At 43.7% G+C, this 72,089-nt stretch overlaps 1 protein-coding gene and 1 pseudogene across 1 annotated transcript; both read left to right on the top strand.

Annotated features, from left to right (window-relative positions):
* Positions 1–2,686: 2,686 nt before the first annotated feature.
* On the top strand, positions 2,687–9,257 carry LOC147424643 (uncharacterized; annotated as a pseudogene).
* A 5,395-nt stretch (positions 9,258–14,652) lies between these two features.
* LOC147424642 (serine/threonine-protein phosphatase PP2A-2 catalytic subunit) lies at positions 14,653–62,451 on the top strand. The gene is made up of 6 exons (XM_086500380.1): positions 14,653–15,191; positions 61,028–61,142; positions 61,247–61,355; positions 61,435–61,512; positions 61,590–61,781; positions 61,922–62,451. Exons 1-6 carry the CDS (start codon positions 14,939–14,941, stop codon positions 62,093–62,095), a joined length of 921 nt encoding a protein of 306 aa, XP_086356506.1. The 5' UTR covers positions 14,653–14,938; the 3' UTR covers positions 62,096–62,451.
* The last annotated feature ends 9,638 nt before the right edge of the window (positions 62,452–72,089 follow it).

Raw genomic sequence — 72,089 nt, 5'->3', positions numbered from 1 at the left:
GGCTACCAACTCCTTGTACATAATTAGGTTTTGTCCAATACTACATTCTTATGGGTTGTCCACTTGTACATGCTTTTGGCTATAGTTTGATGCTTTCGGTTATGGTTATTAAATCAAACTAGTAAAGGGGACCTTTACCATAATTAATATGCAGTCAGGGAACTGTCAGGATGACTTCAGATTCCAATCAGGAAGTTATCAGGTCAGAGTCAACTCAGGAGATAATCAGAAACCTATTAGGAAGTAAGTAGGAAAAGACATTATGTGAAAGGATGTAACTTTTCGTAGGGGCTTTTGTATCTTTTGTGATCTTCGATGATGAAAGGAAGTATGGGGATGACGCTGGTGTGTGATGATGATGGGAAATGGAAGGCGGCAGTTATATCTATCTGTCTATTGTCTATTCTGATTCTGATCTATGTCTGATGAATAACTGATGAAATCCTGAGTATAAATATGAGATATATGTATTCCCTTTGATCTTGTCGATGAAGTATCTGAAGGTCTGAAGTGCATACATACTGTGTAATCCTGTATTGGTGGTTGGTTAAGTGTTAGGCAATTATCAGAGAATATGCAGAATCTGTCTAAGCCTTTTCTGATCAACCCCATTACACTTTGGCGATCCTGCAAAATGTTTCGGATCTGTTCCTTACCTGTGGCGTAGAGGACTGAAGTGTTTCTGATGACAGAGGAGGATGTTACAGACCTGCTATATGAATTTCGACATTGGGAGTCAGAAGAGGAAGAAGGAAATGATTTGCTAATCAGATTTCGCAATTGGGTAACAGAGGAAGAAGAAAAGCAGGAGTACGACAGAATTTTTCTGCGGGAGTACTTTCCACAATTGCCTAGGGATGTGCAGAAGTGTATTAGAATTAAAGTGGTGATCCTCTTCCGGTGCATTCATCCGATGCATTCATCCGGTTGGCATATATAATCTCCCTGTAAGTTGGTCGTTTGTGAACATCCGGCAACTCAGGAGATACTTGGAACTTCGGAGGAAGTACGCTCTCAGGCGACAAGCAACTGGCAAGCCAACTTAATGTATGAGTGAAGAGGAGGATGGTCGCCAGTCTGCACAACATCCTTATTGGACACGTTTTAGTAGCACGCAAGGAGTAGATTCATCCGCAGCAATAGAAGAAGAGGAGGAAGGCAGTCAACCGTCAACTCCTGAAAGGCAAAGTAGTACTTCTTCTGGCAATACCAAAGATTTTGAGCAACAGAATGAGGAGATTTTTAATCTGAACCTGCAAAGGTTTGTGGGAGCATTAGCAGTCAATCAGGTTTTTAGACCAAGAAGGCTGCAGTTTCAAACACACACACCACCATTACCATTTGACCCTTTGAGACAAATAAATCAAGGACAAGTACCGGTACCAGTACCAGTGAATCAACTCCAACCACAACCTGTAGTGATGGCTCAACCAGCACCCAACCCGAAAGTGGGGGCGGCTAAGTTCAGCGGGAAATCCAAGGAGGATGCTGACAGTCATGTGGGGCAGTTTGAGACCAGGTGGATGGCAACTGGATACAATGTGATCCATAATGATGCTACCAAGAAGGAGCATTTTGCTGCCACATTGCAGGGGAAGGCAATGGCTTGGTTTATGCAGTATGGTATTGCAGCTTTTCCAACATATGAAGCATTAAGAAACAGATTTTTGGCAAGATTCAGGGAGGAAAAGACCCCTGAGGATATCTTGATCAAAATGAGAAAGATGAAGCAAAGAAAATTGCTAGTGGAAGACTATGCTCAGAAATTTAGAAACCTCAACAACAGATTGTTGGCAGCACAGAGGCCATCATTTGAACAGTTGGGCGATTATTTTTGTAGAGGATTGAATCTGGAGCTGCGCAGTTCAGTAGCAGGAAGAGGAGTGATCAACAATGAAGCAGATTTCAATGAGTTGGTGGAAGCAGCCACAAGGGCAGAAAGAAGGTATGGAAGCCTTGAGAAGAGAAAGAAATCTTCCAAAAGGCAAGAATCAGATTCAGAGGATGAAGAAGATGATGAAGAAACAGATGACTCCTCAGATGAGGAAGACTCAGAGTCTGAAAAGGATTCTGATGAAGAAGATGATGATTGGTCAGAGAAAAAGAAAAAGAAGAAGAAAAGTAAGAAGAAAAAGAAGAAATCCTCCAGGTAGGAGAAGGACAAAGAGAAAAAGGGTAAAAGCAGGGAGCAGACAGTTCCTGGAAAAGAAGACATCAGTCAGATGATTGTCAGTCAATTGAAGAATTTGGGTCTTACAAAACTGGGTATGCCGGAGAGGCCTTATTGTCAAACATGTCAAGTTTTGGCCATAGTGATGAAAGATGTTGGTACAATCCAAATTATCGGGGACGCATTCAAGAAAGGGTGCAGCAAAGAATGAATCCACCTGCAGCGAATGTCATGATTGCAGGAGGGCCTCAGGGAAGGCCACTGAATTTTAGAAACTGGGGAAATTCAGGTCCTATTTAGAGACTTCAAGCCCAAGAAGGGTGGGGTAATCAAAGGAATCAGGACAGAATGGGAGGAAATTTATCGTGTACCTATTGTGGAACACAAGGGCACAGACAGGGACCTGAATGCACCCTGTGGTGCAAACACAGGAGTGAGAGGGGGATCCCTACAGTACAATATAATAATAAAGGCGGCCAGCCTCAACAAAGGCCTCCTGCACAGTTAAATGTTGTCATGTTGGAAGAAGAAGAACAGGAATCTGAAGAGTTCCTGATGAATGCCAAAGTGGAGCCTGATAGAGCCCGGATGCCTAATGAGCGCTGCTGTGGAAGAGGGGAATCAAGCAACCTGTTCCAATGTGATTGTACAGAGTGTGTCTCGATTGAAGGAGTTAAAGAGGGGGATAATGTTCCTGGAGCTATGGTGGTAACCAGGTCGTCAGGAAAGGTAAAGGGGGATAAGGTTCAGAAAAAAGAAGAACAACAACCAATCGACTGGAAGGTTCAGGACCAGATTAGAATGGGAGTATTGAAGGAGATAAATAAAGTGAACAAGCGACAGGAGGATAAAAGAAGGGAAACTCAGGAAGTCCCTGAGGCAATAGTAAGGTATCCGGCGGACAGAATACAGGAAGGAGTTGGTAAAGGACATGATCAGGCGCTGACTGTACAGAAGAAAGCTGCAGTCAAGATGTCTGAGGAGTTTTTTGATGCATTAATGGAAGCACCTACTCAGATTAGTTTGAGGCAGATTTTGAGTTTGGTACCAAGCTTTGCAGACCAATTCATGCAGAAGTTACAACAACAGTATGGGGGAAAGAATCCGATTGACTTACAGACAGATGAAGATCCGGATCAGGAGATTGAGGTAGCAGAAATGCAACCTGCAGATGTTGATTACAAAGTTCCAGTGATCAGTGTAAAGATGGAGCAGATATTTATGCCAGGAGTGTTGATTGATGGAGGATCAGGAGTGAATGTACTTCCAGAGGAAACATGCAGGAAGATGAACATTACCTGTTGGGATCCGGCACCATTTCAAGTGAAAATGGCAGATCATAGGAGGATCCAGCCATTAGGGATTGTCAGGAATAAGGAAATTGAGATTGGAGGTCTCAAGTTTAAAGTCAATTTTGTGGTGTTGCAGTTGGAAAAGTCTTCTCAGTCATATCCTATGATTCTTGGGAGACCTTGGCTTAGAGCAGCAAAAGTCAAGCAACATTGGGGAGCAGATTATGTGATATTGAGACAGGGCAAGAAAAAGGTGAGAATGAAGATGGTGGCCAGCAAAATACTTCCACTTGATTGCAGACCTTTGCATGCAGAAACAATCAATATGGCTCCAGAATTGGAAGAAGATGAGGAAGAGGAATTTTTGAGGGTAAATTCTTCTGTCATTCCAATATTTGAAGTGGATGTACAAAATATTGCAGAGAAATATGTAGCTAATGATCCCAAGGTGGAGAAATTGAAGAAAAAATTGGGCAAGAGAAAGCTGTTTCCTGAAGGATCTGATTTGGAGGCAGAACAGAAACATGCAGAGATCAGGGCAGAGAAAGATTTTGAGGAATATCTTTCAAAAAGTTCAAGGGTAAGGGAAGATGATTTGGAAGACATGGATCTAGGAACAAAGGGGAATTCTCAGAAGGTCAGGGTCAGTGTCAATCTGGATCAGAATTTTAAAAGAGGACTGCAGGGTTTACTCAGGGAATACAAGGATGTATTTGCCTAGCACTACAGTGACATGAAAGGAGTGAATCCAGCTTTTTGTGAACATAGGATCAACCTGAAGGCTGATGCAGTCCCAGTGGTACAACAAAGATACAGATTAAACCCAAGTTATGCTAAGCAGGTGAAAGAGGAATTGGATAAGCTTTTGGCAGTAGGTTTCATTTACCCGGTTGACAAGGTGACATGGTTATCTCCAATAGTGGTTGTTCCAAAGAAGAATGGGAAGATCAGGGTTTGTGTGGATTGGAGGAAGCTGAATGTTGCCACACTGACTGATCCTTTTCCACTTCCATATTGTGATACAATGTTGGATGCGGTTGCAGGACATGAAATGTATAGCTTTTTGGATGGTTTTAGTGGCTATAATCAGATCACGATGGCAGTGGAGGACAGAGAAAAAACAGCCTTTATTACAGAATGGGGAGTGTTTGCTTACAATGTGATGGGGTTTGGATTGAAAAATGCACCTCCTACTTTTCAGAAGTGGGTTCAGCAAATGTTTTCTCCTTTCTTGACAACTTTTATGAGGGTGTTCCTGGATTATTTCAGTGTTTTTGGGAGAAAAGATGAGCATTTGGGACATCTCAGGCTCTGTTTGCAGAAGTGCAGGGAAGCTAGACTTTCTTTGAACCCTGAAAAGTGTGCATTTGCAGTAAGCAGTGGGATTCTTTTGGGACATGTGATATCAAAAGAAGGGATTGCCATTGATTCCAGGAAGGTGGAGGCAATTCTGAAGGCACCAGTACCTAAGAACTTGAAGCAGTTGTCAAGGTTTTTGGGACAAGTAAAGTGGCATAACAGATTTTTGAGGTATTTGGCATATGTTTGTCAATCACTGACAAAGCTTACCAAGAAGGATGTACCATTCTTATGGTCTACTGATCAGTAAAAGGCCTTTGAATTATTGAAGAAGATGTTGATGGTGGCACCAATTCTAATTTCTCCATATTGGAATTTGCCATTCCATATATTTGTGGATGCAAGTCATTGTGCAGTGGGAGCAGTCCTGATGCAAGAGAGTGAGAAGGGATGGTTTAGACCTATCTATTATGCAAGCAGGGTGCTATCCTCTGCTCAAAGGAACTATTCAGTAACTGAAAGAGAAGGTTTAGGCATGGTTTATGCATTGAAGAAGTTCAGGCATTACTTGTTGGCCAATAAGATGGTGTTTCATGTAGATCATCAAGCTTTGATCTATATGGTTAATAAACCACAGTTGTCAGGCAGGTTGGCAAGATGGGTTCTTTTACTTCAGGAATTTGACTATAGTGTGGTGCATACACCGGGGAAAGAGCATGCCATTGCAGATTACTTGAGCAGATTGGAGACAGGAGAACCACCAGATGGAGTGCCTGATGAATTACCTGATGCAGGACTGTTTCAGGTGGTGACAGGTCTGATAGCAGAAGATTGGTATGATGAGATGTTTCAGTTCTTGGTGGAGGGTTTTTTTCCAGAAGAGATGACTTCAGATAGAAGGAAGAGGTTGGCAATGAGGAGCAGATCATTTATGGTAATATCAGGAATGTTATACAAGAAAGGAATAGATCAGGTGATCAGAAGGTGTGTTTCAGGGAAAGCTGAACAAAAGGCAGTTCTTTCAGAGGCTCATTGGGGCAATGTTGGAGGACACTTTTCTCATGAAGTAACTGCTAGAAAAGTATTTCAGGCAGGGTTATGGTGGCCAAGTATTCATAAGGATGCTTACAACTATTGCAGGCAGTGTTTTGTCTGTCAGAGGGATGGAAGGCCAAATGATGCAGATAGGATGCCTTTGCAACCAGTGGTACCACTTGAACCTTTTCAAAAGTGGGGGTTAGATTTCATGGGACCTATTATTCCTTCTGCAAGAAATACTCAAAACAGATATATTCTGGTGGCTATTGATTATGCAACAAAATGGGTTGAAGCAGTGGCACTAAGGGATAATACTGCAGGTAGTGTGGCAAGATTCCTCTATAGGAATATTATGACCAGATTTGGGTGTCCGGTGGAATTGGTTTCAGATCAAGGAGTACATTTCCTCAACAAAGTGATCAAGAAGTTGACTGAGTCACACCTGATAATACACAAGAAGTCTACAGTGTATTATCCACAAGCAAATGGACAGGCAGAGAGTACTAATAAGATCCTGATCAGAATTTTGAAGAAGATTGTGGAGGACAATAGGAAGGATTGGGATACAAAGCTTGATTATGCTTTGTGGGCTTTCAGGACAGCTTTCAAGGTGACAACAGGTCAGACACCTTTCAGGCTAGTATATGGACTAGAAGCAGTAGTACCAATGGAATTTGTAGTTCCTAGTATGAGAATTGCAGCTGAGCATAGACTGTCTCCAGAACAGTCTATACCTTTCAGGGAGGAATCCTTGTTGAAATTGGAGGAGGATAGGATTCTGAGTGCTTATTTGGCAGAAGCAGTGCAAAACAGAAGGAAAGCATGGGTGTCTCGACACATTAAGTTCAAATTTTTTAAAAAAGGAGATTGGGTCATGGTATATAACAGTAAGTTGGGGCCAAGACCAGGGAAACTCAAGTTGAGATATGTAGGGCCTTATCAGATAGCAGAAGTCAGAGGGCCAGGAACTTTTGTGTTACAGGATGAAGTTGGGAACCAGTTTGGAAAACCATTGAATGGGTATCGGTTGAAATTATTTGAAGGGGAGATTACTCAAAAAGAGTGTCAAAATGAGGTGGGAATATATTTTCTCGATTCGGGGGTACGAGGTATTATGAATAGAGAAGTGAAGGTGGAGTGTGAGACCACGCTTTCGTGTTTTCAAACTGACAGAGGACTTGACATCTCAAGTAATAGTGCGTCAGCGTTAGTGCCCGCCATGCAGAAGAGAAAGAGTGTGTTGCTAGGTGAAGAGCAAGCCCAGCGTACGCCGCCGGTAGCTAGAGAAGCTGCAGATTTTGAAGCGATGGTGCAAAGGAGGGGGCTGAGATCGGCAAGGCCAAGCCCTGGAACAATGGTGGAGATCGACGATGAGGAAGAGGATGTACAGCAGCTGACACCGCTTCAAATGAAGACCAGACAAGCAACAGAGCATCATCTCATGGATTTTAAGGTGGAGATCGATTCCTTCCAACCCAGACATGCACGATGGCTGCAGTCTATTCAACTATTAGAGTATGCACAGTTGCCATGGACACACTGGCGTTTCACGACTCAAACATGCATGATGATGGCGCAACTTATAGATTGTAATGGATTGGTGGGACACGGAGTTTACTTGTCAGCAGCATTAGTGGCGACAGTATTTGGATTGCCTGAAGGAATTGATAATGCGGTGGACAAAGCATCTGAGGAGGACATGGATGCAGAATTCGGGAAGAGTGAAGGTACTCGCAATTATTTTGCTTTGAAAAATGTGTCTGATGCAGAGAGATTGCAGCAAATAAAATGGTTTTTGGAAAGGGTCATGTTATTGGTGAAGTTGGATTACATATCAAGAGAGAATTATGCAATTCTCAGCATGGCAGAGAAGGGTAAGAGATTTGGATGGGCAACAATGTTGTATGAAAGAATACATTCAGAGGTATTTTTCAAAGAAAAGAAAAGAGTGCAGAGAAGTACAAAAGTGGGACCTTTGATTGCTGCAATTTTCATGCATGTAAAGAATAATGGTGTATTGAGGGCGATGACACCATCAGGGTCAAGACAGGTGGCTGACAGACAGGAAGGACACAGTAAGGAAGTATTTGGGCAGCATGAACTGTTGGATTCTGAGCAGATGATTGACAGGGAAATGAAGACAAAGAAGTATCATGAGTCCAAGACAGGCATATATAAGAGTATGTGGTCAGCAAAGTATTCACATGGTGAATGTATGGAAACTATGGGGTTGAATACAGATGTAGAGATTCCAAAATTCTGGGCTGAAGAGGAAGATGGACAGATAAAGATTGTGGGGGCTCAGACAACTCCGGTGAAGCGTTCCATCAAGTTGAAGAAAAGAAGGTTAGATGTCGTGCAGACCAAGGAGACTGAGAGTGGAAAGAAGCAAGAGGATATCAAACAGTCTCTTGTTAAACAATTTTTTCAAGATGTTACATACTCAAAAGCCTTAGAGTCTGTAGAGATATTAAAGGAGTTTGTGGAGCAGCAGAACATGAACAGTGTACTTTTGGAGAGGACAAATGGAAAACTTGTGGAGGAGAAAGAAGAATTGGCAAGGCAGTTGAGTAAAAAGACAATGACAGTGGAGGAAATTGAAGAGTTGCAGGAGAATCTCAAGGCAGCATCAGAGCAAAATCAGAAAATGGAAGAAAAGTTAAGGATGTTTCAGGGTCATTTGCACAGAAGAGAGAGCAATGCAAAAAATGTACAAAGTGTGGTAGAATGAGTGGAAAGCAGTATTGACTATGGAGTTAGGGAATTTAGCAAATACTAATGTAGCTTTAGAAGCAGACAACAGGGTTCTACTGAATAGAGTGGCAGCCTGTAAAGATGTGGAAAAGCAAATTAGAGAATGCACAGATGATGAGTTGTCAATTGATGGATGGTACTTGTCACCTGAGGAGGTTGAAGACATGAAGGTTCAACTGAGGAAGCAGGGAGAACAAATTTGGCAAAATCTGGGAGTCAGGCTAGAAGAAGTGATGTCTAAACCATATGAAATATTTGCCAAAGAAGAAAACAAGGAGGAGTATGAGTTACTAAAATTTCAGTATGAGGAGTTACATGAAAAATATAACTCTCTCCTTGAGCAACAGTCACAGGACAGCAAACAGATTGAAAAAGAGGGTGTTCAGGAAGATGATGTACTAAAGACTCCAATGTTGGATACTTTAGTGGATACAATTGCACAGCATGTGAAAAAAGATAATCAGGAATTGGAAAAGTTTTCTGAAGAGATTGCAGATCAGGGGCAAAACAGTGTGGTTGCAGAAAAGGAGAAGACTGTACCTGAAACAAATCTGATGCAGCAGGCGCAGATTAATGAAGAAGAAAGCTTGCAACAGCTAATAGTAGATGATCAGGGAGATACAGAATTGCAAAATGTGGAGGACAAAGTTGAAGAAATGCTTACTCAAGAAGATGGTGTGCTGGAGGTTGAACAAAAGGAGTAATCAAGGGAATTGTGGGTTCAGGTCGCCAAAAAGTTTCTTTTTGGTACCACCGGGTGTGCCAGGTGGTAAAGGGGACCTTTACCATAATTAATATGCAGTTAGGGAACTGTCAGGATGACTTCAGATTCCAATCAGGAAGTTATCAGGTCAGAGTCAACTCAGGAGATAATCAGAAACCTATTAGGAAGTAAGTAGGAAAAGACATTATGTGAAAGGATGTAACTTTTCGTAGGGGCTTTTGTATCTTTTGTGATCTTCGATGATGAAAGGAAGTATGGGGATGACGCTGGTGTGTGATGATGATGGGAAATGGAAGGCGGCAGTTATATCTATCTGTCTATTGTCTGTTCTGATTCTGATCTATGTCTGATGAATAACTGATGAAATCCTGAGTATAAATATGAGATATATGTATTCCCTTTGATCTTGTCGATGAAGTATCTGAAGGTCTGAAGTGCATACATACTGTGTAGTCCTGTATTGGTGGTTGGTTAAGTGTTAGGCAATTATCAGAGAATATGCAGAATCTGTCTAAGCCTTTCCTGATCAACCCCATTACACAAACAACATATGATTACGGTTATGATGCTTTTGGTTATGGTTATGATACGAGACAATGTATAGATGTAGTTATGATCCCTTTGTTATTGTTATGTTTCAAGACCTTGGTTCTGGAAACTACAAGCTACAAACCTATGGGAACAAGGCCCTATTCCAACAATGTAGACTAAGTATATGGGTCCTTGATATAGAGCAAGGTTGACAATGTAAGGGTGGTTGGGTTGAGCTTTGTGTGTTGTTCGGGTCTTATCTACCTTACAATGAAATCATAACTTTTTGATCCTCTTCTTCCTTGCAATGTACAATGCTTGATAGGAAACAAAGCACTTTTCCAGCATCAAGTGCTATTTTTGGCATTTTTTCATTGTGTGGGAGCGAGTTCTTGACAAGGATGGGGAGGTTTCTCGACCTTCATGGTTTAGGGTTGCCTTGGGACCTCATTAGTTTTCCCTACAACCACTAAGGCCAATTCGACCACCAAAGCCCCAAATGCATCTCTCTCTCTCTCTCTCTCTCTCTCTCTCTCTCTCTCTCTCTCTCTCTCTCTCTCTCTCTCTCTCTCTCTCTCTCTCTCTTTCCTGCTTGGTTCCCCTAGTTGAATTCCCTTTCATATTTCTACTGTGTTAATGGGTTGGACGCCCTATTTTGGCCAACTTCCCCATTCAAGCACGAGTTCTCATGGTGAGTTTGTCTAAAATTAAATACTAAAAGCAAAGTTGTCTCTTGTTTTTTAAAGAAGATGAACACGCTTATTTAATAACCTTGTGTTATTTAGTTGAATGTGCACAGATTGCACAATCTGAAAGAAAGAACCAAAGGGTGCCCTCCCACAACCAAAGGTTTGGAGTTTTTTTTTTGGTTGAAATTATAGGGCTTACAAAGATGATCATCACAAGCGCATCAACACGAGCCGTGAGAAATAGAAGAAGAAGAAGAAATAGTTTTTTACATGCCACAATCATCTCAAAATTTGTAAAGTCGATAGTGTTTTGTGAAGCTTACATTTCCAGATATTGCAAAATAGCTTTGATGTGTGTAGTGAGACCTTTGCTTTGTCTCGAACTTCATATTCCTCTTGATGGACTCCAACTAGTTTCTTTCAAAAGTTCATCGATTTAATTTTGAGCAATCACATCCACACATGGTGCTAGATGCTCCCGGACATCCTTGCACGGGTGTTGATAGACATTAAAAAAAAACATGGAGTTATTGATGTCCACAATGTTGATGCATTCCTGACTTATTCAGCAAATCAAGGGAAACTTGGATTTATTCAACACCAATTGAATATCTAAATCAATAATTTCATGAGCCAGTGGTGACTGATAGCTCAAAGCTTATTTCACATGGTTGTAACAATTCAAACAAGATTCCTCCATCAGGTTCTTTTGCAACACATAGTGCTAATACTTTCGATGCTCATAAGACCATTATGGATGAAGGATCAAAAACCTTTGATTTATAGAGGAGAAGACCGAGAATGTAACAAGGATACATGGATACTTTTCTTCGTAAGTAGGAGAACGTGCATCGCCTTTGATTTATACTAGATGCTTTTTGGCCTACAGAGACTAGTCTAGCCTTAGAAGGCAAGGCTTAAAATCAGTAGATGTCTCTATACCGACACGGAAACCTAGGATGTGAACAAAATATAAGATTTTGTTTGAGAAGGAAATTGTACCCAACAATGAGGTGGAGAAGAATTGGAAAGCATGGGACAATTATTACATGAACAACTCCTCTCGACGAAAATGAACTTGGATAAGTTCCACAAGGTTCAAGGTTTTCTTTGTGGAGTGCATCTTGACATCAAGACTACAATTACTCGTTTGCATCCAAATGCACGGGAAGACACAATTTCAGAAGTTTTGGTTTGCCATGCAGACAATCAAGATTTGCACATGGACCCTGTTCATCATCAACAAACAATTTCAATCTTCGATATAGAGTATGTCAAGAGGGCCACATACTATAAGGGTTCTCTATATGTTACTGACTTTGTACAAGCTAAGAAAGAGGATTTGTGTTTTTGTTGCTCACCGGATTCACATACTAAGCGATATTGTCCTTTGCTCAAAACCATAGAGCAAGATCACATGAGGAGCACAACATTTACCCGAGTTTTCATAGTTATATGGTTGATGTCTCTCATGTTTTGGACACACTTTTTTTGTGTGCAATTGAGCTTAGTTATTACCAAACGCAAATTAAATAGATGCTATTTATATGTGCTTTTGTGACCAAATGGTTGTTTTCAATATGTACAAGGCATTAGTTTTATAATAAGAGTGTCCAATTGCTGATCATATGTAGGATCATATTTTTCCCTCTCAAATAAGAAGTATTATGCAATATTAGGGGAATTATTATTTAATTATAAAGATATTAGTCCATTAGATTAAAGAGCTATAGTTTTTTTGGGATCCCATCACGTTCAATTCAATGTAATCACTATACACATGATTCTTCTTCTTTTTAAGAGGACAACACTAGTTTTGGGATTTACTCCACATGTGGAGTATAATTGTATTCATGACTTATACATAGGATGCCATAAAAAAATATGTATTACATGCCAGTCCAATTGCCGATTAATCTATGCTAGTATTAAGCATCTTACGTTTTATCAGAATTAGGAGCAACAAGTTTTACTTAGATGGCCATCTCAACCGAAATAGGCTTTTTTATGAGTTTGATATTCCTTTTGGCCAAAGGAACAGTCTCTTTAGAGAATTTGATTGCATTCATACAATTTTGCAATGCTCAACCTTTGCTAAAAGCATATAGTTTCACCTAATGTAGGTTTATTAGGAAAGCATTGTTGTGCTTGATAAAAGATTTTTCACTAATGTTTATTTTAGAACAAAAACTCTGCTTCAAAGGGGGAGTAATGTTAAGACAGGGGGGTCCTAGTAGCTACGAGCCTATGGGAATAGAGATTAAAGAGTTCTCTATTCCAAGAATGCACTCTATGTATAGGGGTCCTTAATATAGAGAACCTTGGTTGGATGGAGCTTAAGGTGTGCTTTTCCAGAGGCTCAAGTCGTGGTCAATGCCACCTACCTTAGATGACAAATCACGATATGAGAACATATGGTTATGGTTATGGATTTGAATGACATGATCACGTGTTAGATGCTTGATATGGTTTACTTAAAGAGTTTTCAGATGGTTATAGTTTGGCACATTCTTACTAAGGCTCTTATTATAGCGATGTCAGTATGTTGCTACTTTGTTTTGTATATTGTCATCAACATAATTTGATAAGTTGTCATAGGCATTGTGTGCTCGAAGGAGGTTCTTGAGATTCCCTTTCGATTTGTGGGTGAAAATCTTGTCACCATCTCCATCTCTTAAAACTCTTACTAATTCCTTACAGCTTTTTACATACAATCCCTTTTACCACTCACCATCTCTTATAGCTCTTATTGTTTGTATATATGTGTGTGTAGCATGGAACTATTTGTGTATATGTTTAGGAGAGAGAGAGATGGTGAGTGGTAAAGGGATTGTGTGTAAAAAGATCTTAGAAGCGGTTCCTGAACTTCCGTTTGACAACATAATTACCATGCTGCTACTTCAATGATGAACTTATGTGGAAACTTGTCATCTAGTGTGAGTTGTAGCTATCATACTGTAGCTACAAAAGATGCCAATCCATTCTACCCCAATTTTGCATGTTTGGTCACCAGTATATGCCTTAGTATACCTATTGGTATAGGTGGCGATGTTTTAGGTGTCGGTATAGACATTTGAGCTAACATCGATATAAAGCTAATTGATGACCATATCGACAATGTTTATGATGCAATACCGATGCCTAGATCACACTGAAACAAAATCAATGGATATACAGATGCCTACAACGATTACAACAAAGAATTGTATAACCCCATTTTCACATCACTCGCGTGAACGTAATTGTGGGGTAAAAAAGAACATTGTTTTGGCTGCTTAGTAGCTTGTTAGGGTCATGGACCAACCTTTTTGCATTACAACTTACACAAAAGAGAAATGCAAAAAGGAGAGTATGGGAGTACAAGAAGCTATGCTCTCTCATTTCCTTATTGTCTTCACACACTCTCTCTCTCTCTCTCTCTCTCTTTCCTCATCATGGTTTCTCTGTCTTTACCGATTGCATGTCAAATTCAGTGAGTGGATGACTATATTTTCAAATTCCTTAGGGTTGGGAACACTATATGTTTTGAAAATATTTTCTTTCTTTGAGTAAAACCCCCTAAAAAAGTGAATTTTTAAAGGATTTTAACGCACACAACATGCTAGCATGAAATAATAGTCAAATTTCAAACATAGTAGTGTGAAAATTGTGGAAAGAGGATACATATCCATGTACACAACCTTTTTGGTTGTATGCTCCTAGGGATCTAACTGGGGTTGTCACGCATGCACGCACACACAAACTACTAGGTTATGATGCACAACATAGGAACATAATGTTTACTTCAACTTTGATAATTAGATGTCTCTCGGTGTGTAGATTTATGGACAACGCCAAGGTGGGTTTTTATGACTCTTTGTATACTAAACGACGATAAGTCCCCAAAAAATAAGTTGGGAACTCAACTTCCGCCACTTGTCCCTCTCTCTCCCTCTCTTCCCGTAACGAGGACATACACACTATGTAGAGAAATGTGTGCCACATCTGCCACATTTCTCTACACAGTGTGTATATAGGTTTGACATGTGGACAATGAAAATTTAAGGTCCCTCTTTGACTATTAGAAATTTCAAAGCCCCCCCCCCCCCCCCCACCAAAAAAAACACACACGTCACACACACACACACTCTCTCTCTCTCTCTCTCTCTCTCTTTTTCTCGCCTCAAAAAAGTTTCAGCCCATCCTGCTGGGTCCTGTGTAGCAGCAGCTGCATCAGGCAGGATCAGCGCTTACCCGTTTAGGGAGAGAGGTAGGGGGGTTCTCCACTTTGTGTCGAGCGAGAGATAACTGTGAACTTGTGAAGACGACCAGAGAGAGAACTTTCGGTCACGTCCAGTAGGCCTCCACGCAGACTTTCTTTAGGGTTTCTGTTGAGCTGCCTGTGCAAGCCGTCCAGATCTTGCACAAAATCTGGTCATCTGGTGAGCTTTTAAACCAAGACATGCCATCCTATGGGGACCTAGACCGGCAGATACAGCAGCTCATGGACTGTAAACCACTTTCAGAGGCAGAAGTCCGGGTGCTATGCGATCAGGCACGAGCTATCCTTGCGGAAGAATGGAATGTCCAGCCAGTAAAGTGCCCGGTCACTGTCTGTGGCGACATACATGGCCAGTTCCACGACCTCATAGAGCTCTTTCGAATTGGTGGCAAAGCCCCTGATACTAATTACCTTTTCATGGGCGATTATGTAGGTATGACAGATGTCCTTGCAGTTATCTTTAATGGTCTGGGTGGTAAACGTTCTTTGCTGTTTCTCAGCTTTGTTGAAGTTATTGAAGTTTTTGTGTAAGAATCATTGATAGGTTAATATAAGAGGTTTCCTAAGCATGGCTGGCAAGTCTTGTGCACGATCTTGTGGACAGCATTTCTCTTTGAAAAACGTACATTTGCAGAGCCTTTAGACAGTATATAAGAGAATCTTGCTCTCTGCTGGACAAGCCATTATTTCTACCCAAATGAATAGGGGTGCCTCAGAAACTCTTTCTATGGCATTCAGATTTCGTTCTTTGCAGTCGTATTTGTACTTTGTTGGTTGATGACACAATTACAGATTGCATCTTCTGAGTAGATGAAGGTACCTCAACATACAATTGTAATCACTCAATTTAGAGTGCTAGAGTTAGTGCAGCAGTTGATTTAATGTTAGGTTGGGAATTGTATGAAAACACAGGGCAAATAATACTACATTTGGCACCATTGTAGGAGCAGTTTGGCATCTTATGAAGTTGAATACATCAATTGGGCTATTCTTTTTGCTTTGATATTCTTTCAATCTCGAATAACCTGGGCCTGTTTGCTAAATGGATAATGATAGTCCAAATACTGTTGTTTCTAGATGACGTAGTTAACAAATATGAAATGATATTCATAGCTATGCTTGCCCTTGGTCAACTTGAAATGGGAAGAGGATGTAGTAATTCAAGCTTGTTCATATTTTTTAAACCTTTAGACATGTACGCTCTCATCGATGTATTCTCCACCTCTCTATAGAGGGTAAGCCAATAGAACGATAAACTCTATGGCCTTGATGCCATGATGTCCCACATACACAAAGCTCTAACTGATTCCCAAGCAGCAAACTTTTCACATTGACCCTGCCATTTAATTAAATACTCATCATAATTGACGCGAATGACGGGTACGATGATCTAAAACGGCCTGCGGTTCTTGAGGAATATACTTAATTTGGTTATCTTCCCAAACATTTTCCTCGATAGGCACAACAATGTTAACTTCACCTAGTTTTTCTTTTAGGCGGCTGACATTTGAAGGAAGAGCCAATTTATAGGCAAGTGGGTTAATTTTCTTTGTGATCAAGAATGGACACAAAATCTAGACGAAAGCTTATAATAATGCTTTCCAGTTTGTGGACTTGGAATCTTTAGATATACTTAGATAGACCCATTGTCCCACATCTAGAGTCCTTGGATGTCTCCTTTGATTAGCATGAGTAGTAACTCGATCACGAGTTGTCCTTACACTATTCTTAGCCAATTCGAGCATTTCTTGCATATCATACAAGAAATCATGAGCTTGGCAGTCTTTTACTTTCTCTAAGCCAATATCAATAGGGGATTTAGGCTCAAATCCATACATCAACATGAATGGGCTAATTTCAGCAACAGAATGCTGGCTACTATTATAGGCAAACTCTAAGATGCCTTTCCTAATTAGATTGCCTATGAGAGACATAAGCCGTCAACATGTCTTCCAACGCTTGATTCATCCTTTTAGTTTGTCCATGAAACTCGGGATGATTATATAAGGACTTGCTCAACTTCGCCCGAAAGTGAGCAAAGTTGCAAACACATCTTGCCAAAGTTGCCCAGTGAACTTGGTATCCCGGTTAGTGACCATATCTTGTGGCAAATCATACAGCTTATAAAGTTGATCAACGAATAAAATTGCCAACTCATGGCTTTTTACTGTCAACTTCGTTGGTATAAACTTTGTCATTTTTGTGAGTCTATCAACCAGGACCCAAAAATGGCATCGTTGCCACTAGTCACGACTAATACTTGGCAAACCAACATTAAAATCCATAGAAATACTCTGCCACTTGGCATGAGGGATTTCCAATGGATGTAGCAGGCTAGCTTTCTTAAGGCGCTCTGCCTTGTTGACCTAGCACTGAGTGCATCTCTTCACATAGTTCTCTATGTAAGAGCGCATCTCCGGCCAATAGAAATATCATTTGGCCAATGCTAAAGTTCTTTGGATGCCTACGGCAGGAACATCATGGCATTCGAACAAAATCCTTTGTCGAACCTTATCAATTTTCGGCACATTGACTTTTCCATTTTTAAACAATAGTTTAGCTTTGTCTCTGTCTCATTTTTTAAATCCTTTGTCTCTGTCTCATCTCTCCAATACGACTCACTTGGGTCTCTGGATCACCCAAGTGTATATGCGAGTCACACCCTACTTCGACCTCATTCCATATCTTGCTAAAATGGCTCTTAGAATGACATAGCCCTCAAAGAGAGAAATCCATCGAGATTTCAACCATAGACAAAGCATTAACCTCAAGAATCCGATTGAGTGCATCAGCAACTTGATTGGTGGATCCTTTCTTGTAGCGAATGTCAAATTCAAACTGATGCATAAGTTTAACCCATCTAGCCTTCTCACCTCTGAGATCACCCTCATCATAGACATAGCGCAGAGTGATGACGCGTCCATGCAAAGGTAGAGCCATATAAATAATGCCGCCACTTTCTCAAAGCGTGGACACGGCATAAAGCTCTTTTCATACGTCGGATAACGCATTTCAGCATCAGAAAGTTTCTTGCTTTCAAACGCAACAGGACGTCCATCCAAATAAAGTACTGCACGAAGCATATAATCACGAACATCCGTTGCAACTACGGATGGCTTGCTAGGGTTTACAATATGTAGTATTGGTGTAGTAGTTACCAAGTGCTTTAGTGTCTTAAAGCTCTCATCAAGACTCTCATTCGAGACAATTGGAGGGTTACTGATGCTAAATCAGCTTTATCTGAACGAAATATAATATTAAATGGATTACTGGATTTGTAAGTGAGAGGGTTTTTCTTGCTTGAGACTGTCACAAGACGGGCACCACGTGCCAATAGAAAAGAACAGACTGAACAGACTTTCAACACTTCAATAACAACTGAACTGAGAGAGAGAGACGATACGCAACACAAAGTGGCGGAATTTGACCCCAGAGAGTATTGGCCCCAAATCTTGGTGCCCCTTTCGGTATTTCTTTATATTGCATCAACACAGTACAAGCCGGTACTCTAGACTGTGCATCTTCTCCAGGAAGCATGCCAGAGAATGAGCCTTAACCTCATATTTAAAGGCCCTTGGCCTAAAATGCAATTACAGTGAAAAGCCTTCAACACTCAAAAGCTTTTGGTCCAAAAAGCAACGCCAAAAGCTGCCAACGTAATTTTCGAAAATCCGTACAGCCTGCCACGCCATCATGCCAGCGCGAAACACGAAAATCCGTACAATTTGCCATGTCATCATGCCAGTGCAATTTTCGGAAATCTGCCACGTCATCAACAACTATTCAATTTTTGGTGTGCGTGTGTGTGGGTCCAGCTTTATTTCCTTCATCGGACGGGGTCCCCATCGGACGGGGTCCCCATAAGTTGGTAGGACTTCTTTTGTTACTTGTCCTTCTTAGGGTTTAGGCTCCTCGGCCGGTATCTGTAAGTTGGCTCCATTCTTTAGGCTTTGGCACGTCAGCAGTTTGTTACAGAGACATCAAGAAATATAATTCCAATTGAGTTATTGGATTTATATTGTATAAGTGTGAGGGTTTTTCTCGCTTGAAACATTCGAGTACAGATATTTCTAGTGCATCATTCAAAGTAATGATGGGAGCACTGTGAACGGGAATATGTGTAGGGTCATTAAGAATGGGTACTTCTGATGTGTCACATCAGATGGGTGACAGGGAGTATCGAGAAGAAGAAGTATTCGACCATCCGGAACGGACATCTCTTGTGCGCCATGGAATAGGTGACATAGAGCATCGCGAAGAAGATTGTACCGTAAGTTCAGTGAGAAAGGACTAGGTGATGGGTATTCCTGATGTGTCACAAGGTGGGTGACAAGAGCATCGGAAAGGGAATATTCTGAAATGAGGAGGTATTCCGAACGTAGTTAGAACTTTTTGTACAAGAAATGAGCAAGCACGAAGATGGATTCAAAGGAAACTTTGAGGAAATAGATTCGCTTTCTGAGAGAGCGGGTTGCTTTTCGGGGAAGTAGATGCTTTTCCGTTAAGAGGTCTATGTTAGCATTGCATGTGTTCACGAGACTGCATTCAGGGATGCCTGTGTTGTGTGTGTGTAAGCATTACTTCCAACTTATAAGGTTTTATTGAGTTTTTAGCAGGTTCATACCACTTTTAAAAGTGGCTGGCTGTCCACTTATTACCGCCCACTTAAAAAGTGGGCAGCCACCTGATAAAAAAGGCAGCAAAATCCAACGCGCCCCCACTCTCTCTTTTTAGCAGAAGAAAAATCTCTCTCTCTCTCTCTCTCGCTCTCTCTCTAGTCCTAGGCACCGCCTCTTTTCCCTATTCCTTTCGGGAAGACCACCTCTATTGGTGCTGAGTGCTAGAAGTTATAAAAGCGGACTCTCTCTAACTCTCAAGCACTAGAAAAAGCCAGCACTACAGTTCAGCTTCTGTTGAACCAAATTTCAGCCCATGCGAAGATTCCGCCGCCAGTGATTCCCATGGTTACCCCAAGTGTACCAGATGTCGCCAAGACCAAGTAGGCGAGTTTAAAGGGGGTCAGATCACCTAGAAAGATACAATGGCAGCATCTCCTAAAATTTTTAGGGAACTGCTATTTTGGGACCTGAAAATGTGCTCGCGTCATTACCTCCGGTATGACTAGGGGAACATTTTACAACTCTGCCGCGAAGTCAATTGGGCAACCGGTCAGGAGATTTTTAGGCGGCAATCCCGAAACGGGAAATGGCTTGTAAATGTGCCAAGTGGCACATTTCTGTGGAGTTTCCTCATGCAAGAGAAGGGGGCGCTGATTTTAGAGAGGAGAAGGCTCATTTTCATGCTCCACAGGTTGAGAGCTTCAATGGAGTGCTTCCTTTCCCTCTTATGTACAATGCGGTGCCAGGAGTGATGCCCTGCACGCTATTCACTGCTCTCTCTCCCCCCTATGGCAGTATGTTATGCCCCACTAGTGGGCTTTTCATTTGACCAATGTACTGTTATGTGGGTTCATGTGCGATTGCCGAGGCAAGAGCCTCTTGCACAGGTACTGGATTAGCTAGCGGCTAATCCCCCGCAGGTACAGGTGAATTCGGAGAGGTTTCACGTCAGAAATCTTGTCCGATTCAAAGGGCAAGTAGCCCTACAGGTGCGGGAGCTCGAGGGCTTGCTACGGATGCGACCGGCACGCAAAACGGGGCCCGAAACAGTGAATTACAGCCTGCTGTGTATTTTTGCAGGTTTAGGGTTTTGGCCCTAAACGGACCCTAATACCCCCAGGAGGTTCGGGGACGCAAGGGGACCACTGTATAGGTGATCTGACGCATTTTCGGGGCTGAAAACAGAGAATTCAGCGTGCTGCAGATTCTCGCCAAGTTTTGCAAAGTGCCTGTATGCGTCAGGAAAGTCATTCAATGCGTGGGAATACTGACTGTGAAGGGTCCTAGTACAGTTATGTTGTCGAAATCGGGCCGGAACAGTTGAAATTCAGCCAAGCTTGTGAGGGTCAGCTTGTAGGGAACCACAACATTTATTCCCTCTTTTAAACAATAAAGAAATACCGAAAGGGGCGCCTAAGTTAGGGGCCAATCTGGTGTCGGTCTTCTCATACAGGTGCATTCTAGCAACCTGTATCCCTTTCCCCTTTGTTGTGTCTTGAAAGTACAGGTAAAGTGGGCGACAAATTAAATGGGTGAAAGCAAATAAGGTTTACGTCTAAGGTCTACCGCCCTTTTTGAAAGTACAGGCCGGTTTCATGGTTCCATCGTCGGGATTAAATCACTTTTTCCCATAGAAGTGAGCCTTGGTCAAGTTGGGCTTGAAGACACAGGGGATCATAGACCAGACACAGGGAATTGAAATTATGGCTGACAGACCAGATGATGTGACTGAAGAGGTTTGCTCTTCATAGGGTCAACAGACACATGAAGTGGGTGAGTCTTCAAGACCACCACAGACGGCGGATGATGATATATTCAGGACCCAGTTGGCTACTGCTGTGGCTATGTTCACACAAGTAATGCAGAACCCGAGGTTTTTAGCCTTTCTGCAACCTTCTCTTCCATCTCAGCAAGTTGGGTCACTGGATCATATTCAAAAGCCTGTTAAGGCTCAAGCACAGGTGATTCATACTGCAGAGTCAATGGAAACACCTGTACACTTGACGGAGAACATGCAGTCTCCACAACCTGTGCCTAAGGTGCAAGAACAGGTGGCTGAGATGCCAGTCTTTCAAGCTGTACCAGTTCAGCCAGCCACTTTTCAGCAGCCTATAACTGGTTCTAATGGGCAGGGAAGCAACCTACAGGCTATGCAACAAGTCTTCCCACCACCTTCAATACACCCTGGCTATTTTGGAGGTGGATCGGTATTCCAGAGCATGGCTGGTCATGCACTTGGAAATCAGTTTTACATGCCAGGAACAGTATTCGGGGGTGCTCAAACAATGATGCCTAACCCCATGTATGGTGTCACGGGCATGCTACCAGGGTTTCAAAGCACTCAGGGTCAATTTGGGATGCCACATGCAAATTTTGGTATGGCTGGAATATTAAATGAATAGCCAAATATGGCATTTCCAGGTCAACTTAATAGCGGTCAAGGAACACAGATGAACCCTAACAATGTTCCCATGTTCCAATCACTACCATATGACAACTTAACGCCGCTGGAGAGGCCAACTCCGTACAAAGAAGGTGGCAAATGTGTGACATTCACGACCTTTACAGGGTTTGATGACAGGAAGAAGGCTCTCTCATTCCTCCAACAGTTTGACAAGGCCTATGCAGGGGGAAACTTTACAGAGGCTTCAAAGGTCCGCAAGGCAACCACTTTCTTGACAGGGAATGCGGGACAATGGTGGACAACTTTATTGCTTCAAGGGCAAGCTCCGTCCACATGGATTTACTTCAAGCAGATTTTTGTAGCAACATGGTTATTTGATGACTTTGAAGCAGATGTCATGACAGAATGGCACCAGCTTAACGCTGCCACTTGCAAGAATCTGGATGACTACAATCGGAAGTTTTGGAAAGCTCTACTTCCAGTAACTTCCTATAGGTTTGTGCCATTGACAGAACAGATTGAAAAATACTGGTGTGGCCTACCCAAAGGATTGAGAAAGTACTGCACGAAGACCAAAGTCACTACTTTTGACGCAGCTCATCGAGGTAGCAAACACTGGCAATGGTTTGCTCAAGGGAGAAGATTGTGAATTCAATACTGGCGTCAAGGAAGGATCAGCCAAGAAAAATTTAGCGAAGAAGCACGTTCCCAATGAGGTTACTAAAGGGACTCAGGAGCCAGCCAACGCAGGGAAAGGCAAAGCTACGGCTGAATCAGAAAAGGGACCAGCAAAGAAATGGAAAAGACGTTTTCCTCGCAAGTCGGAAGAGCAAAAGAAGGTTCCGAGGTCAGAGAACAAATGCTTTATCTGTGAGCAGCCTGGCCACATTGCTTACAATTGTCCTCAAAAGAAAAGGCCAGCTGATTCTGAAGACAAGAAAGGAAAAGAGCCGATGGCTGGTCTAGTGCCAGATATGGTGGGCGACAAGCCAAATTCAGATGCAAGTGAGCTTTGCAGAGCATGGGGAAAGGTCAGGGATCAAACAGTCCTTATCTTCTTTGATCCAGGTGCCAAAGCCAACTTCATTTCCCCAGAATTAGCTTCAAAGTTGGGAATCAGACCTGAAGAGATGGGGTATACAGCAGAGGCAGGTTTGGCATGTCCTGGCCATACAGAGGCTGTGACACCCATCATCGAAAAGTTGCGCCTACATATCCAGTCCTATGTAGATGCTGAAGAATTTTACATCATGCCACTGGACGGATGTGATGTGTTGTTAGGTATTCCTTGGTTATTTCGTGTACAAGGAATCATGGATGCCTACAACAAAAAGATCATTGTACAAAGCAAGGAAAAGACTCACATTCTGGATGTAAAGCTTAAAGGGGAGTCTATTCCCACCGTATCAGCTTCTGCTATTACTTCTGTAATGAAAAAGCATCTTTCTGCGTACTTGGTTTTTGCACGTGAAGTGTCAGATTGTGATGAATCAAATTTATCTTTGCTAGATAAAGAAAGGTCAATGTTTTTACAAGAGTATAGTGACTGTTTTTCCAATTCATTACCGTCTCAATTACTGCCAGAGAGACCCGAGGACCATGCGATAGATTTGGTGTCGGGCAGTAGCCCACCAAATCAGCCTCCGTACAGGGTTAGTGTGGCTCAGCAGAAAGAGATAATGAGCCAAGTACAGGAGCTGTTAGAAAAGGGGCTGATTCAGCCCAGTTCATCCCCATTCTGTTGTCCAGTGTTGTTGGTGCAAAAAAAGGATGGCTCATGGCATATGTGCATCGACTACCGTGGACTGAACAAGAATACCATCAAGAATAGGTTCCCTATACCTAGAATTGATGATATTCTGGACAAATTAGGAGTAGTTGTGTTTAGCAGGATAGATCTAAAGAGTGGGTACCATCAGATCCGCATTAGATCAGAGGATGTGCACAAGACTGCTTTTAGAACGACGTTTGGCCTTTACGAATTTTTAGTGATGCCCTCTGGTCTCACAAATGCTCCTGCTACGTTCAATAGGATGATGGACAGAATTTTCCGTCCATACCAACAGTTTGTTGGTACATTCTTTGATGACATGATAGTCTACTCAAAGAATAAAGAGGAGCATAGGCATCACTTAGCCATTGTGTTCAAAGAGCTACGCAATCATAGGTTGCTCATCAATGCAAAGAAAAGTGAATTTTTTTTGGAAGAGATTCACTTTCTGGGACACATTGTCTCAAAGGATGGTGTCAGAATGGATCTTGCAAAAGTTGAAGCGATCAAGTCATGGCCAGATTTGAAGACGGTGCACGATGTCCGAAGTTTCTTGGGACTATGCTCCTATTACAGAAGGTTTATCCGAAATTTCGTTTCACTTGGTGATTGGGTGCTTCTACGCTTTGAAAAGGCAAGGTTAAAGAAGATGAAGGGCAAGGAAAGACTGTTTCCAAAACTCAGCATGCGTTACTATGGGCCTTTTCAAGTATGCGACATAATCAATGATGTTGCATATAGGTTGAAATTGCCTGAGAGTTGGAAGATTCACAATGCGTTTCATGTGAGTCTTCTCAGACCCTATGTGGGTGATGTGCCAGAGGATATGCCAGCTGAAGATCAGCTGGAAGTCGAGGAACTTGACGAGATCTTGGTCCCGGAACAGATTTTCGCACATAAAGAAAGAAAAGTGAAAGGCAAGGTTACTAGGCGTTACTTGGTGAAGTTCAGAAACTATCCACCAATGGATGCTAAGTGGATGGAAGAAGGTGAACTTGCAGAGTCACCAACTGTGTTATCACTTTACCTTGAAGCCTTCGATTTGCAACCTACCTTGACCCCTTAAGTTTCAAAGCTACATGGATTGTCAGTGTGACAATGGCTTCTGAAACAAATGATGTACTTGGTATTTGAAGTGAGCTCAAATCAAATACATGTTACATGAATGTTAGAGCTGTACAGATTGTCAATTTGGCAATTGCTCTTATGGAAAGTCCAAACTTTGGTTATTGCTATAGAAGTGAGTATTTCTTGTCAGTTTGTCAAGGATACAATAATTGCTTCTATTAAAGGGTACATGTGTAACTGCATTCTTAAACTGTCGGTTTGGGTATGCTCGAAAGTGTTACTGGATCCAACGTGTACTAAAAGACAGTGGCAAAATGTGAAGCTACCATTTTGTCATTGGAAAGTTAATGACTCAAAGCAATGGCACATTGCGAAGCTACCACTATGTCATTGGGACAGGATTCACACGCAGGCAATACATGTGTCGACAAGGTGTTGAATACACTAGGGTTGACAATGAGCATGTATGTGTCGTACATGTGTCGACATGTGTTGAATACATCAGTGTTGACTGTGAGCATGTACGACATAGATGCAAACGAGGACGTTTGAGATTTCAAGAGGGGGGTATGTCACCAGCGTGTGACTACTATCTATCCTTTTTGTTGATTTCTTTCTTATTATTTATTTACTTTCACTTTTTGGAAACACCCCTCGAGAAATCTAACTGCCCTGCATTGCATAGCTAGTGTGGAACTGTTCAGAGGGAGTCCAGGCCTGAGGGCAAGAGAGCACTAAGGTTGGACAAGGACTATGGTTAGCCAAAGTGGGGTCATTGACTAGCCAAAGTGGAATCCTTTGCTACAGAGGCTACATTTCAGTTCTGGGTGTGGTTGCAGTGTACAAAGGGGGTCAGATGACCTAGAAAGATACAATGGCAGTATCTCCTAAAATTTAGGGAACTGCTATTTTGGGACTTGAAAATGTGCTCGCGTCACTACTTCCGGTACGACTAGGGGAACATTTTACAACTCTGCCGCGAAGTCAATTGGGCAACCGGTCAGGAGATTTTTAGGCGGCAATCCCGAAACGGGAAATGGCTTGTAAATGTGCAGAGTGGCACATTTCTGTGCAGTTTCCTCATGCAAGAGAAGGGGGCGCTGATTTTAGAGAGGAGAAGGCTCATTTTCATGCTCCACAAGTTGAGAGCTTCAATGGAGTGCTTCCTTTCCCTCTTATGTACAATGCGGTGCCAGGAGTGATGCCTTGCACGCTACGCACTGCTCTCTCTCCCCCCTATGGCAGTATGTTATGCCCCACTGGTGGGCTTTTCATTTGACCAATGTACAATTATGTGGGTTCATGTGCGATTGCCGAGGCAAGAGCCTCTTGCACAGGTATTGGATTAGCTAGCGGTTAATCCCCCGCAGGTACAGGTGAATTCAGAGAGGTTTCACGTCAGAAATCTTGTCCGATTCAAAGGGCAAGTAGCCCTAAAGGTGTAACAAACTTGGACACTCCAAGTCAAGAATCAACCGCGACAACACCAAATAACCACTTCAAAACAATTCACAGATCACAATAGATTTGCACTGGCCCGGCGGAGTTCCGTGCCTAGAGATATTGGCCCCAAAGACTGGCGCCCCTTTCGGTATTTCTTTTTGTATTAATCAATCATCAAAGTACAAGAGAGCGGTTAGGGTTTCACTCTTAGACTCTGCGTCCAGATGCTCTGAGAAGTGAGGCCCTCACCACTAATTTAAAGGTTACAAGGGATGCCCAAAAGCAGAGCCCCAAAAGCTTTTAAAATCAAAAGCATCAGTTCTCTCTCTCTCTTAGAGAGTCTTTTCTCTTTTTTTTTTAATAAAAAAAAAGCAAAAGCAAAATTCGCGTCGCTCATCATTTTCCAATTTTTTTTATAAAAAAATTTAATAATCCGCCTCCACGATTTCTGGAATTTAGGGTTTTTGGCAAAAATTAGGGTTTGCAGGAATTTTAGGGTTTCTGGCAGAAATTAGGGTTTTTGCTGTCCGCCACGTCATCACTTTGTGACATACCCCCCTCTTGAAAGCATTGTAATCGACCGCGATTACGTCTGCAAAACCGACAAAAGCCATAAACCGTCTTAGCAGACACTGACTGTTAGTACCTACGTACTAGGAACACACATCTAGCACATGTACAAAATCGACAGTCACATCACATGACATCACAGGACATCACCAGACATCACAGGACATCACATGACATTCAACATTCATTCGGATCTTAGACCATGATTTATCGGCAATGTAGCTAGCAATCACATCTAGGTCCAATCGGGACCTCATCGATGTCCGATTGACTAACCCCTATTGCAACCAGGTCTATTCGAGATCAATCAGACCAAAATGCTGCAGTCATTTCGGCTATCAGTTCCTGCACTCACAAGAAGTCAAGAACAAATCAGTATCATAATCAGGAATTCCATTTCATAAAGTCATCCAGCAGAATACTGTCAGCTCTCAGTATCCCTGAAGCTCAAAGAGACATCAGTGACTTTAGTATCAAAATCGAGGCATCTGTTGACAAAGGAGTGGAGTAACTCCCCTCTTGTGCATCCCACTGCACCAGATCTTCGGCCAAGCTGAATTCTGGGTTCCATTTGGAGTAGACTATGCTAAACCAAAAGCATCGAGGTAAAGTTTCACAATCCGAGGAGTATCTGCTAGGTCCTCCTCCTCCATCCACTTCGCATCAAATGCAGGAAAGTTCTTGAACTTAACCAAGAACCGCCTTCGGACTTTACCCTTATTCTTCGTATCATTATGTGTCAAAATCTGTTCAGGAACAAGGATCTCCTCGTTTTCTTCCACTTTGGGTTGCTCATCAGGCACATCACCCTTAACAGGTTTCAAGAGACTCACATGCAATGCATTATGAATCCTCCAAGTATCTGGCAGGTCCAATCGGAAGGAGACATCATTTATCTTGTCAGTAATCTGGAAAGGTCCGTAGTATCACATACTAAGCTTTGGAAAAAGCCTCTCCTTTCCCTTCTTCTTTCTTAGGCGTGCCTTCTCAAAAGTAAGAGCACCCAATCATCCTCCTTCAATTTCCAGTCGCGACGATGGCGATCCGCTGCCTTTTTCTGTCGTTCTTGAGACTCCTGCAAAGTCTCGCGAACCTTGGCAAAAGCCGTATCCAAATCTCGCGAATATTCATCCGCTTCAAATTTCTAATCTTTCGTGCTCAGGAAGGATGGAACCTTCGTAGCAGTTTCAACAATCTCTCATGGCGTCTTCCCCGTCGAAGAGTGTATCGTGTTATTGTAGGCAAATTCCACCAAAGGTAAGTTCTTTTCCCGTTGAGTCTTCTGATGCGAGATACAAGACTTCAATAAATCTAAAATCACTGAATTGGCAATCTCAGATTGCCCGTCAGTCTGCAAGTGGAACGATGACGAGAACTGCAACCGCGTGCCAATGTTCTCCCAAATTGCCTTCCAAAACAAACTCATAAATCTGGGGTCTCTGTCGAAGACAATCGTCTTAGACGTGCCATGTAATCGGAAAATCATCGTGATCATTCTGTATTCTCGGGAGATCAAAAAAAATGAAATCCATTTCAATATTTTCCCAGGGGCGGGTGGGTATGGGTAAAGGCTGTAACAATCCCTGTGCCTTATGCCTGTCAAACTTGACCTTCTGGCATACCAAGCAACTGCGCACAAACTCTTCCACATCCTTCTTCAGTCTCTGCCAAAAGAAATCTCTCTCTACCCCTTTCATGGTGGTAGCAATGCCGCGGTGACCCGTAAAAGGTGGACAGTGGCAATCAATCATAACCTTTTCCCTCAACGGCTGTGTAACGCACAACATAGTCTTTTTCATCAAGTAGCCTTCCCGAAGGGAGTATCCAGCTACTGTCTCCCCATCCCGTATCCGTGTGAAAATATCTGCAAAATCTGTATCTGTGGCACACTGATCGACCATATCCTCGAAGCTTCTATGATGTATCGCGGAAATAGCCAGAACCAACGGTTTCCGAGACAAAGCATCCGCCACCACATTCTTCTGTCCCTGCACATGGACAATCTGGAAGTGGAACTGTGACGATGTTCACCCACCGCATCTGCTTTTCCGAAAGCTGCTTTTGTGACAAGAAGTAGCGCAAACTCTGATGGTTTGTAAAGACAGTAAAATCCGCTCCAAGTAGGTAATGCCGCCACTGAGTAAGAGCATGGATAACCGCCAAAAGCTCTTTCCCATAGATCTGTGCTGTCATCTCCGGCCTAGAGAACAAACGGCTCTCGTAAGCTATGACATGGCCTTCTTGCATCAAGACCGCACCCAGACTACGACCACAAGCATCACAATATACTTCGAATGACTTCTGCAAGTCCGGCAAAGTCAAAATAGGTCCCGTAGTCAATTTCTCTTTCAATGTCTGAAAGGCAGTCACCTCTGTGGGTCCCCACGAAAAAGGTACTCCTTTCTGTGTCAAGATATGCAAAGGGGAAGCAACCTCTGCAAACTTTCGTATGAACCGCCTGTAGTATGAACATAGTCCCAAGAAGCTTCTAACTTCATGGACATTCCTCAAATCGGGCCAATCACGGATAGTCTCTATCTTGGCCGGGTCCATTTGCACTCCTGTTGTGTTGCTGACACAATGTGTCCCAAAAAGTGTATCCATGGTAGGAAAAAATTCACTTTTCTTTGCATTAATCACTAGCGTGTGATCTCGTAATGCCTAAAAGACTTGAAGCAGATGATCTCTGTGTTCTGCCTCATTCTTCTAGAAAACAATGATGTCGTCAAAGAAAGTGCCAACAAATAGCCTGTACTCTCGAAAAATCCTATCCATCATCCGGTTAAATGTCGCAGGAGCATTGGTTAAGCCAAAAGGCATCACCAAAAACTCAAATAACCCAAAAGTCGTCCGAAAAGCTGTCTTGTAGACATCTCCTGGCGCTATCCTGATCTGATGATATCCACTCTTCAAGTCAATCCTGCTAAAGCACGAGTATCCCTGTAACCTGTCGAGTATATCATCGATCCTAGGAATCGGAAATCTGTTCTTGATGGTGATTTCGTTGAGAGTGCTATAATCGATGCACATTCTCCAAGATCTGTCTTTCTTCAAAACCAACAACACTGGAGAGCAATACGGTGAAGTACTAAGCTGGACAAGACCCTTTTCCAAGAGGTCTTTCACTGAGTTCATAATCTTTTCATTCTGTACTCGACTCACACGATAAGGTGGCCGATTCGGTGGCGTGCTTCCAGATATCAGATCAATGGTATGATCTTCAGGCCCTCTCAAAAGCAATCGGCATGAGCGTGGAGAAAAAAAATCTTGGCGTTCTTTTCTTCAGGTCAAAACATATTCCACCTTTATCCATCGTTCAGTTCTCCCAAAAGAATGAGTAAGAAAACTGAAGTTCATCAAGTACAATCTCTAAGCCCTTCATTTATCAAAGTCGCTTTCTCGGCCCGGTAGTCAACCACGGCGTAGTTCTTGTGGTACCAAGGGATCCCGAGTAGAACGTCACTCACGTGCCCTGAACACCCCTGTCATTGCAAACGAAGTTTGCCAATGCTCGGTGTAATGGCAACATCCCATCCGGTGCCAGTCGAACTACCTCCGCCTGTGGCGTCAGTCTGTCGGGCGTAGTTCCAAATCGAGCCGCCAATTCCAAGTGAAAAGAAGTTGGCCTTGGCTCCTTCAAAAGAGCTTCCTGATCCTTCACTTTGCCCCAAAAAAAAAACGGCAAAGTTTGTACTTTCATTCATTTGATTCGGTGCAAGTCCCACGCCATGTGGTACCAGTTCTGCTTTTCTATCTGCCTTTTCTGCCACATTCCTCAGCTGCTCTCGAACTCTCAGACCTGTCGTCGTCTTTATCATTCTGTTCTTTCTGTGCCTTATCAGGGCACTTCGCGGAAATATTTCCATGTTCCCCGCATCCAAAGCACTTCCCCTCTCTGATGAAGCGAGCTCTCTCCTCAGGAGTAAGCTTGGGTCGTGCATCCTTTTTTTTCTTTGGGTTGCTCTTTTTCATTCTACTTTCATTCCCAGAAGTCTGTTCGGCTCGTTGTGTCATGGCCTCATCTGTGGGGTAGGTCAGACTGCCAGAGTGAATGGCAAAGCCCCGATTCGCATGACTCATCAACTCCTGAATAGAAGCTGACTTCTGTTCCAAGCAGTGATCTCGGATCTCTGTAGGTAGACCCAAGGTAAACTGCTCAATCTGTTCTCTAAATGAGATCTTCTTGAATGAAGAGGCGGGTAGAAAAGAGCTCCAGAATCTTTCACAATAAGATTTCACTGTATCGCTCTTGGTCATCCGGAGATGGTTCCAAGCAGCTCGTATATCTCGCTCAAACTCTTGAGTCAACCAAGAAGAAATAAAAAGCCTCTTGAATTTCAGCCATGTAACTTGGCACAGTCTTGCTTAATAGAAGCGTGGACTACCAAGTACGAGCATTCCCCTTAAAGTAAGAGGCAGCTCTCCGAATCTTGGAGTGCTCTGAATAGCGTCCTCCCGCGAAAGCGATGTTAAACTGCTGAATAAAAGACAAAGCCTTCGAAGCATCTGAGTCTCCTGAAAAGTATCAAACTTGATCGAGTGGCCACCTTCCTTAAACTCTCGGACTTTCTTGCTTTTATCTTCGAGAAAGTCATACTGGTTGGCTTTGTAAAAAAAATTCTTCTTGTTCACATAAAACTTTCCGTCATCGGAATCTGAGCTGTCTGTAGACGAGTCTTCAGTAGAACTGTCAGTCTCTGGGCGAGATGTAGCCTTCTTTGCCTTTTTCTTGCCCTTTCCGAAGCTTTGTGTCTTGCTTCGCTTTTTGCTTTTTCTGTCTTCTTCGCTCTAATCCGAGGAGCTAGAAGAACTGTCAGAAGAAGAAGAAGAAGAACTGGGTACTCCTTCAAATCGAACACGCTTCTTTCGTTTCTTTGCCTTGTCAAATGTCAACCGACGACCCAAATATCCCGGGAAGTCAGTGCCTTTCTTCTGCTTTTTGCTGTGCTTTTTGTCTTTCTTTTGCACGTCGAAAAGCTGAGCAATCCGTGCATCAACCACGTTCTCCAGTTCCTGCTCCGTATATTTTCTTGGAGGCAGAAGGTTTCTTGAGAGCGGGTTTCGGGAGTGGTGTTGTGGTTCTCTGCCACTTCATCTGTACCTCTTCCAAAGAGGTCTGGTTCATATATTTTGCCATCTTCGGGTCCTTGGCAAAATTGAGCATCATCTTTGTTGCATCGCCGATCAACTGGCGACGCTCTATCTCTCGCCGCTCCGCCTAAGTAGGCCAAGGCGGGCCATACTCTTTGTCTGAATCTTCGTTGTGATCCCAGCCCGCATCTCCAGATGCAGAGGGAGTCGACTGATCATTGCCTGAAGCCATAGGTGCCGCGGAAAAAAAAAAATTCGGGGATCGGATTTCCCGTAGAAGAGAAATCGGCCGTGCTCTGATACCACTGTAACAAACTTGGACACTCCAAGTCAAGAATCAACCGCGACAGCACCAAATAACCACTTCAAAACAATTCACAGATCACAATAGATTTGCACTGGCCCGGCGGAGTTCCGTGCCTAGAGATATTGGCCCCAAAGACTGGCGCCCCTTTCGGTATTTCTTTTTGTATTAATCAATCATCAAAGTACAAGAGAGCGGTTAGGGTTTCACTCTCAGACTCTTCGTCCAGATGCTCTGAGAAGTGAGGCCCTCACCACTAATTTAAAGGTTACAAGGGATGCCCAAAAGCAGAGCCCCAAAAGCTTTTAAAATCAAAAGCATCAGTTCTCTCTCTCTCTTAGAGAGTCTTTTCTCTTTTTTTTTTAATAAAAAAAAAGCAAAAGCAAAATTCGCGTCGCTCATCATTTTCCAATTTTTTTTTAAATTTTTTTTTAAATTTAATAATCCGCCTCCGCGATTTCCGGAATTTAGGGTTTTTGGCAAAAATTAGGGTTTGCAGGAATTTTAGGGTTTCTGGCAGAAATTAGGGTTTTTGCTGTCCGCCACGTCATCACTTTGTGACAAAAGGTGCGGGAGCTCGAGGGCTTGCTACGGATGCGACCGACACTCAAAACGGAGCCCGAAACAGTGAATTACAGCTTGCTGTGTGTTTTTGCAGGTTTAGGGTTTTGGCCGTAAACGGACTCTAATACCCCCAGGAGGTTCGGGGACTCGAGGGGACCGCTGTACAGGTGATCTGACGCATTTTCGGGGCTGAAAACAGAGAATTCAGCGTGCTGCAGATTCTCGCCAGGTTTTGCAAAGTGCCTGTATGCGTCGGGAAAGTCATTCAATGCGCCGGAATACTGATTGTGAAGGGTCCTAGTACAGATATGTTGCCGAAATCGGGCCGGAACAGTTGAAGTTCAGCCAAGCTTGGGCGGGTTGTAGGGAACCACAACGTTTATGCCCTCTTTTAAACAATAAAGAAATACCGAAAGGGGCGCCTAAGTTAGGGGCCAATCTGGTGTCGGTCTTCTCATACAGGTGCATTCTAGCAGCCTGTATCCCTTTCCCCTTTGTTGTGTCTTGAAAGTACAGATAAAGTGGGCGACAAATTAAATGGGTGAAAGCAAATAAGGTTTAAGTCTAAGATCTACCGCCCTTTTTGAAAGTACAGGCTAGTGTCAGCAATACTTTTCCATGGCTTATATGGAGTAGACAGTGGTTGTTGTCACAAAGTGCTAACGTGTAAAAGCCCTGAAGAATGGAGCCAACTTGCAAATGCCGGCCGAGGGGAAGAACAAGTAACAGAAGAAGAAGTCCTACCAACTTATGGGGACCCCGTCCGATGGGCCCCCAAGTGACATAAAGGATTAAAATAAAGGAGGACCCACACACAAAAAAAGAATTGCGTAGTAGCTAATGACGTGGCAGCTGCACGGAAATTTTGGAAATTGCATTGACATGATGATGTGGCAGACTGTACGGATTTTCGCGTTTTGCGCTGACTGCTTTACGGAATTCCGTGCTTTACGCTGACAACTTTTTGGCATTGCTTTTGGACCATTAGCTTTTGAGGTTGAAGGCTTTCATGTAAACTGCTTTTCATAGGCCAAGCCAGGGGCCTTTAAATATGTGCTAAGGGTTCATTCTCTTGTATGCTTCCTGGAGAAGGTGCGAAGTCTGGAGTAGCGGCTTTTACTGTGTTGATGCAATATATAGAAATACCGAAAGGGGCGCCAAGGTTTGGGGCCAATACTCTCTAGGGTGGAATTCCGCCACTCCGTGTTGCATGTCGTCTCTCTCTCTCTCTCTCTCTCTCTCAGTTCAGTTGTTATTGAAGTGTTAAAAGTCTGTTCAGTCTGTTCTTTTCTATTGGCACGTGGTGCCTGTCTTCTGAGAGTGGTATTAGAGCATTAGGTGTGTGCTTTTCTGAAAGCATACCGGTCCTACAAAGAGCAGACAAAGCTATTGGGATTTATTTGAGGTATTTTTGGTCTCCGACCTCGGACTATTTTCGGTCTTCGACCTCGGACTTATTTCGGTCTCCAACCTCAGACTTATTAGCCACTCCCACCCTTACTTCATCGCGCATCGGGCGCGCTCCCGTCTTCATCGCTCTGTCTTACAGGGCATAAGCCATAAAGAACCCAAGACATGGATTCAACATAATATTTGTAGTTTTTGCTCAACGAAGTCCACGACATTCTTTCGCGGCATCCTCAGCAGAATCTTCCGATGCTGCAAAGTTTTCAACAACTTTTGAACTACATGTTACCCCCTCTGATGCCTCAGGTGGACCTCCTCCTCTGCCATCAAAAAATAAGAGAGCTTCCAACTGCCAACCTTCTCAGCCGTCTTTTTCGACCGGGGGAGTTTTCAATAGTTACTGGGGAACGCCCCCTAGTCCCCGTTCCGGCGTTCCGGGGGGGCAGTTCCCTTCCCGATCGTTCCGAAACGTCCCGAAACGTTTGACGTTCCGGGTGGCCAGTGCAAACCGGAACGGCCGTTCCAGAACGTTCCGAACGCCCCCAAAACGTTCCGGAATGCCCCTGGAACAGCCAACGGCTACAAACAAATTTGGCAAAAATTGAAAAAATTGAAGTAAATGTTTGGGCTTCTTTTTGAAGTGTGCAAGGCCTCAAGGACTCATAAAATGTACCCCCCTCCCCCTTTCTCTCCACAAGCTAATCCTTAAGGCTCAAGCTCTCTCCCTCTCACACTCTCAAGATCTCTCCCTCTCAAGACTCACTCTCTCAAGGCTCAAGGCTTTAAGCCTTCAAGCTCTCTTCCTCTTCCTCCCACTCTCTCAAATCTCTCCCTCTCCCTCTCACTCTCTCGAGTCTCTCTCCCTCTCTCTCTCTCTCTCTCACATCATCTAGTCATAGCAAGATTGAATGGTCTTCAAAACGAGTTTTTTGTGAGTATTAGAGTCAAAGCACTCTAATACTCCTTGTATTTAAACACAAGAAGCTAAAAAATGCACTATTTGGGTGTTTTTTATACCTCCCGTTCCGCGCCGTTCCCGTTCCGAACCCCTAGCCGTTCCCCCGTTCCGCGGGGATCCCGTCGCCATTCCCGTTCCGCGTTCCGGGTAACAGAATATGGTGCAGCCATCTGACCCCGATCCAGTGCAACCGCCTTTTCCACCGCCATTGCCCCCACCTCCACCACCACCACCGCCACCAAGCTACAATGGTTGTAGCCCATATGGATACCCTTATTATCCATACCCAAGATATGCGCCTAACCAACCCAAAGATTTCAAAGATGGCGGCACGACAGTCAAATTTTTCACTTTTTTTGGGGTGAAAGATCGGAAGAAAGCATTGCAGTTCCTACAACAATTCGACAACATCTATGCTTTGGGGAACTGTACAGAAGAATCCTAGATTTCTCAAGCAACGGGATTTCTTAAAGATAATGCTATGCAATGGTGGAGTTCAATCGCGACACAACCGCATGCTCCAAGGACCTGACAAGCTTTCAAGAGAGTTTTCGCACGTAGTTACATAACTTCTATGTTTGAAGTACGGATTTTGGCAGAGTGGGGCAACTTGAAAATGCTTGCCACCGAAACCATGGACGAATATAACCAAAGGTTTCTCGACATGTACTTTCCGGTGTCCTTCTTTAGATCTGTTCCCTTGGAGGCCCAATGCGAGCGATACACCATTGGACTACCATCACCATTGCAGGAATATTGTCTATCCAAGCAAGTCTCTACTATGGAAGAACTTATGGACCATGCGCGGTCGGCTACGAACTGATGAAGGGAAAGCTAGAGTTTACCACAGAAGAATCTCCGACCACTAACCACAACTCTCGGCAACAACGAACAAATTCTCGAGAGTCTAGTGAAAATCAACCGCATAGGCCTCGTTGGCCTCAACAACGAGACACCTTACTACAAGAAGGCTGATGCTTTGGATACTTCCAAACAAGGCAAAATCATTCTAGTTGTCCCAAATGCACTGATAGACCAGAGGAGCCGACGCCCGCATCAATGGTCGGCAGAACCCAAGCGCCACCTCCTGCTAAGAGAGCTATACCCGCTATTGGACTAGTTCTTGATAGTTATGGCATACGCCTTGAGAGTACAAATGAATTGTGTCGAGCATACGACAAAGTCAATGGCTTCAAAGCCCTTATTTTCTTTGACCTTGGAGCTACAAAGAACTTCATCCATCCAGAATTCTTAAAGCAGATGCACTTTGATTATGATGCAGAGGGTGGAGAAATTGAAGCTGAGCTAGCCACGGGGCAAAACTCAGAAAGTGGTATCGCTCATTGGTGCTCTTCCAACGACTATTCAAGATTATCATGAAAAAATTGATTTCTACATCATGAAGTTGGGCAATTGTGACGTTCTCTTGGGCATGCCTTGGCACGACAAGAATGATGCGACTCTAGGTTCGGAACCGAACCATCACCGTGATGCAGAAGGACAAACCAATCGTCCTCAAAGTTCGGTTGTCCGAACAAAACCTTGAATGAACTCTCTGCTTGTTTTTCTTTATAGCTAGAAAATATTGTTTGAAAATTTGTTTGAAATTTGCTTGAAATGGATGGTATCTGTTTTGAACTTGTCTTGGTGCCGATTTGAATTGTTTGACTCTGGTTTTAATACTGGTTTCAATGATTGGTAATTTTACTCTTGGGTGGAGAAGTGAGAAATATTGTTTTAGTATTGTTTGAACCTCAGAATGATGCATGCCGATGCCTGGGGATCCGTTGTATGCTAGAAAGCCTCCGAACGACGCAGGCCGATGCCTGGGGGGCGTTTGGTTGTATGCTTGTAAAATAATTGTTGTTGTGACCTGGATGGTTATTCGAATGGAGTATTAAGAAGTCCGAGCTATGGTTACTCTTAGCACCTCCAAACGACGCAGGTTGCGGTCTGGGGGGCGTTCGGTTGTAAAAGGCCTCTATATCTCCCGGCCTGGACCTTGTTAGGTTATGTGGGAGGAGTGTTCATTGGTGACTTTATGTTTCTATGTCTTGTAACATGCATATGTGAGTATTTGTGTTTGCATTGTGATGTGCGAACCACTGAATATTCCTAAATTGGATGAGATTGTCTGGGTATGTAATTTTAGTGCATCAAGATACCCGTGGAAGATCAGTGCGGTGTGGGTGTGATGGCTAATTTTACTACGTCGGAATATCAATAGTTTCAATCTAGACGAAAGGAGAAGTCAACTCCTTGATCAAAAGAGCCGAAAAGAGAAGCTAACTCCTTAACAAAAAGAGCAAATTGATTGTCCCTCGGAATGACCCTTGGAAATCTTTGAGCTAACTTGAGTTGTTTTGTAGATATGCTGTAATCGCGGACAATTGCTCTCTTTCAAGAAGGGGAGATGTCACAAACTGCTGACGTGTTAAAGCCCTGAAGAATGGAGCCAACATGCAGATGTTGGCCGAGGGGCCTAAACCCTAAGAAGAACAAGTAACAGAAGAAGAAGTCCTACCAACTGATGGGGACCCCGTCCGATAGGGCCCCAAGTGACATAAAGGATTGAAATAAAGAAGAACCCACACACATAGAAAAAGAATTACATAGCAGCTGATGACGTGGCAGCTGGATGGAAATTTCGAAAATTGCGTTGACATGATGATGTGGCAGACTGTACGGATTTTCGCGTTTTGTGCTGATTGCTGTACGGAATTCCGTGATTTACGTTGGCAGCTTTTTGGTATTGCTTTTGGACCAAAAGCTTTTGAGTTTGAAGGCTTTCCATGTAAACTACTTTTCATAGGCCAGGGGCCCTTAAATATGTGCTAAGGGCTCATTCTCTGGCATGCTTCCTGGAGAAGGTGCAGAGTCTGGAGTACCGGCTTGTACTGTGTTGATGCAATATAAAGAAATACCGAAAGGAGCGCCAAGGTTTGGGGCCAATACTCTGTGGGGTGGAATTCTGCCACTCCGTGTCATGTGTCGTCTCTCTCTCTCTCTTTCAGTTCAATTGTTATTGAAGTGCTAAAAGTCTGTTCAATCTGTTCTTTTCTATTGACACGTGGTGCCCGTCTTGTGACAGTTGTAATAACCCTGGTGCCTTTTGCCTGTCAAACTTGACCTTTTGGCAAATTATGCATGCTTGCTCAAAGGCATCCAAATCTCTCCTCAAAGTAGGCCAATAAAAGAATGTCTTGACCGCTTTCACTGTTGCATCTATACCACGATGCCCTGCATACGGTGGAACATGACTTTCTACCATAACCTTATGTCACAACGGCCTCGTGACACATAGTCTGCCATGCATCATCATAATCCCATCCTTGAGGAGATAGTGCTCATTGCGTTGTCCATCTACTAAGTGCTCAAAGATCCTTGCAAAAGCTTCATTAGTAGCATACCGTTCCGTCATATCATCAAGCTCATGATGAAAGGAATTGACACAGCTGAAATTTGTCAGCCACAACATTCTTCTTGCCTTCTACATGCACAATCTGAAAGTGGAACATAGACAAAATATTATGTCACAAACTGATGACATGGCTGTCCTCGGACAAACCCTGCAATTGGTGACGTGGCAGTTTCTCGGATAATGCGCTAACAGGCTGATGTTGCACTGTACGGACAATCGGGAATTACGTTGACTTACTGATGTGGCAACATACGGATGTCCGTTAAATCTGTTGACAGCTATTTGGATTATTCGTAAATTGCACTGGCTAATTACCCGATTGATAAGATTTACTCGAGATGGCGTGTGGCCATTACTTCTCCTCTCAGGTAGGGAGGAAAGCCGAAAAGACAGATGAGTGCAGAAAAGCGGAACCTGTACTCGCAGAAAGACATGGACAAGCACTCTTGAAAAGAAGCACTTCCATAGCCAACCAATATGACTTCCTCGAAGACAAGAGCAAGAAGACAAAAGAATTTAAAGAAGGTGGACAGTCGATTAAATTTGAATCCTTTTCTGGGTTCCGAGATGCTCCGAGGGCTTTGGCCTTCATTCCTAGTTTGACATAGCCTTCTTTGGAGGGTACTACTCAAAACACTCCAAGATTAGGAGGGATGCATCTTTCTTCAAAGGAAATGCTTGAACATGGTGGTCCACTCTTCCTCTGAGGAAGGAAGCTCCAGTTAAATGGTTGAAATTCAAAAGGCTCTTTATTTCTTCTTGGCTGACTCGGGAGTACGAATGAGATATACGAACCGCTTGGAATTATCTTTGGATGACCAAGGGAGATTCTTTGGATGCTTATTGCGGGAGATTTCTGAACTCTTTTCTACCAACCTCTTCATTTATGAAGGTCTCTTTTAAGGAACAGATTGAGCAGTTTGGCTGCGGACTCTCTACAGAGATCCGAGACTACTCCTTACAACAAAAGTCGAATTCTATTGAAGAATTGATGGGTCATGCGAAATGGGGTTTTGCGATACATTGGGGAAATTTGACTTACCCCACTGATGAGATCTTGACTCAGAGAACCAACAGACCTCTCACAATGAAAATAGAAAGAGAGAAAGTTCCCATGACAAAGAAAAGAAAGATACACGTCCCCGACTGCCTCTTAGAGAAACGGCTATCTATTCAGAAAGGGGAAGTGTTTTGGTTGCTGGGAATTTGGACACATCTCCGCAAAGTGCCCCAGGCACAACAAGAACAGGCCAGAGAGTTCTAGAGCAGTAGAGGAACGTGGCAGAAAAGGCAGATGAAAACAGAACTGGTACCACATTGCGTGGGGCCCGAACGGAATCAGATGAACGAAAGTACAAAACTTTGCCGTACTTAGGGCAAAGTGAGAGATCAAGAAGCCCTCATTTTTTTTGATGGAGCAGCCAAGGCCAACTTCCTTTCACTTGAATTGGCGGCTCGACTTGGAATTACGCTCGATTGGCTGAGGTTACAGGCGGAGGCAGTTCTAGGGGCACCCGGATGAGATGTTGCCAATGCACCGATCATTGGCAAACTTCATTTGCAATGTCACAGGTATTCAGGGCACGAGGACTTCTACGTAATGCCCTTAGAAAGGTTGTGACGTCCTCCTCGATATCCCTTGGTACCACAAGAACAATGCCGTGGTTGACTATCGGGTTGAGAAAGCGACTTTGACAAATGAAGGGCAAAGAGATTGTATTTTATGAATTCAGTTTCTTTACTCGATTTTCTGGAGAGAAGTGAATGATGATTGAAGGTCGAATATGTTTTGACCTTGATAAAGAACGTCACGATTTTCTCCACACTCATGTCGATTGCGTTTCTGAGGGCTTGCTAGGCGAGTTGCCACCATCTCGTCCTAAGGATCACACTATTGATCTGATACCTGGAAGCACACCACGGAACCGGCCACCTTACCGTGTGAGCCGTGCCCAGAATGAAGAGATCATGAACCAAGTGAAAGACCTTTTGGAAAAGGGTCTTATCCAGCCGAGTACTTCACCCTATTGCTCTCCGGTGTTGTTGATTTTAAAGAAAGACGGATCTTGGAGAATGTGCATTGATTACAGAGCTCTCAATAAAATCACCATCAAGAACAAATTTCCGATTTCGAGGATCGGTGATATTCTTGACCGACACTACAGGGATCCTCCTGTTTCAGCAGGATTGGTTTGAAAAGCGGATATCATCAGATTAGAATCACGACAGAAGATGTCTACAAGACAGCTTTTTGGACGAGCTTCGATTTATATGAATTTTTGATGATGCCTTTTGGCCTTACCAATGCTCCATCAACTTTCAACCGAATGATGGATAGGACTTTTAGAGAGTACAGATCTTTTGTCGGCACTTTCTTTGATGACATTATAGTCTTCTCCAAGGATGAGGTAGAACACAGACACCTTCTGCTAGAGGTCTTTCAGGCAGTGCAAGATCACAAGTTAGTTATTAATGCCAAAAAGAGTGAATTTTATACACTTTTTGGGACACATCGTCTCAGCAACACGAGTACAGATGGACCCCGCCAAGATTGATACTATACGTGGTTGGCTTGATTTGAAGAATGCTCATGAAGTTAGAAGCTTCTTGGGCTTATGTTCTTACTGCTGGCGGTTCATTCGAAAGTTTGCAGAGGTCGCTTCCCCTTTGCACATTTTGACATAGAAAGGAGTTGCTTTCTCGTGGGGACTTACAAAGGTGACTTACCTTTCGAACATTGAAAGAGAATTTGACTACGGGACGAATTTTGACTTTGCCGGATTTGCAAAAGTCATTCGAAGTATATTGTGATGCTTGTGGTCGTAGTCTGGGTGCGGTCTTAATGCAAGAAGGCCATGTCATTGCCGATGAGAGCCGATTATTTTCAAGGCTGGAATCGACAGCACAGGTTTATGAGAAATAGCTTTTGGCGGCTATCCATGCTCTTACTCAATGGCGACATTACCTACTTGGAGCTGATTTTACGGTCTTCACTGATCATCAGAGTTTACGCTACTTGTCACAGAAGCAGCTTTCGGAAAAGCAGACGTGGTGGGATAATATCTTGTCACAGTTTCACTTCTAGATTGTCCATGTACAATGACAGAAGAACTTGGTGGCAGATGCTTTGTCCCGGAAGCCGTTAGTCCAGGCTATTTTCGCGATTCATCATAGACGCTTCGACGACATGGTCGATCAGTACGTGTTATGTCCCGCTTACAGGAGAGGGGATCTAGCCTAGACGTCGTCGGGATGGGTGTCTAGTGTCCGGGCGGAGGTAGTGTGAACCCGGCTAGTGTGGCCGGAGGTTATTATAAAAGGGAGGCCAAGGCTTCATTTGCAGTTATCGACCCTCACTGGCAAAGCGCCTGTGGTTAGCTCGTGAGGCTAGGAGTGTGCGAGGTCACCTCGAGGAGGTGAGGCCGGGTGGTATGGGACGCTCGGTCTTATAGGTGCACGCCTACGTCCTTGGACGTTGGCCCCAGCACGGGGGAGCTGCCGGATGGTGGCTATGGTCGGGTGGTTCGTCCGACACGTGTCTGTAGGCGGTCCGTGTAGCTGGGAGATCCACTCCTTTTGTTCGTTCATGGTATCAGAGTCGACCTGGCTGCACGGAGGACCATGTGCACACCTACGGATCGATTCGAGTCGGGGAGCCTCAATTGCACGTAATCTTTAGTGACTAATTGCTGAAATTATTTATTTTTCCTATGATGTGCTACCCTACTACATGGTAAGCATTATACCCGGAGAATATGAGACGATAGAACCACCAGAACAAAAAGAGTTTTATAACTCCTCTGAACGTCTGGAAGTAAATAATGATGCAGATAATGAGTGTTCAGACAACTCAAGTGAGCGTGGGGGGGAAACTGAGAATATCAGGTTTTATGATTTTGCTAATCAACACCCTAGACTCCAGGAACGCTATAGGAGGAAATGAGCAGGGAACAAAGCTGGAGAGAACCCTATGCCCAGGATAAAAGGTAAAACTCACTATTTGATGCTTGTAAAAGCAGAGGATTGTGTAAAAGATCAAGTATCAGGAAGATGCTCACTATTTGATGCTTGTAAAAGCAGAGGATTGTGTAAAAGATCAAGTAAAAGATCATGTTTGGAAGTGCAAATCAATACTATATTGCTGATTTTAAATTAGCAGATGAAAGTGCTGAGAATTAGAGGATTTATGTTAATTTTCCTGGTTTTCGATGAAAATCAATAAGTTTATTGTTGAATTGCTTATTTTACATCAAAAATCAGCATACAGTAATTTCATTCATCCTTCTCTATGACTCTCCCTTTCTTTGTGCGAAGCAGAGAGAGAGAGAGAGAGAGAGAGAGAGAGAGAGAGAGAGAGAGAGAGAGAGAGAGAGACGCTGCTGCCGCGCACTACCTTCTGCCGCGCGACCTGCCTGCAGCCTGCTACGACCTGCCTGCAGCTTGAAGCCTGCGAGTACCCGCGTGCGTGTACCTACTACCCTAATTCCACGAAACCCTAATTCTGCGTAACCCTAATTCCGCGAAGCTGGCTGCCCTGCGCGTACTTGGCTGCTGTGTGTACCTGCTGCTGTCACGTGAAACCCTAACAGCCCACATCTGCGAAACCCTAATTCCGCGAAACCCTAACAACCCAAAACCCTAATTGTCCCAAACCCTAACTGTGCGCATCTTTCTACCGCCTGCAAGAGAAAGAGAGAAAGAGAGAGAGAGAGAGAAAGAGTCCAAGCTTCATTTCGGGTCTTGCTTTTCCCGTTTGCCAGTCTCGCCTATTCTTCATGGCGGCTTTGTCGATCTGGAGTGCCACACACGGCGCTCCATCACCACTTGCCTGTCGCATGGACTGTACTGGCGACTTGTTGACACGCATTGACTCCAAAATACAACACTTGGCACAGCATGCCTTGGTTGGCCGGATGATTGGACAGTCTCCACCTCGATCTTCTATACGTGATTGGTGTTAGACTGCATTGGGCAATACTCAGGGACGGGTCTCGGAGCTTCCATTCCTTGGCAGGGGCATATTCATGGTACGTCTTTCAGATCCAGCCACTGCCTCAACACTCTGGCTCGCTCTCCGATACTCTCTGATCGCAGGATGATATACTTGACGAGGTGGTATCCCGAGTTTACTACTGAGGAGTTTGACAATCGACACCTTATTCCCAAATTCCCTCTGATGCTCTCCTTCCCGGATATGCCTCTTCATTTCATTGATGAGCATCTTCTTCAGATGATTGCTGCTCATTTTGTCACAGTAGTTCCAGGATCCTGCATCTTCTCATCTGGTCCACCTCGCAGTCAGGTCTTGGTGTTTGGGGATACTTCATTACCAGATACAGTTACTGTGGCTGTGCGCGATCGAGACTACTCTTGCCGAATGGTAGTCATTGGCCGCCCAGGACAGTGCTTACGCTGTCACGAGATGGGTCACTTGGCACAAGATTGCCCCACCCTGCCATGCCATTGACGGCAACAACAGCCGGCTCGTGGCACTCATGCTTAACCACGTGGTCAGCGTCAACAACTGGTTCCTCCTACTACTACTCGAGCACCTCAGCAGCCTGCAGGTGCTCCTCGAGCTTCGACCCTCCATGTTCCTCCCTCCGCTTCAGCTCCTACTGAGGCTGCATGGCAGACAGTGGGTCGTAACCATTCCTTCCGTCCTCGTCAGCAACCTACAATGCATGCAGCCCTCAGTGTTACCTCTCCTGCTCCCTCTCAAGTTTCCACCACCCCCTTACCCCCTGCTTCTCCTCGCCGTTCTTCTTCTTCAGCACAGGATCACTTACCTTTGCTACCAGCTCCTCCTTCACTTGCCGTTCCCCCGCCCGCTCCTTCCCCTCTTCCCGAGGTCCCTATTCCCATGCAGATGGATCATTCACCGCTATTACCTCTCCCTTTTCCTCCTCTCCCTCTCGCCCTTACTCCACCCCCCCCACCCCCCCCCCCCCCCCCCCCCCCCCCCACCTTCTGGTCCTCCCCCTCCCTCAGCCGCTCATACTTACGTCCCACGCAGTTTTCTCAGCTCTTGCCCTCTTTCCTGGGGCACTCATCGAGCTGAAATGTGCGGTGACTCAGAAGGGCCATTGCGGATGCAGCTCTATCTTATGCATCACAAGCTAGGTTGTGTTCCCTCTTCAATAGGTAGTCGCTCTCAGCCTACCCATTCCTTTTTCCTTCCATTCCACGTAGCTCAGGAATGGTCCGAGGATCAGGTTCTACATTTTGTGCATGCTCAAACTATGGCTCAACTTCATTTATGGTTGTCTACTTCCGCTCCGGATGTATTGTCTCCTCGCTTCCCTTCATGTATTGGTGCTATGGAGTGGAGTGATGTTTATGCTTGCTATTCATTGCCTATGTATCCTCAGATGTGGTGCTTCCTATGTCTATCTATGCGCATTTGGGGTGTCAAAGCTTCAGCATCGGTAATGCAATGTAAACAAGCTGAGGTCCGCAGTTGGTGCAATGAGACACCATATTTTAGAGAGGGTTTGCGGGTTGCTTTCCTACCGCCCGAAACTCACCCCTTGGATGGCCCAGCTGCCTCCAAGAAGATGCGCAGTTAGTCAGATGCTCTACCAATTCTTTCATGCAGACTATGGATTTACATCATGTTTCTTGGAATGCTAATGGTTTACAGACTTCTCGGGTAAGAGGTTCCCGTAAGCTTTTACTTCGCAGAGATTTACACGCTCATGTAGTAGGCACTGTGGATATATTACTAGTATAGGAGCATAAGATTGCCACTCCCTTCGGTAATCTCATATCCTTGGGCGCCCACACTTTTTGGGAGCCTGCTCTGGGCCTTCATGGACAGAGTTGCGGCGTATGCATCTTAGTGGGGCCACGTTACTTGGCCTCAATTCAGCAGCATGGCACCCTTGTCGCTGGCAGAGCAGTCTATGTTTCTATTCGGATTCGGGACTCTATCATTGGTTTTATGTTAGTCTATGCACCCACTACTCCTTGGGAGAGGGCTACTTTTTGGTCCTCCTTGGCTGCTGTTCTACCTGTTGTAGACTCTTGGGTTGTTGGAGGCGACTTTAACAACATCGAGAGCGACTCTGATTGGCGATCCATCACACCTCCAGTTCTATCATCCATTTCTCCTGATGAGCAGCCAGCTTGGGATCGATTTCTTCTAGCTATTCAAGGTGTTGACACCTGGCACTTACCCTCTTTTCGTCACCACCATGCTACACTTCATTACTCGTGGGGGTTTCACAGACAATACGGGAGATTATTAGAGCGACTTGATCGTTTTTACATTGGCCCTTGGGCAGCAGCTCTAGGTGGATTTACTACTATTTGGAGAGGGACCAGCCTCTCAGATCATTTACCCATCTCATTGTTTATCTCCTTCACTAGATCCTCTACACAGAGACGAGGCTGCTGCATCCCTGACAGTATTCTCACCACTGAAGTTTTGCAGCAGCAGATTTGTGACTTATGGTCCACAGGTGCTTCTTATTGTGGTCCCCCTGGAGAGTTCCTTGCTCACTGCATTACTCAGCCTAGTATTTACTGCCGTGATTAGACTGGTATTATTCATCGTCAGTTGAGAGTACGCGAGTCTGATCTTCACATTCCTCTTGGTTCCACTCAGCGCTTGCTTGAGGAGTGGCCTCAGGATGCTTATCTCGCTGCTAGACAGACAAAGCTCACAGAGGAGATTCGTCGCGTACAGGAGGTTAGGTCTGAGTTCACTCATCATGCTTCAGTATCTCATTGGATAGCTAAAGCTGATTGAATGAATAAAGCCTTCTTCGCTGCGCATAAAGAGCGCCCTCCTGGCACCACCCTTCGGACTTTGTGCGATGCTCAGGGGACACTACATATGCATCCTGATGTTATTCTTGATATGTCTGCAGATTATTTTGAGGCATTGTTCACTGCTGATGTATGCACTACTGAGGTTTTACTTGCCCGTGAACAGATCTGGCATCACACTCGACATCGTTGTACAGACACTACGACAGAGATCTTGTTGGGACCCTTCACACTTGCAGAGCTTCATGCTGCTATCGAGAGTCTAGACCCATCATCCTGTCCAAGAGATGATGGCCTCACTAGAGCTTTCTTTTTGACTTATTGGGATGTATTGCATATACCACTGCTTCGCGGTTGCCAGGACATCTTTGCATCAGTATATATGCATCCGGATCTTTGTTTAGGTCTCATATCTCTTATTCCGAAAGGAGGTGACACCACTCAGCTCCGCCAGTGGAGACCTATTACCCTACTCCCTCCGGTCTATAAGATATTAGCTAACGTTACTGATCAACCATCGCTTGCGACCTTTCTTACCAGATATTATTCATACTTCTCAGATAGGCTTTGTCATGGATCGATGCATACTGGATAATATCTTCACTTTTTATGAGGCAGTAGAGTGGGCCAGATCATCTTCTAAACCTCTCGCTTTTTTCATCCTTGACTTCGAGAAAGCATACGATCGTGTTGAGTGGGACTTTGATCATTAGCCAGGATGGGTTTCCCTTCGAGATGGATATCAGGCATTTCCGCTCTCTTCAGGACTGCCAGCAGTGCTATTACTATTGGTGGTCGTGTGAGTCGCAGTTTTGAGCTTTCTCGATCTGTCTGTCAGGGATGTCCTCTAGCAGCATATCTGTATCTGTTTGTAGGAGAGACTACGTCCGACTTTCTTCGTGCTCAGAGTCATGCATTTCGTGGCTTCACCATGCCAGTACCTTCAGCTCCGGACCTTATCGATCAGGAGTTTGCTGATGACACTATGCTGATGTTGCGCTATTTACTCCCAGCTCTTGATGCCATGCGGGAGGCCCTGGAGGTTTTTTGCATTGCCAGTGGTGCACGCATTAACTAGCATAAATCCTATGGGTTACTGGTTGGCAGTGATGACATACCTACTTGGGGGGTAGCTGACGGTTTCACATGGCTGCAGCCGGGTCAGACATGGAGATATCTGGGCTTTCAGGTTGGATTTGACGTTTCCTCACAGTAGCAGTTTGCACCCGTACTACAGTCTATTCGCAAGAAGCTATGTCATTGGTCCTCACGTCATCTGTCGTTGGCTGGCCGTGCATTGGTCGCCAACCAGGTCATTCTGACTACGGTATGGTATACGGCCTCTTGTTGGATGCTACATTCTGGTGTGATAGCTCAGCTCCGCCGACTAGTGCGGAACTTTTTATGGAGTGGCACAGATGGGTCTACTGATACTCATGCTCGAGTTCGCTGGTCCACGATTATTCGTCCTAGGTCAAATGGAGGCCTTGGCATTATTGATCCAGAATTACAGAGCCGCGCCCTTCTTACCAAGCTTATTGTTCGGGGTCTTTTTCCCAGCCAAGAACCTTGGAAGATGCTTCTTCAGGTCGCTCTTTGCACAACGACTCCACGCCTCGGCACTAGAGATGGTCATACTTGGCATACAGGGTATCGTTTTCTCTTTATGGATGCCCCCTTGTTCACCATCACTCTCTCACCCTTCATCCGATCGCTCCTTCAGATTTGGGTTTCCATGCGACAGGCTATCATACGCTCACCTCCCTCATGTCGTGAGGAGATTGAGCGCCAGTCTCTCATTTGGAATGATGTAGTTCTTGATTCTTCGGTTAATCCACCCTTCCAGCTTGGAGAGAGGACTCACATTGATTGGGCTGCTTGGGACACTGGCCCTGTTGCCTCTATGCGGTTGTTTCATGAGACACGTATGCTGGATGCAGATTTTGTGGCAGAACATTATGACATTGGTCGCGGGGTGCCAGACAGACTGCTTGAGATTGACTCTGCCGTTCCTTCACAGTGGGATGCAGTCATGCGAGGCACGGTTCAGATGCCTCCACATAGTGGCTGGGAAGGTCTCTTTGCTCAGAGCACTCTCTTATTAGTTCGTTTAGACACCATGCTGTTCACAGTTGATACTGACTACTCTCAGGGGATTCATGCTAGATTGACATATGATACTACCTCTCCGCACCTTGTCTAGCCCGGCGTTCGATGGGAGGCCATTTGAGTAGTTGGCTCTCGCGGGAAGCGTCGTTGTGTTGACCCCCGTTTCGCTTCCGCTGATGCCGCACTTTGGAGGCTTTGGGTGTGGGGGGGTCGTGCCCTATCTCAGCTTTATTTGGGCCCAGGAGAGTGGCATTGGCCTCACTCTAACCCCACCGGTGCACCTGTATCATTCTTTGAGTACACTGTCAAGATTGGAAGATTAGCATTGATGAAACAGCACCCAGAGCATCCCACTCGTATGCGTTTCTGGTTACATTCAGGTCTCTCCCATGCCTATCAACAACAATTTTGGTCAGCCATCTGGGATTTACATGCGGCTCGTCGTATTTCTTTTTTCATGTGGATGATTGCACATGCAGGACTTCCAGTTGGGACTTGGCTAGCTACTATGGGTCATGATCCGTTATGTACTCGCTGTCCTTTGCGACTACTTGAGTCACCTGCACACTGTCTTTGGTCATGCTCATCTTCTCATGTAGTGTGGCTAGCAGTTTGCTTTTTACTTAGCAGAGCCGGTGTTGAGCATGGATTTCTTACCTGGGGATCTGTCTCATGGTTGATGCCGATGCCTGGACCGCATCTTTTCTACGAGGGTTCAGACACAGATCCAGCTCTTATGCTTACCTCGACTGGTTATCGGTGAGGGACTTTGGCTATGTTACCACAGATTGCTTGGCAGGGGGATCCTCAGACACGTGATGAAGTTTTTTCAGTCATCACTAGCATTACACTATGGAATGTTTGGAGAGCCCGTTGTCTTCACATTCTCAGTGCGGCTCCACAGCTCCTTCAGGATACCCTCACTGCCATTTGGCTGGACATCATTCACACCCTGATTTGGCAATGGGATTCTTCCTCAGGTACTTCTCGAGCAGCCGAGGCTTGTCGATTTGCCTTCCTTCGGCGTTGGGCCCGATCTCCACTCTTCTTCACACTTACAGGTGGTGAGATTACATGGCATTATGCCCCCCCTCGGTGGTTTCTCCTCCACTCATCACACAGACCACCATGAGATTGTTCTAGTTGAGTTGTCACTATAGTGGCTCTCACCCTTACACTCAGCTTGTACACCCCACGTGATAGGCTATTTTGGCATCCGCTGGGGATTTTATTGTACTCAGTAATATACAGCCCTGATTTTTCCAAAAAAAAAAAAAAAGAGAGAGAGAGAGAGAGACCTCTCTCCTTAAGGGTCTGCAGGGAAGCGTGAGGGAAGGGCTGGGAGAGAGAGTAGTGCAAGGTTTTTTTATTTGCATCCGAGGGTGCTGCCTTTCTCCAGCGTGGAGGGCATCTTGTGCTGGCTCCTATGTGGCACGCCGCACCTCTTTTGCGTGTTGGACAAGAACAGGCACGCGTAGGCCTGTTGCCCCTTTCTCTCCACGCGTCACCCCAAGATAGCTTACGGCTGAATTGTTCCTAGCGCTGGACTTTTTTAACGCTACCCTTCTCTCTCTTCGTTGCATTTTATTAAGTGGCGTGGCCAAGTGAGTTTTTTAAAAGTGTGGCCTCGACACTTCTAACTGTTTAAAGTTAAGTATGAAACCCGTGTTTCATTAAAAATCACTTACAGAGAGTGAGTTTTCTTGCAGAGAAACTCATTTTTCAGCCCTCTGCTCCCTCTCACCCGCTCGCACTCCCGTGGTCCCGCTTCAGACGCTCACGTCGACACGTAGAGCTACTCACAATACAACTTTTTGCGATCGAAAAGTATAGAAAAGGCCCCAGTTTTGCGTGAAACATTCAGTTTCTCACGGATTTCGCCATGGATTCCTCCAGCTCGGATGCGCAGGGTGACGACGCGCCAGGTAACATTCAAATTCCGCTCATGCATGCTCTATACACGTGGATTACAAGTACTTTCTAGAGTTTCGACCAGCGTGTTACCGCTTTGGAAAACGCGAACTTCAGACGAACATTCGCTTGGCCTCTCTTAAAGGGGCCGTGCAAGGGCTTAATCCGCTCTGGAAAATACGGGTCAGCCGACGACTGCGCGTATTTTCGAGGGCAAAACCCATCTCCAGCAATTGCGGACGCAGATTGTTGCTTTTGGGCGTCCACAGGGTGGTCCAACTGCCACGATTCCGTACAAAACCACTAATTTCTCAGGAGAAGAGTACGGAATTGGCTGTAAATAAGTGGCTGCATCAATGGACCATGTATTTGATCTCCATAGGGAGCATGATGAACGGAGGATTCGGACGATTCCTCTCTATTTGTGTGTAACAAACTGCTGACAAGGCAAAACCCTTATTTCTGCAGAAATCCTAACCCTAATTTCTGCCAGAAACCCTAACTGCTGAAACCCTAATTCTGGAAACCCTAACCCTAAAACTTGCAAACCATAATTCTAAAAACCCTAACCCTAATTTCTGCCAGAAACCCTAACTGCTGAAACCCTAATTCTGGAGAAATCCTAACCCTAATTTCTGCCAGAAACCCTAACTGCTGAAACCCTAATTCTGGAAACCCTAACCCTAAAACTTGCAAACCATAATTCTAAAAACCCTAACCCTAAAACTGCAAGAACCCTAACCCTAAAACTGCAGAAACCCTAACCCTAAGGGCAGCGTGGCAGATTTTCGAATATTCCGCTAGCATGATGACGTGGCAAGCTGTACGGATTTCCGCGTTTTGCGTTGGTTGATAACGTGGCAGGTTGTACGGATTTCCGTGATTTACGCTGGCAGATTTTTGGCTTTGCTTTTGGACCAGAAGCTTTTGAGTTTTAAAGGCTTTTTACTGTAATTGCTTTTTAGGCCAAGGGCCTTTAAATATGAGGCTAGGGCTCATTCTCTGGCATGCTTCCTGGAGAAGGTGCAGAGTCTGGAGTTCCAGCTTGTACTATGTTGATGCAATATAAAGAAATACCGAAAGGGGCGCCAAGGTTTGGGCCAATACTCTCTGGGGTGGAATTCCGCCACTCCGTGTCGCGTGTCGTCTCTCTCTCTCTTTCAGTTCAATTGTTAATGAAGTGGTGAAAGTTTGTTCAGTCTGTTCTTTTTCTATTGGCACGTGGTGCCCATCTTGTGACAGTGGTATCAGAGCATCTGGCGTGTGCTTTTCTAAAAACATACCTGTCCTACAAAAGAGCAGATGAAACCGGCCCGTAGGGCGGTAGGCGTTGGCTTTCACCCGAAATTCTTTACTTTATACACACACACACAGCACTTTGCAAAGAAAACCTGCGACGGGAATTAACACTTGAATACACACACGGCTCGGAGTTAGAATGCTCCGAGCAAACGCCGACAACCTGTAGGCCCCAAAATTGGCGCCCCTTTCGGTATTTCTTTATTCTTTAGGAGGGTAAATTACAAGGCAAGGTCCTGGGAATCCTTCACGTGTATCCACCTAGATACCATTTGATTTGGCCAAATTTCGGCAGCATAACAGCCCCAAACCTTGCGCGAAACCAATTCCCCTGCTGGAACTCACTTGCACTGGCGTATACCCTCTGATTCCTGCCCAAAAACAGTAAATTCAGCACGCTGTATTTACTGGTTTTTGCCCTGTTTTCAGCCCCAAACAGTCCCCTAACTGTCCTCTGCCAGTGGGGCACGATTCCCAATGGTCCTGGCGTCCGTATGGCTGAAAAACAGTGAATTTACAGCGCATACACAGCGCTGATTTTGCACCTGTACGGTGAGGTTATGACCCTCACCAGTGCTCGCTTTAGAGCAGCAGTTAGCTACCCCTGTTCCTGCTCAAGGAGGCTCTTGCCTCAGCACAAAAGCATGAACCCACACAACTGTACATCAGTCAAATGAGTAGCCCTCTTGTGGGGCATCACATAACTGCACGTAGGGGAGAGAGAGAGCAGTGTGTATTGTGTAGGGCATCACTCCTAGCACCACACTGTACATGAGAGGGAAAGGAAGCACTCCATAGCTCTTAACCTGTGACAAATGCAAAAGGAGGCTCATCCCAGCTTAAAAATTCAGCGCCCATTTTTCTGGAAGAGGCAAGTCCCTGAAAATGTGACACTTGGCGCATTTACAAGCATTTTCCCGTTTCGGGTTCGCCGCTTAAAAATATCCTGACCGGTTGCCCAGTTGACTTCACGGCAGAGTTATAAAATGTTCCCCTAGTCATACCGGAGGTAATGACGCGAACACATTTCACGGCCCAAAATAGCAGTTCCCTAAATTTTAGGAGATACTTCTGTTGGGCTCCCAGTGGTCTTCTGACCATCTATCCTCATTGGAGCCGCATCCAAAAGTGCAATGTGGCCCAACTGTCGGATACTTTTTGTTGGTAGTCCCACCTTGACTTTACGCCTTAATTGAGTTCACTTCCTAGTATCCACCAACTTGCTAAGTGCGACGGGGGGACCTATATGATCTTGCTCTGAGCCTAGACATCCTCTTACCATACGAATTCCAGTGCCGACCACTTCCCGTCTGCGGGTGAATCTACCGTTCACATTGGCCATACAATGTCCGACCGTTTGCTACTTCAAAAAGAGGGTCTCGAAACAAATAAAATAAACCCCATTGGAAAGAAACCAACAACCAAGGTTAGCAGTTGCCACATCTCTGTGACATGGTTAATAACTGCCACGTCCTCGTGACAGCAGACAGATTTTATTCGAGGTATCTTCGCCCTCCAACCCGGACTTATTAGCCACTCCCACCCTTCATTGCGCATCAGACGCGCTCCCGTCTTCACCGCAGTGTCTTACAAGGCATGGAATTCATCGATTCAGCAGAATATTTGCAGTTTCTGCTCAACGAGCTTCACGACATTCTTTCGCGGCATCCTCAACAGAATCTTTCGATGCTGCAAAGTTTTCAACACTTTTTGAACTACATGCTACCTCCTCTGATGCCCCAGGTGGCACCTCCTCCTCAGGCACCAGAAAGTACGAGAGCTTCCAATCGGCAACCTTCTCAGCCGTCTATCCCGATCGGGGGAGTCTTCAGGAATATGGTGCAGCCATATGACCCTAATCCAGTGCAACCGCCTTTGCCATTGCCATTGCCCCCACCTCCACCACCATCGCTACCAGGCTACAATGGTTGGAGCCCATATGGATACCCTTATTAACCATACATGGGATATGCGCCAAACCAACCCAAAGATTTCAAAGATGGTGGCACGACAATCAAATTTTTCACTTTTTCCGGGGTGAAAGATCGCAAGAAAGCATTGCAGTTCCCACAACAATTCGACAACATCTATGCTTTAGGGAACTATACAGAAGAATCAAAGATTTCTGGAGCAGCGGGATTTCTTAAAGATAATGCTATGCAATGGTGGAGTTCAATCGCAACACAACGGCATGCTCCAAGGACCTGCAGGACAAGCTTTCAAGACAGTTTTTGCACGTAGTTACATGACTTCTATGTTTGAAGTGCGGATTTTGGCAAAGTGGGGCAACTTGAAAATGCTTGCCACGGAAATCATGGACGAATATAACCAAAGGTTTCTCGGCGTGTACCTTCTGATGTCCTTTAGATCTGTTCCCTTGGAGGCCCAATGCGAGCGATACACCATTGGACTACCATCACCATTGCAGGAATATTGTTTATCCAAGCAAGTCTCTTCTACCATGCAAGAACTTATGGACCATGCCGCAGTCGGCTACAAGCTGATGAAGGGAAAGCTAGAGTTTACCACAGAAGAATCTCCGGCCACTAACCACAAATCTCGGCAACAACGAACAAATTCTCGAGAGTCTCGTGAAAATCAACCGCAAAGGCCTCGTTTGACACCTCAACAATGTGACACCTTACTACATGAAGGCCTATGCTTTGGATGCTTTCAAACAGGGCATAATCATTCTAATTGTCCCAAACACACTGATAGACCAAAGGAGCCGACGCCCGCACCAACGGTCGACAAAACCCCAGCGCCACCTCTTGCTAAGAGAGCTAGACCCACTATTGGACTAGTTCCTGATATTTATGGCATACGCCTTGAGAGTACAAATGAATTGTGCCGAGCATATGGCAAAGTCAATGGTTTCAAAGCCCTTATTTTCTTTGACCCCGGAGCTACAGAGAACTTCATCCATCCAGAATTCTTAAAGCAGATGCACTTTGATTATGATGCAGAGGGTGGAGAAATTGAAGTTGAGCTAGCCACAGGGCAAACTCAGAAAGTAGTACCGCTCATTGGTGCTCTTCTAGTGACTACTCAAGATTATCATGGAAAAGCTGATTTCCACATCATGAAGTTGGTCGATTCTTTCGATCAAGTTTGATGTGGAAGCCGGTGATCCAAAGACCTTGCAAGAAGCTATAGTTTTGGCCCAACTTCAAGAGATGAAGCACAACAAAGGTAAGCTCAAGACGGCCTTAAGTAATGGTAACTCTTTCTCTCATGATTCGTCTAAGAACAAGAATTCGAATGGGAATGGTAACAATAAAAAGAACTCTTCTTGTTTTTCTTCTCAATCTAATTCTCCATCTCAATCTCAAGCAAAGAGCGATAAATCTAAGGATAAGCGTAAAGGAAAATCTGATACATCTCAACTCACATCTGAGAAAAAGATTGCTCAAGGAGTTTTAGGTGGTCGATTAAGTAGAGAAGGACAAGTATTGTTTGCAAAAGAACGTAGGTGCTTCCATTGTTCAGTTAAAGGTCACATGAAAAAGGAATGTCCTAAGAAAGAATCTATAAAGGAAAGTTTCACTCTGGCGATGTCTACTTGCACCTTTCAAGGGTTCCAGGGAAAACAAGTAAAAATAAAATAAATAAAAATATGTAATACATCTTTAAAGAAGGCAACACCCCTAGTGACGCACCCCACCCTTGAAATATTGCAAGTAGGCATTGGGGATACATACAGGGGGATATCTCCTGATATCATATATATTCTATGATGGGAATCCAAGATATACATGCTTCCGGAAATGTAGGGTTGGACGATTAAACAATCCCACCAACTTGGCTACCACACATCTATCAAGCATAGAAGTCTTGTGGTGTACTCTCAAGCACAAACTTCTCTAGCTAAATTCCATATGGAAAGAGTAGACACAATTGCACCATGAACCATGCTTTCACCTGGGTCCAAAGAGCTATATCTAGTCTCTGTGGGTTCCATCTGAAAGGCTTCAAGATGTAGTTGCAATAGCTGAGGTGAATTAACCAATTCAGACTCTTCCATCCATTTAGCATCCAAGGATGGATAGTTCTTGAACTTCACCAGACAGTGTCTTGCAACCTTTCCTCTAACCTTCCTTTCCTTATGTGCCAATATCTGTTCAGAAACAAGAATCTCAGTCAATTCTTGCACTTCGAGGTATTCCCCATCAAGCATATTCTCTGGCACATCACCAACAAAGGGCCTTAGAAGGTTGACATGGAAAGTATTATATATTTAACAGCCTTCCAGTAGCTTCAATCGTTGATCTTTTTTGAAATGTGAAAGGACCCTAATATCACACGCTGAGCTTAGAAAACAAACGTTCCTTGCCTTTTCTTTTTATTAACTTGGCCTTTTCAAAGCGCAAAAGTACCCAATCACTAAATGAAAAATACAAGTTCACGACGGTGACGATTAACAGCTTTCTTTTGCTTAGTCCGACACAAGTCTTCTCGAGAGCAATCTTTATCTTCCTGTATGTTTCATCCATATCTTGCGCATACTTGTTTGCCTCAAATATCTTGTCCTTGGTTTGCAAAATGGGTGGGACTTTCTTCCCTCCTTCCACTATCTCAAATGGTGCCTTGCCTATTGACGTATGCACCCTAACAAACTTGGGCACCCCTATTCTAGAATTTGTCTTGACATGAGAGAGATCACTTAAAATACTTCACAACTTTAAAATCACAGTTCAATTTGGTTGACACGGCCCGGCATAGTTTTGTGCCTAGAGAGATTGGCCCCAAAGACTGGCGTCCCTTTCAGCATTTCTTTTATATTAATCTTTGAGCAAAGTACAACTCCCGTAGAGTCCTCAGCTCTTAGACTTTGCGTCCGGATGCTCTGCTAAGTGAGGCCTTTAGGACTTATTTATTCTTACGAGGGATGCCCAAAAGCAGAGCCCCAAAAGCTTCTAAACTCAAAAGCAAACTGTCCCAAAAGTAACTAATGCTCAATAGCTGGTAAAAAGCAGCCATCGCAAATTACAGAAATCCGTACAATCCTGCTACGTCAACGTCCGTACAGAATTGCCACGTGATCCACTTGCGTTTGTACAGAATTGCCATGTCATCTATTTTTGACATACCCACCTCTTGAAAGAATTGTAATCGCTCTCGATTATACCTGCAAAACAGATAGAGGCCATAAACCAGTTTAGTAGACATTGACTCTTAAGTACCGACGCACTAGACACGACACCTCTAGTACTTGTACAAAGACGACAGTCACATCACCGCACATGATTTCACATGACATCACATGACAATCAATCACAGAAACATTCATTCTATTTCTCAGACCATGACTGCCAGCAATGTATTTAGTAACCACATCTAGATCCATTCCGGACCTCACTGATGTCAGATTAACTAATCCCATATCGCGATCATGTCTATAAAGATTTTCGATTCAAGCACTGTAGTGTGCAAGTAGTCATTTGCCTCAAGCATTGTCGTGTGCGAGAATTCTTTTCCGGGGATCCCAATCCGTCACTAAGTTCATAATGAACAGAGTGGTCCAGTCATTCATTCGATTGAATCAATCGTGATTCATGATTCGTTATTAGGTTCATTCAGGAGCTGTCATTGCTCCAAAATCATGGTCTCATTCTTAATTCTGCTCTTTGTCTTTCATAAAACATTGGTTTTATTCAAAATTTAAAATCATCTTCCAAAAAGCCTTATTTCATAAATTCATAAAGCAAAATAATGCTAGTTCATTCATCATATTCTATTAAAAATCTGTTTTGGAACGAGTCATCAAATAGAGCTATGGAGCCCAAGATATTTGAGTTTGAAGGTGCAGTGCATTGCAGATCTGAGCCGGATAGGGCAAGTGAAGCCATGTGGTTCAAGCCAGTTTGGAGATGTGTGTGTGTAGAGCTTGATTTATGGAGCCTACTGGTCTTTTCATAATGGCAATCTGAGTCTTGGATGTCAAGTTATTAGCAGCCAATGTTTTGGTGGGGGCTAGGTTTATGTCGGGTTGATCGCATTGGTAGGCGTGCCATCTGATGATTTTGGAGCTTTGTCAGGGAGAGTATGCATTCTATGCAATGTATGGAGCTAACAAGAATTGACTGCTTGTCAAACAGAGTTACGGACTGCAAGTTATGACCGGACAAAGATTGGGTGTGGTTGCTCGAGGATGGTTGCAGATGAAGTTTATCATTTTTGTGGCCTCAGTTCGGGGTCTATGAGAATCTTGAAATACGGCAAGGTTGTGAAGGAGCAAAGCCGATCATGTGAGATTTTGGTAGAGCTTTGCGGATTGAGAGTCGGATCACCAAGTAACAAAGGGCAGACCAAGCAAAAGGGTCAAAAAAGGGGTTTTTTGAAAATCTTACACACAGAAGAGGTGTTCTCGGGTTCATTCTCGTAAATCAACCCCGTCTACGACATTTATGGGCTGAAAACAGAGAAAAACAGCAACTTCTCGCGATGGAAACACGCTCCGTAGGCACTTCTTCGCGAGGGAACTCGCGCACTGGGTCTTGGCAACATCTGGTACACTTGGGGCAGCCATGGCATCACCGGCAACGTCTTCTTTACGGCTGAAATCTGCAGCAACATCTCCTCCTTGCAAAGATTGGTCTTCCCCTTTGAGTGAGGGCATGTGATGCTTTTATAGCTCCTAGCCACGAGCACGAATAGCTGCTCGCGTAGAGATTGCGGCCTTTTTTTTTTCTTTTTTTTTTTCGCTGTTCTGCCAGAAAAAGAGAGAGAGAAAACGCTGGCTGATTTGTTGCCTTATTTATCAGATGGCTGCCCACTTATTAAGTGGGCGGCCGGCGTATTTTAAAAATAGTCTAAACCTGCCCAAAAACTCAATAAAACCTTATAAGTTAAAAACAATGCTTTCACAGCACTTCCCAGGCGTCCCTGGATGCAATCACATGCACAGTTGCAATGCAGACATAGACTTCCTCGCGGGAAAGCATCTGCTTTCCCGAAAAGCAATCCCGCTTTCTCAGAAAGCATCTGTTTTTCCTCAAAGTTTCCTCTGAACCCATCTTCATTCAAGTGCTTGCTTTTTCTTGTGCACAATTCCAACACAGTTCAGAATTTCCTCCCGACTATGGATATTCCCTTTTAGATGCACCCGTCACCCACCTTGTGACGCATCAGGAATACCCATCACCTAGTGCTTTCCTACTGAACTTACGGTACAATCTCCTTCACGATGCTCTATGTCACCCATCCTATGACGCATCAGAGATGTCCGTTCGCGGATGGTTGGATACTTCTTCCTGATGCTCCCTGTCACCCATCCGATGTGACGCATCAGAAGTACCCGTTCTTGGTGGCCTTACAGATATTCCCTTTCACAGTGCTCCCGTCATTACTCTGAATGACGCATTAGGAATATTCTGTACTCGGATGTCTCCAGTGAGAAAAACCCTCTCACTTAAAATTCCAATAATTCATTTAGAATTATTTTTCCTTGGTGTTCCAAGCGAGAAAACCCTCTCACTTATAAATCCAATAATTCATTTAGAATTATTTTTCTGTCAGATAAAGCCAATTTCGCAACAATCTCCGCTGTAAAGAAGACATGCATGTGGGCATGGCTATGGTGGATCCGGTAGAGGTGGCTGCCTCGACACTGTGTATAGGGATGCTACATATTGGCCCCACACCTCCGGAGAAGTAATAGTTAGAGCGGGACATGCAGGTTAGAGAAAGGATAAGCCTCCCTAGCCGCATCCCGTAGAGTCTCTGTTAGAATATGGGTGAGCTCCTCCAAAGCTCACCTTGGATCCTCAGTGCATAGGCGTCTATAAATCCCATCCATGTAAACAGAGTGTGTCTTCGAAGTGAAAGTATATCTTGTAGGACCTCTTGCTCGTGTCCTCTAAGTTGTGGTGAAGTGGAAGGAGATGTCCAGTGTCAAAAGGGCATGGTCCACTGCTACCCCAATGGGCAAGGGTCCAATTCTCAATATGGGAAAGAAAGCTCGGTGTGGCCTTAATTTAATCCATTGTGCTAACCCTTGACTATGTGGGAAGCAAGTAAATCCGGGGGCTTTTGGGAATCTCTGTAAGCCATTAAGTATGGCTAACCCATATCTAGCAAGGATCTCTCATACTCTGTACTTCTGTATCTTGTGAGCGTTTGTCAAGCTCCATGTCTATGGTGTCCAGCTCCCTCAACATCTCCGAGGTGTCTTAGAAGACTATTTGATGGTTGCCCGTTGGGGCATTGAAGTCCCCAAGGAGAATGATTTCCTCATCCCTAGAGAACTCCCATATGTCATCATCAAGCACAGAGAAAGGAGACTCTCCTATGGGGATGCATATGCTAATACACTTGGAGCAATGTAGCATATGGCAATATAGAGAAATCCTTGAAAAGAATCCCCCCCCCCAGTCTGCAACCGTCATGTGGAGCGTTTCTCCATAAGACCACTTTTCCTTCTCTATAGAAGGATAATTTTCCTGTTTCCCTTGCCGCCCTAATCTCTAGCATAACTTCTTGCGTGTGCATTGTTTTAACTTCGGCCAGCTCTTTTTAAAGGGCCGATACCTCCCTTTGAGCGCGTTGATTTCAGCCCGCATGTCCTCTTTCTCCGCTTTTCATTGTTCCTCTTTGCTATCTTGCTTTTGGAGGAAACTTGCCTTTTCCTCCCTCCAACCTTCCATCTCCGCTTTCAGGTGTTTTGTTGTGTGGAGAAGCCATCATCTTTTGCTTCTATCTTTTCACATAGGTTTATTACCCCGTATAGGCGGGGCCGCCAGGGGCTGGGGGCGACAAGGAGAAGCGACGCAGAGAGAGAGAGAGAGAGAGAGAGAGAGAGAGAGAGAGAGAGAGAGAGAGAGAGAGAGAGAGAGAGAGAGAGAGAGAGAGAGAGAGAGAGAGAGAGAGAGAGAGAGAGAGAGAGAAATGTGTAGTGTGGGCAGTAAAAGAACAACTCAAACCCTAAAACATGTGGAAACCTTGAAACAGCTAGCAAAACCCTAAAACAGCGAAAAAACAGAAATTCGAAACCCTAAAACAGAGAGAGAGAGAGAGAGAGAGAGAGAGAGAGAGAGAGAGCTCATGTCAATGACGAGCTTCTTTTCAATGCTTGTGGATAATTTGCAAGCTACCTTTTTCGTCAATCAATGTAAATTTGTTTTGGTCTTTTCCTGAAGGAGGTTCTGAAGGATACTTTTCGTTTTGGAGTTTACTTTTGAACTGCTATTTGTGGTCTCATTGAGTCTGTTTTGTTTACTTAACCATCTTAGTATGGACAAAAAGAGTTGTAAGTTGGGGTCTCCTTCATAATCAAAAGCTTGAATATGCTCCACATCAATTGGCTTAGGTTGCTTAAACATCAGAGGTTAGACTGTTTTGGAACTTGTGCTCTATTTGGCGCCCCCCTTCTAAGCTCTTCTTTTGACTTGTGGCATGGACATTTTTGGCATTTCGGATGTCAAATGTAAGTTTAGAGAGGTAAATGTATCTCATGCGCAAGCCTGTCTGTATGTTTTTGTTTTTGAACGTCTATGTTTCCTTGTTTCATCATTGTGCATGAATACAGAGTGACTGGCCCAACTTTGAATGCTGTGCAGATCGAGGTTATTATTCTGTAGAGACTGTGACACTTCTGGTGGCACTGAAAGTCAGATACAGAGATCGAATGACTATTTTAAGGGGCAACCATGAAAGCAGGCAAATTACACAAGTGTAAGGTTCCTAAAATGATCGCAATGAGTTTGGCAGAACAGTTTTTCTAGTTAAAATTTAAGGCAAAAGACAGGTGGCTCTTATTGACTGGCTTCTGCTGGCAGATATGGATTTTACGATGAATGTTTGAGGAAGTATGGAAATGCAAACGTGTGGAAGTGTTTTACAGATCTCTTTGATTTTCTACCACTTACAGCGTTGATTGAAAGCCAGGTGATTGGTTATTTTCACTAAAGACTGGTTTATTTATGGATTCCTTTGGGTCCTTTTCATGAAACTTTGGTCCTGTCAGATCTTCTGTTTGCATGGTGGCCTCTCTCCATCCTTGGATACCCTTGATCATATACGTGCTTTGGAAAGGGTTCAAGAGGTGAGCTTGTACAATCTGTCATTCTTTTCTCCTTATCTTGATTGTACTAACTTTTTCTCAAAAATCATATGATACAGGTGCCACATGAAGGACCCATGTGTGATTTACTTTGGTCAGATCCCGATGATCGCTGTGGCTGGGGTATCTCACCCCGTGGTGCTGGCTACACATTTGGTCAAGATATTGCAGAGCACTTCAATCATGTGAATGGGTTAAGTTTGGTTTCGCGAGCTCATCAGCTGGTCATGGAAGGGTTCAACCTGTGTCAGGTAGTCTTGAAATAATGACTGTCTTGTCTATTTCTTTCTACTGTCCGGCAACTTTGATCTTTCTGATTATTGTGTGGTTTATGGCTCAAATGCTTGTTTGAAATATTCAAAAACTTCAGCTTCTCTGTTTTCTGAGACAGGATAAGAATGTGGTAACAGTGTTTAGTGCTCCAAACTACTGCTATCGATGTGGTAATATGGCAGCCATTATGGAGATTGATGAGTCAATGCAGAAGTCCTTTGTACAGTTTGAGCCTGCTCCACGGCAAACAGAGCCTGACACTACTCGTAAAACACCTGACTATTTTCTTTAGTATGCAGTACTCGTGCAAGCTCTTCAGTCTTGCAAAAGCATTATCCTGTATCATTGATACCCCGACATCCTTGAGCATGATCATGGAATTTTCTTTTTCACTTCAGTTGTACAGTGCTCTCATTGAAGTGTTTTCCACACGTTTCAATACCACAATAGCAGCACACTGCCTCATTTGCTAGTTTGTCCATGATCTCATTAATTTCATTGGAAAGCTTCATAATTGGGAGGCAAAGTGGTGGCAAATGGAACAGGTGACGTTTGGTAGTAGCCAAATTTCGATTGCATTGTTTCAGCGCTCTGAAAATAGGACATGTGGTCTGAGGTTATGAGTTGGAGAAGCAGTTTTTGACTTGATTTTGTGGTCTCTGTATCACAGGGTAAAAAATCTGTCCATCAGGTTACTGTTGGCAGAAAAGACTTTGGGCTTTGTGCTGTTTGTGCATGCTTTTCTCATCTTGCCAAGTGTCTACGTTGTTTATGAATTCGGACTGCGATGATCAATTTGAGGTACTTGTAGGAGATATCAGATGGAAGTGTTTAATCAGGGAATAATATCCTTTTTGCTTTGCCCCCCCTCCCCCTCCCCCTCTCCTCCCCTCTTCCCTTCCCTTTTGCTGTCAGTGGTGCTGTGTTTGCTTAGCTTTGAACCAATGTACGTGGATGGTCCAGGTCAATGCTGTAATGTTGGCTGGTGCATGTGCAGTGGGAGATGTGGAATGATGCTTACTGTGCCTATGGAGTATGTGCACCTTTTAATTGATCGTTTGCACCCGAGGCAAATTTGTGTGCTCCACCCAACTTATCCTCTTATGTCATGAGCTCAGTTGGGCAGCAATTTTACTGTTCAATGCTTGGCTTAGTGCCAGGCTTTATTGTGGCTCATGAATGAATAGTAAAGATGAACCACCAGCTATTGCTCATTTAGCTTGATTTCCGTAACTCCAAAGAGGCACTACATTTGATAGCAAATTTGGGAAAGGCAATGACAATTTGTGTCATTGCCAATCCTCAAAATGACTGCTTGCTGGCAATGAAGGAAACTAAATAAATAAGTGAAGTATTTTACTTAAGTAGAGATGGTCCCAAATGGTCTAGGTGAAAATAAGGTTCTCCATGACATGGCTCGTGTAGAATTCAATGACGTTCCTTGAAGGCAGTGCCAAACCATTGTGTCCCTTGGCTTCGTTTCATGTGGACTATGTCTACATTGTGTAGGTGGTGTAATGGAGAGATGGAAGGCGTACAGAAATGCCTAAAAAAAGAATGTGCTTGAAAGTAACCGAGTTTCAGCCTCTCTTCTCCTTGTAATTGCACATACAATCATGGAAACATCTTAACTTTTTTTTTATGAACGTAAATAATGACCAGGAGAGCTTGGAAACTTGCTTGTAGCTTGTTGTGTGAGTAATGCAACATGCATGGCAAAAGGATGTTACCAATGACCACGACTCTGCAGCTCAACACGGCCATGGGCTATCAACAGAGACTTATAGCACTCATTCAACCCTATGCGAGGAAGTTTTTAACATCATAGGAACAGTCCCAAGAGACCTCAAAAGATATCTTTGAGGAGTGTGAACTCAAGGCCTATAATGCAAGGGGGAACTTGAATAACCAATCGTGTGGGCGCTCATGAGAGAGAGAGAGAGAGAGAGAGAGAGAGAGAGTAATTTGATTGATGTTGAGTTTTTCTTGTAGACAGCATGTACAATACATTCATGTTAATCCATTGCTTGCTTATGGTGGTTTTTTAAGGTTATATTTAAAAAGATTTTATAGTATTTTCCATTCTAGCTTGTAGTGAATGTGCTTAGGCCTTGACACGTGGTCATACATCTAGTTGGTGCTTTTGTAGTTCTGAAGTCACAAACACTGACGTTTGGACACACCTGGCTATCAAGCTAAACTTTTGGCCCATGTCCGTATTTTGACTAGTTGTGTTGTCTCATGGCTTGCTACCTATGATATATCTTACAAAAGAAACCTGGGTACATCGTTGTATTATTGATTGGGTAGTTGTGTTTGTATGAGTAGGCAAAGGCATTTGTTTGATAGTATAGCATTGCATTGCTCGATCGGCTATGTCGTGTCTTCTATCCAGCTTAATCAAATTTGGATTCAAGAGATGGACATCTCCAAAACAGAATTCAACACTCTATGCTTAGTAATGCCTTTTGTTTTCATCATTGATCTTGCAAGCTTCAATGATCTAATGCAAGGTTTCCCTAGACAACTTTTGAGTGATTGTCTTGGTTTTCATTCATAATATTTACTTCAGTCTAAACTAGAAGAAGAGTGCATGAGGGAAATGTTCAAAAAGTATTGGAATGTTGACCATGAGGTCTGTGCCAAAGAAGAGTAAATGCACATTCTACATCTCTTAGGTTAGTTACTAAGGATATTGTCTTTACTCATTGAGGTCAAAGGCTCTAGGTATCACAAGACAACATAGGATCCTTGTTATAGATTATGCTCTCATTGTTGCACTTTTCAAAGACTCTATAGAAGGGATCTAAGTCGCTTTAGCAAAAGTAGCAAGAATCTTATTTCAAGGAGCTCAAGGAATGTTGGTTCCTACGCTTAAGCTTCTAAAGGTCACCTAAGAATTCAATGAAATAGCATATGAGAGCGGTATTGCTCTATGTGGGGTCTTGATTGGCCAATAGCTTACACCTTTGATAAGCTGAAGTAAAATACTCCAATACTCATTCCGGACTACTAGCAATTATCGAGGCTTTTTTAGAATGGGCACTTTTTTTTTGGGCGACTCACCAAACAGGCATGAAATGGATCTCCACCCATCAAAAAATATAATAAAGTTGGAAGGAACTTCTAAAGGAATTTGATTGAGATATCATCAATCAATGGCTTGAAAATGCAACCCTATATGGAGGCCCTGATAGCCCTACTTGAGGACGTCGAGAGTATGCCAAAACACTCAATACTATCCAAAGAAGTTAATTTTGGTCAAAAATAGAAGGGCATTATGCTGCAAAGAAGTGGCTATCTTGCCGAATAATACAAGATATAGGAGTAAAAATGCCAAGGAAAACGTATCCCCATGATATTCCTCAATTGATGATGGAATTAATACATATTTTATTAGGATATTTTTCACAATTCAAGGAGGTTATCATTGATTATGTAGTAGTTGAATGCTCACCAAAGTAGCTAATTGACAAAAATCATTTTTTTCTTATTTGATATTGACCACCTTTTCCATCAAGAAGATCTTTTGAATGTGTGTTTTACTAAAATGTGTTGCATTGAAATTAAGGATATCTTATGAGCCTACTGCAACAACGAATCACGTTTATTGATTGAACATCTTCCATTACTAAACAACACAATTGATTTTTCTATCCATAGGGTGTTGAGTTGTCTCTTTGTAAAAAACCCTATATGGTCAAGTGTTTTATCTCCACTAAGTTTCCATGATTATACCATAAGGGTGGAATCCCCAAATTAGATGCTTAAAGAAATGGAGCCATAAGCCAAGGCTATTTAAAAGAAAATCCAAGCTGCCTAGCATTTAGTGTAGAATATGAAATCATTAAAGGTCACAAAGAAACTTGAAGGAAGGAGATGAAATTTCCATCAAAGTGAAGCCCAAGAATAGAACCCTATACCTAGGTAAGTACACGATTGTATGAGATTAAGGCGATAATCAATGAAGCTTACAAGCTTAAGGCTACCGCCACACCTTAAGGTTCGTGATATATTCCATGCCAATCTTTTGAAAACCATTTGAATATAAGTGTGAGTGTATCCTTAATGATGAAGCTTGCCCTAACACCACTGTTGAAGGTGACCCTTTGTTCGTCTATCCGTTGCACTCTAAAGTATCTCCCATGCAGTCACAAAATTGAAACAAACTTAAAGTTACTAAAGTAATGTGATCATGTGGAGCTTAAAAAGGAAGTTGTAAAAATTTACATGCCAATCGTAACCCCTTAACGTCTCCTCTTCCTCTTCAGTAATCAACACTTCATCCCTCTTTGCCTCTAAGATTGTCGCATCTAACCATCGCCTAGTTGGAAAGTCAGGCAATTTCTGAAGATGATCTAGAAAAGGAAGGTTTTTAGTGGTACGGTTGCGCTTGAATTGTAAGCAATCTGTTAAGCGTTATTGCTTTTTCCCTTCGTACCTCTCTAGCCACTTTTGCATGATGTCTGAGTTGAGAAGGCAAAATCTCATAACTTTTTCTCGCATTGTGATATCCATCTTGCTGATGATGCCTTGTCCCTGCGGCTCGTCCTGTGACACCTTGACGTTGACCTAGTAGTCCACATTCGGGGCATCTCTGGATCAATTGAGCCCACAAACTCACTGATGAGGACAAGAGACTCTTGTACAAGCCATCCTTTGGCCATGCTACCCTCGGGGCGAGCCCTTTGACAAACGAACTCCTTTAAAGTCTTCATGAATCTCTCTCGAAGAACATCCACCTGCTATGGACTACCCTAGCAATTGCAACTTCATCAACCACATGCACAAGTAGATGCATTTGGATGGTAAGAATGTTTGTTGGAAAGTACTTCTTCACCATACACCCTGCTTCAATAGCATTTAAGCATGCTGCATCGATGTTGCCTTTTCTTATCTCTTTTGAACTGATCCAGCGTACCAACTTAGTGATTTTATAGATTGTTCTTCTAATGTCATCTCTCAAACAACCCTTACGGAAATTGGTAAGATAAACTATAAGAATTTGTGTCAATCATGGTACTTAAGACCACTAAGATTGCCATCTCTCGTAAAAGTTGTTTTTAAACATCGCATGCACAATGGGATTCTTCAATGAAGATATAGTCTTCTTCACTTGTTACTCTTCTGCACGACTCAAAACCCATGGACCTTTTTGGTATAGCAAACTTTCCATTGGGTTTAAGTTGAGGCCACATCTCTAGCATTCAACCCACAGCCTGTAGGTCATCTCTTTGGGCCTTGCTCTCCCTTTTTCCAGTGATGGTTTTCCATATGATCTCCCCACATTCTTGAAGATGTGGCTTTAAACTTGCACCTGAAAATGCTCTTTATTCTTGGAATGATAGAAGGATCTTTGCAGGGATGAGTAAATAGTGCTACCCTCTCAAGAGGTTCTTAAACTCCAATCTTACTCTATCCTTGAAACCCAAGAAAGAAGGCTTGTGAATAAAAATATCTGAAAAAATAGCTTGCTCAATGGAAAAACCATATTAAATAAAATAAAAAAATCCCATTCCCAACTTGGGAGGAATAATTTGTCAAAAGCCATTTAAATAGAGATTTATGTGTTAAAAAATGATGGATATATTGGGCATGGAGCCGTTGTGTCCATTCTTTTCTCTTACTAATAAATTATGTACAACACTTTCCTATTGTGAATTTTTAAATACTTCGTATAATATTACTAAATTAAATTCAATTTCTTTATATACATTGAAAGGATTGGATTATTGAAGCTTAAGGCACTATTCCCTAGCTTGCAGCAATCACAAGAACGCATGAGTACATTTGTGTTGAATGGGCATGAGACCATTCTTGCCATCATTTTGTTCCACTATAAGAGGCTCTACAGAATTGTATCACTACACTAAATTTTATAGATTGGGCCACAAGGATGAGTAGGAACATTCTAGGGACTATTGAACATAATCTTGAGGCACTAGAAATTTCTCTCTTTTAGTTTTGACAATGGGGACAATGGGTTCAATAGAATAAGGTACTTGTCACAAAAGTCATGAACTCTTCACCTTTTTCTTTTACAAATATAACTTTTCACTACTACTTTGTCTAGCTTGAATGAGTTGAATTGCGATGCCTTTCAATCATTGAAGGGACTAGATCATAGCCTTAAGGTACTCAAATACAAAGAATCCCTAACGTTCCACAATTATGCGAATATAATAATGTACCAACTAAGTTGTTCTTGGAACCACTCTATCATCACTAAGAGGCTCCAAATGTTGTTTCAACATAATAAAGTAAACGAATTGGGCCCCACACATAATTAGAACATATACAATTGTGATTACCTTTAGTATTAACTATTTCCCATCTTCTTGAGATCTCTAGACTGTGCAAGGGTAATTGGTTTCAAAACAATGCCATGATGCTTGGTCGCATGACCATGCTTGAATCCTCAAAGGGAGCATGGTCATAGGGTCTATAAAAAACTTATTGGTTCTCTAATTGTGTTAAGTATGGAGCCCGATTTACCCTTGTAATTTTCAGTGGTAAAAGCGCACATTTGTAAGGCCCTCATTATGAGGAGAAGCCATCGTGCGTGAAAGAAAATCACTCACCGGAAACCAAAATTTTCACGGACAAGAATCAGGGGCAACTTTAAAGGCCTCGGAAGCGGAGGCCACCGAGACTTTTTTTTCGTCGGAATATTCTTTTTCGCCGGAATATTATGGCCGGATGGCGGCCGGAAAGTGGTCGGAAAACAATCGGTCGGTTGGCCGGTGGCCGGTACTCAATGGCCGATGGCCGGTGGTCGGAAGTCAATGGCCGGTGGCCGGTGGCCGAATTCAATGGCCGGTGGCCGAATTCAAAAGCGGACTTGTCTTCTCAAGGGCGGCCACACATGGACGGATTGGAGGGTCCGATTTGGACTTATTCCCACAAGGGCGGCTACACATGGCTGTCTCTCATAAGAGAGGGCAGCCCTTTTGGCCTATAAAAGGAGGCCATTTCTACACACATTTCATAGTGTGAAGTTGATGCAACAAGGTGAGTGTGAGGTGGTGAGAGTGAAGCAAGGCGGGAGCTCCATTAAAGGTATAATCCCTTTGTAAACTACTTCTTGTTTTGAAGTACTAAAGCCATTGAGTGGCTGCTTTCCCGTGGACGTAGCCCACATTGGATGAACCACGTATATCGTGTGTACTCTCTCTCTCTCTCTCTACTCTATAATCTCGTGTATGTAAATCTGTCTTTCTCCATTAAGTAATCTACTCAATTATCTATTTAGCTACGTCTTATTTCCTAACAACTGGTATCAGAGCAAGGTTTGCTCGTAGCTAAATTATCTCAAGGAAAGGATTCCTTGAATTGAGTGGGAGTTATGACGGAGGAAGGGAAGCTCAAGATTGAGAAGTTCAACGGCAAAAACTACCAACATTGGAAGATGCAGATTGAAAACTATCTCTACCAGAAGGACCTCTATTTGCCACTATGCGGTTTTGCGAAGAAGCGCGCAACAATGGCAGATGAAGCATGGATTTTCCTTGATCGAAAGGCACTGGGAACAATCCGGTTAAGCTTGGCGTCAACGGTGGCCTTCAATGTTTCGGAGATGAAGACCACGGAGGACTTGATGAAGTCACTTGACGACTTCTACGAGAAACCATCGGCATCCAATAAGGTATTTCTTATGAAGCGCTTGTTCAATCTAAAGATGGCAGAGAATGGTTCAGTTGCAGAACACCTAAATGACTTTAACACAAACATAAGTCAACTTCGATCAGTGAAAATCAATTTCGATGACGAAGTACGAGCTCTCCTTATACTATCATCTCTACCGGATAGTTGGGACAGCCTTGTGATGACTGTAAGTAATTCTATCTCTGACACAAATACTCTTAAGTTTGATGATGTTGTGGGTGTTCTCCTAAGCGAGGAAATGCGAAGGAGAAGCACAGGAGAATCATCAAGTGCTGCACTATCAGTGGAAACAAGAGGAAGGCCTAAGGAGAGGTTCAAAAACCAAAAGGGTCGTGATCGCTCAAGGCGGAGCAAGTCACGCACAAAGTCAGTTCTTGAATGTTGGAACTGCGGCAAGAAAGGCCACGTCAAGAAGGATTGCTGGTCCAAGAAGAAGAAGGAGACAGAGTCTCAAGACAACAAGCCAACATCGGAGGCCAATGTGGCAGGTAAAGTAGAGCAAGATGCTCTAATTCTCTCATTAGACAATGTGTCTAATTTCTGGATAGTAGATTCCGGGGCTTCATTCCATGCGACACCACACAAGCAACATTTCCAAGACTACACTAAAGGTAATTTTGGGTATGTATACTTGGGAGATGATGAAGCTTGTGAGATTGTCGGCAAGGGTACAATTTCTGTCAAAACTGCTAACGGAAATGAATGGAAGCTTAAAGATGTTAGGCATGTTCCTTCTCTTCGCAAAAATTTGATCTCTACAGGACAATTGGACGATGAAGGTCACAACATTGCATTCGGAAACAAACGGTGGAAGATCTCAAAGGGATCTTTGGTGGTTGCCAAGGGTGAAAAAGTCGGTACACTTTACTTGTGTATTGTTAGCACGCAACCTTCAGCTTGTGCAGCAACTACAGAAGTTGACAGTGCGGTGTGGCACTACCGACTTGGGCATATGAGTGCCAAAGGAATGCAAATCCTTCAAACAAAGAAGCTTCTACCAGGTTTGAAAGAAGTGGACTTAGAGTTATGTGAAGATTGTGTTTATGGTAAACAAAAGAGGGTAAAATTTTAAAAATCAGGAAATGAAAGAAAGAATAAAAAACTTGAGTTGGTTCATTCTGATGTTTGGGGTCCTGCAAGTACACCATCACTTGGTGGCTCATTGTACTATGTAACATTCATAGACGATGCGACTAGAAAAACATGGGTTTATGTCATGAAGAATAAATCCGATGTATTTTCCATATTTCAAAGGTGAAAAGCCTTTGTGGAGAATGAAACAGGTACCAAGGTTAAATGCCTCAGATCCGACAACGGAGGCGAATATTGCAGCCAAGCTTTTGAAAGCTTTTGTGCTAGCAATGGCATTCGGAGGCAAAGGACAACCCCAAGGACACCTCAACAAAATGGGATTTCGGAAAGGATGAACAGGACAATCATGGAACGAGCACGAAGCATGCGGCTACATGCAGGCCTATCGCTTGAGCTTTGGGCAGAAGCTGTAAGTACGTCTGTGTACTTAATCAATCGGTCACCATCAACGGCATTGGATGGGGGAGTTTCAGAAGAGGCATGGACAGGTAAACCGGTGAATTATGCATTTCTCAAAGTGTTTGGGTGTGAGACTTTCATGCACATAGATAGAAGCCTAAGATCAAAGTTAGATGCAAAGTCCAAAAAGTGTTTCTTCATTGGCTATGGAGAAGGAGACTTTGGGTATCGCCTATGGAATCCTGAAGATGGTAAAATCTTAAGGAGTAGGGATGTAATTTTTAACGAACAAAATATGTACAAAGATTACTTGGAAAGAAAACAAACAAAAGAAATAGGTGATGAGTACATGGAGCTTGAGGATGGTGAAGACTCAAGGACTGCAAACGGTGACAATGTGCAACGTCAACCAAATGAGGAGCCTCAACCTATTCCCCGAAGATCTACAAGAGCAAGTAGACCTCCAGAAAGGTTTGTTCCTTCCTTCAACCATCTCTTGATCTCAGATTCTGGAGAGCCGGAATCATATGAAGAAGCTATGCAACATGAATCCAAAGAAGAATGGACGAAGAGCATGCAAGTGGAGATGGACTCACTACATCACAACCAAACATGGGAGTTGGTTGAGTTGCCTAAAGGTAAGCGGGCACTTCAAAACAAATGGGTGTACAAGATAAAGGAAGAAGAAGGTGGGAAGAAAAGGTACAAGTTTAGGCTTGTGGTAAAAGGTTTTTCTCAAAAGAAAGGTATTGACTTCAATGAAATATTTTCTCCTGTTGTAAAAATGAACTCAATTAGGCTTGTCTTAAGCCTTGTGGCTGCTCATGATCTAAATCTCGAGCAAATGGATGTAAATACGGCATTCCCTCACGGTGACTTAGAGGAGGAAATCTACATGCTTCAACCAAAGGGGTATGAAGTAAAAGGTAAGGAGAAAATAGTTTGCAGATTAAAGAAGAGCTTGTATGCTTTAAAGCAAGCATCAAGACAATGGTACTTGAAGTTTGATCGATGGATGTTGGATCATGGATTCACAAGATGCAACTCGGATCACTGCGTCTACACGAAGAATTTGGCAGATGGGAAATTCATCATCCTAATGTTGTATGTTGATGACATGTTGATTGAAG

This window comes from Adiantum capillus-veneris, chromosome 25, assembly GCF_014529385.1.
Source record: "Adiantum capillus-veneris isolate H3 chromosome 25, ASM1452938v2, whole genome shotgun sequence".
In the NCBI taxonomy this organism is placed as follows: domain Eukaryota; kingdom Viridiplantae; phylum Streptophyta; class Polypodiopsida; order Polypodiales; family Pteridaceae; genus Adiantum; species Adiantum capillus-veneris.
The sequence above is the reverse complement of the archived record's forward strand: the minus strand, read 5'-3'. Positions and strand labels throughout refer to the sequence as shown.

What these genes read in the sequence shown, in the direction of transcription:
- LOC147424642 (XM_086500380.1), top strand. Translation starts at nt 14,939, where the DNA reads ATGCCATCCTATGGGGACCTAGACCGGCAGATACAGCAGCTCATGGAC. An exon ending in TTTCATGGGCGATTATGTAG is followed by an intron (nt 15,192 to 61,027) that starts GTATGACAGATG and finishes AATGCTGTGCAG; the next exon opens with ATCGAGGTTATTATTCTGTA. An exon ending in AGCAGGCAAATTACACAAGT is followed by an intron (nt 61,143 to 61,246) that starts GTAAGGTTCCTA and finishes TTCTGCTGGCAG; the next exon opens with ATATGGATTTTACGATGAAT.